Below are 72,089 nucleotides of genomic sequence, written 5' to 3' on the forward strand. Positions count from 1 at the left end.
ATCCTTATTTGATGATAGCCACTTTTTAGGTCAATCCTACTAAAGTAAGTCGATCCTTTTAGCTTATCAAATAGGTCTTCTACCCGTGGAACGGGAAACCTATTCTTGATAGTGATCCTATTTAGTGCTCTATAGTCGACACACATACGATATGTGCCGTCTTTCTTTTGCACTAATAGCACAGGTGAGCAAAATGGAGATGAGCTTGGCCTAACCATACCCTTCTCAACTAACTCATGCACTTGCCGCATAATCTCCTCTTGTTGAGCTTGAGAAACTCTATAAGGAGGTTTGTTAGGCGGTGAACTTCCTGGAAGAAGTTCGATTGCATGGTCATCATTACCTCGTTTAGGAGGTAGCTCACAAGGGATGTCGTCAATAAAAACATCTTGAAACCCCTTGAGAAAATTGGATAACTCTAATTCCTTTTGGTTGCTTTTATTTTCTTTTGTTAAAGCATTAGGTTCATTTTGAGAATCTTTAACAAAAATCATGTACACGGAAATAGAGCTCTTTATTGAATTGTTGAAAGCTGGTGTATGTACAATGGGGATGGTGTTACCCATTTCCTTAGCATTTATATACATGTCTTTTTCCCTGAACTTAAAGGAGATTCTCCTTTCAGGAAATTTAACATCGGCAGCCAGGCGGTCAAACCATGGTGCCCCTAGGATTACATCCTCATGCTTGAGAGGAGAGATAAAGAAGTCCTCTTTGTCCACATAGCCTTGGACATGAAGCCTCAATTTCCCGATTAAGGGAGTGACTGAAGCTTCTTGCCCCTTGAAGGCATTGTCTGCGGGTAGGACATCTCCCATCTCGTAGGATTGTATGCCTAGCTTGGTGGCTAACTCCATAGATATAAAATTGTGAGTAGAACCAAGGTCAAAGAGAATAAAAGCATCATGTTCTCTTACCTTTCCCCAAGCATGGCATAGAGGAGATCCTTTGTGATGAGTTTGGTGAATTTCCTCCTCTTGGATTTCAACCAAGGAAGCTCTAGGAGGATCTTGGCGGTTGTTCTTTTGGGGACAAGCGCGGTACGCATGCCCTTGTTCGCCGCACTTGAAACATCGGTTATCCTTACGATAACGCTCAAGCTCTTCAGGAGAGAGTTTATTCTTACCTTTGTAAACTCCCTTCTCTTTAGCTTTGTTGGAGTTGCCCTTAGGAGACTTTTGGACATTGTCCTTCCCCTTAGGCTCATTGGAACCCTTGTTTTCCGGGGGCTTATTATTTCTTTTTGTCCCCGTTTGGAAATTGATTCGAGAGACCACCATAGTGTGGTGTATTACCGCCGATATGGTACGTGGCCTTTGGGAGTTGACATACTCCGCCATTTCTTCGGTTAAGCCCGCACAAAATTGTTGCTTTTGCTCTCCAAAATCCAACTTTTTGAAGACAGTGGCTTTGAGTTGTAGGTCCCAAAACTTGTCTACATATTTGTGGATGGATTCATTGGGAGAGAGCTTTAAGCTTCGCCATTCGGTGAGTACTTTGTCTTTGGCATCGGTGGCCAAAAACTGCTTCATAATGGAAGCTCTTAAAGCTTTCCATGTTCGTGGAGCTTCACCGTTGGCTCGTAGGCTAGACCACCATTGTCTGGCGGACTTTTGAAAGTGCATAGCTACATGGCGTAGCTTAGAGGACTCCGTGAAGCCCTCATCTCCAAACGCCACATCGAATTGCTGGATAAAGGCCAAGACTTTGTCCGTGGCACCAAAGGTACCATCATAGGTAAGGAAAGAGATGCTCTTCCCTCCCTCTTTGAATTTCTTCAACTTGGACGACCTCTTCCATGCGGCATAGGATTTCCTATGGCCTCTTCTTTTTGATGGTTCAAAAGTTGCACCATCACTTTCTTCAGAAGGTGAAGAATTTGAAGAAGGTGGAGAAGAGGGTGACCTCTTTCTCGCCTTTTTCTTGTCCTGATCTTTGTCGTCTTCACCATAGCTTTCATAAGAGGAAGAGGATGAAGAAGATGGAGAAGAGGGTGTCCTCTTTCTCGCCTTTTTCTTCTCTTTCTTTTTATCATCGCTCTTCGAATTGTGGTGAGGAGAAGAATACGATGGTCTTCTCCGCTTTGGTGGTGATGGAGAGCGTTTAGCCCGCCGTCTTCGTGGAGCCATCTCCGCCGAGGTGGCGGGAGACTCGCTTCTTTCTCGTTCCTTCGGTGGAGGCTCTTGAGTTCTCCTTTGGGAAGGAGATGCATCATCAAGAAGTAAATTCTTGAGCCCTTCATAAGGATTCTCTTCTTCTTCCCGAATCGGAGAGAGACCTCTTTTGGGAGTCTCACAAGGAGGCCTCCTAGGTGTTCTCTCGTCATGGTGATGCGCTTGGAGAATCCCGTGAGCACGGATCTGCCGTTGCACTTCACTTTGGAGAGATGGATTGCCCATGGCTTGTTGAAGCCTAGTAACAAGATAGTTAACAAGCATTGAAGCATCATTAGTAGCTTGCTCATGAGCAAAATCAAAGTTATCAACATTAATTTCACTCTCTTTACTATTGTCAGCCATTCTAACAACTTTTAGGTGTAAACTTTTTAGGTGTACTTTGGCACTTCAAGCCCTAGTTGCTACTCCTCTTTACCCCTTTAGAAAAAGCACTCAAGCTACTGTACCCGCGACCATTAATTGCAAGGAATAGAAGAGAGGGTCTTTCGACACCAAAACAGCACCGGCTCCTGTCAAGCTTCTAATAGCTCAATAGTGGTTAAGCCGTAGGCAAGCCCCGTAGGACTCCACTATTAAGACCATAGCTCTCGACGGTGATAACCCGTTAACTGCACAAAGGCAGGCACACTGCAAGGCTGAAAAATCCCTATTCTACTTACTCACAGGCAATTAATAATACCAACCATTTGTAGCTAGCTTGAGGACCTCCCTTCTTGAGCAAGAAAAGAAAAACCTTGAGCTATGATACCAATGTAACATTTAATGGCCTAATAACTTGTGTGTAGCGGAAATGAGCATGAACATAGTGGGCATTTCATTAGAATAGATTCCTAATGAGAATTACAAGAGTGCTTGGGTGGAGAGAGCAACAAAAAGCATAACACCTAGTTAGATAGCATCGACAATACTTTCAAAAGAGAGAGAAATTAAGCTATTGACAACAGTTGAGGACCGGATTTTCATGGAGCCGGTCCCCCCTCCAAAAGGCTTTGTATTATGGTTTCTCCCATCAAGAGAGACATTGTACAATACAATTCTTTGTGTTCCTTCAAGACTAGCTAGTGCAATGAAGATGAAAGCTTCATGCACTAAGCAAAACACTTAACAAACACAACTTTAATTACCACCGTTCTCAAACCCAAGACCTCACACACCTTCGAAGATGGTGAGAGCTACCAGGGTATGAGAGTAGATTGAGAGGAAGAAGGAGTATCTTACGAGAAAGATGTACATCTCCTACATAATCACTCATATTAGCATAGCTTTAGCTTAGTAATTAGCTTGGTAGAGGAGATGAGCATGCATTGAAGCTTGGCTCTTGGTTGGATTTTCATCCACATGCCAAGAGTGTGTTGATGTAGGCTTCTATCTCACAAGCTTGGAGTAGGTGATGAGCTCTCCATTAAAGCTTGGGAAGAGATAGTCTTCTTTTCTTCACACATAGACTGTGTGTGTGATAATGCCTTGAAAAAATCAGCCCCCTCTCTCTCTTGGGCGAGCCCTCTTGCTAATTGCTCTTGCTGAAGCCTCATTGGCCCTCCCCAAGTCAAGCCAATTACAATTAAGCAGCATAAGTGATAGCCTTCTGACATGTGTCCCCCTTTCCCCTTTTGTGAGAGCTTTAGGTAATTAAATAATTAAACTAAACTCTCATTGGACCCCTTTGCCTCCTGGCCAATAGGAATCAGGCAAGCCATTGGGCTCCTGAATGCTCATTGGACCCCTTGGGAGACTGCCCAATAGTCTTCTAGGAGACTTAATTCTCATTGGTTTCTTTTATTAAATGTTTTTAAATTAATTAAACTAGATTTACTTTAGCTTAATTCTCATTGGTCCACTTCAAGGGTCATCCAATAGAAATTGGGCACACCTTGTGGGCATCTGGCCTAGGGAGCTGACATGTGTCCCTCATTCCCTTTGTGTAAAGGGAGCCTGTGTGTGTGTGTGTGTGGCTTTCTCTCTCATCCCCTACCTTTAGGGCTCGCCCCCTCCCATGTAGGGATATGCCAAGACTTTTTAGTCACACACAAAGCATCCAATTTCCCCTAGGTTTGACCTTTGGACACAACCTTTGAATTTTGGAACCTTAGCATTTTGGAAGTCTTAATGGGATGAACCTTAGGGTCTTTTTAGCCCATTGTTGCACATGGCTCTTTTGCAGATGGCCTCCCCTTTGGATCCCTATTTTCCCTCCTTTGGATCCCTACTGTGGCCGGTCTGCTAGCTTAGTCAATATTCTAGCTTTTTCTCCCCTGGCACTTCCCCACATGAAATGATCAGTTTAATATGAGAAAATCATTTAGGAGAATTAGATATTGATTATTATGACAGAGAGAGAGAGAGAGAGAGAGAGAGAGAGAGAGAGAGAGAGAGAGAGAGAGAGAGAGAGAGAGAGAGAGACTTTTAACATCATAGAAGGGATTTCAAACATCTCTCTGGTGAGTCTTGAACTCAAGACCTATTACTCAAGAACACACACACACACACACACACACACACACACACACACTTTCTATGATCGTAGCAAGGTGCAGGTTACATACTAGATGCCTTTAACTGAAACTCATTGCTTAGACCTAAGCATCACAGACCATAATAACAAGTGTACATCCATGGTCAAGCCACTTGAAATTGGTGTGTAAACCAGCTATATTTGCTGGGCATATACCATCTAGTGTTAGAAGAAACCCGGGATCCAATGTATTTTAGCCAGCTGAAACGATAAAATCCCAGTTAGATTTTGAGCTTGCCTTTCATAAAACCGGTAAATTTACACAAGTTTTAGTGTAATTACTGGCAAAAGTTTCAAATTTTGACCTAAAAACTGGAAAAATTTCCAATTTGCCCTTATTTTCACCAATTAGCAAAAAATATACTTTTCTAGCCCTGATACCATCCCTTTCTCTCAAAAGGCTGTGCCAATTTTTAGATGATAAGACCGTGAAGTCAAAGCCAAACCTCGGTTCAAATGACTAAAGGAACGCCCTTTCTCTCAAAAGGCTGTGCCAATTTTTAGATGATAAGACCGTGAAGTCAAAGCCAAACCTCGGTTCAAATGACTAAAGGAACGCCCTCGAGCGTCAGTAATTAGTTGCTACCACGAGGTGGCAGAACTTCATTACTAATTGACACCTCCTTTTGGGAGGTGGGATCAATGACTCACGATCATCGCTTGATTGTGACCGTTGGATTGCTTAGGGAATACAAAAGATTCCCCCTTTTTCGGATCCGGGGTTTGAACTCGCTACCCTCGCCTCCACGAGATTAACTCTAACCACTACGCTAACGCGTGCTCGTTGAAAGTTATGTGTGTAGTAAGTTTATAGAGCACGACGTCGCAGACAAATTTACATCTAGTTCACACCTACTTCACATTGAGTTCACACCAAATTTGGCGAGGTGTGCAGACCCTCCCAAGTTCACACCAAACTCACACTTTGTTCTCAGTGAGTTCACAACAAATTTGGTGTGGTGCACATACCTCCCGAATTCACACCTAGTTCAAACCACGATCTCATGGCCCGGATTGCAAGCGCCTCGCGACGCCTAATGTGGGCCATTGATTCCACAATTAGTGACGAGGGTGGCAGAAGAGCAGACAGCCACAAACACGAAGTGTTCATGGCTGTTAACATGATGGCAGGCCTCGCCAGCGGCACTTTCTCTATGCGCCGCTCCACTATGGCTACCTGCAAACTCGAGGATGCTGCCAAGCAAACGGTAACTCTCTCTCTCTCTCTCTCTCTCTCTCTCTCTCTCTCTCTCTCTCTCTCTCTCACAGTTTGTGGCAAGCACACGCGTGACGCACCCACAGAGCTGGAGAGAGATGGAATCTACGTACTCATATGTCGCTTGCCACCTTTGACTTTAGGTTGATTATTTCGTTAAGGATGGCATGCTACTGGGACTCGGCACTGGATCAGCCTCCTCAGCAGCTATCTCTTATGTCGGGCAGAAGCTTAGCACAGGTGCTCTTCGAGATGTAGTTGGTGTGCCCATGTAAGCGACAATTCTTAAATCAAATATTGTGTTGATGCATGTGTGCTGGGATTCACAAAAGAAGTATGGATGTATGCTGGTTGGTAGCCAAATGGTCCAAGCAACTGCTTTGTCAATGGAAAGTGGTCTATGGTTATCGACGTGCACTCCTTGCAAATTTGTAACGTTAGCTACAAGGCTAATAAGTAAATTGAAAATGTCTTCGTTACACTAGCACCCTAGCCCCACAAAAATGGTGACGTGTCTCTACCATATCTGACTGGAAATTAGAAGAACCTATGAGCAGAACTCCTATGCTGAGCATTGGGCAGAGTCGCCTGTTGCAAAGCAAAGCACGATTTGTGGGGCTGTACGGACGAGTTGACATGGCGTACGGCTGTTGACATGGAGAGCGCACGGATAGCTGCAGACATGGTGCTCGACACTGGGGATGGTTTCCAAGCACGAGTTATTGCTAGTGGATGATTTTCATGTCTTTTAAGCATTGTTGTTAAAATATTGGATAAATGAGCTGCTGTTGAGACCAAGTACTTGTAAATTGGAAGTCTAGTGAAAAGAAATCTATAATCTGTCTCTCTCTATCTCTTCCCAGTAAAGTGTCTCTATATCTGTGTAACTCAAGTAGATATAGCCCAAGACATCTCTGATCCTCATGACTCATGACCCTAGCAAAAGGACCAAAACTCTCTCTGAATAAGCAGTGGAAATGGCCCCGTATCTCATAGTACACTGTGCAATGACATATGTAATGTATCTCTGTCTCTGGCTTTAATTGGCATAAGTGGCATATCCTGCTATCTGCTGGTATCCCTCTAAATCTACCAGTTTCAATCTCCAGTTGATGTGAGGATGTGCGTATCTGACCAATGGCACACCGCAAACCATGAGACATATGTGTGTCCATGTAGCTAGGTCGAATCACAAACCCATCTCGTGTGAGGTGGAGAAGATGCTCTTTATAGAAAGCCATCTTCGTGCCCAACTCTTGTGGCGGCTCTATCCATGTCCTCCTGGTATTCAACTGGATCAGGTCCCGACGAATGAGTCTAGTAATCTCCACCCGTGTAAGAGACATGGAGGGTGCCTGAAGAGAGTTCTGGAAAGGGGGCAGCCTGTCCATGGTGAAACCATGCGTTGAAACCATGATGTCATCTGTGCATACCAGCATGAAGTGTCCCCCTGAAGAGCTAACTGTTTGGAAGACTCAAGGGCCAGTCTAGCATATCTGTCTCTAGTAGTATCCCACAAGCTATGCACAAAGGAGATTGATCTGGTAAGCACCTCAATCTCCATAGGAGGGGCAGCTAGCTTTGCTCGAATGATAGCGTGGGGTACGGAGGTCTTGGCTCTGATCAGTTGAGAGATCATAGATACCAAGGGCCTCTCCATACATCTCCAACCATCCTGGCCTATAGAAGGTCCCCATGTTTGCACCCCATACAACATAGCTGAGGCTACTAAGGCATCAAAGAGCCATAACTTTGTCCGAGGTTCCTGGAACTGAACCTGCGAACACATCCTCTCCAAGCCTCCCAAGGCGGCAAAAGCTCTAGTCAGTCTAGTCTTTGCTGCTCTCCCCAAAGAAAACCTCGGCTCTAGTCAGTCTAGTCTTTGCTGCTCTCCCCAAAGACAACCCCAAGGTAAGTGTATGCATCTGTAAACTCTACAATCTCTTGACCATATGTGAAAGTTGGTGCTGATCTCCTGATCCACTGTGGTGTGGTGTTAAACATCATAACCTTGGTTTTACCAAGGTTGACAGACAATCCACTATCCTCTGCAAATTTGTGTAATGCATCAAATTGTCGCTGCATACCCTCTGGTGAGTCAGAGATCAACACAATATCATCAGCATATAACAACAATGGGATCCACGTCCCTGCCAGCTGGGCACCTCTCTATCACCCTCTCTGTCAATGTAATCAGACACCTCATCAGCATACGTACCAAATAGAGTAGGAGACAATGGGAAACCCCGTTTCACCTCAATGGTGGAGTGAACTAAATCAGATATCCCCTCCGGAGTGCGTACATGTCCCATCATTGATCTGTATAGAGCCATAATCCCCCAAATCAACACTATGGGCACCCCCATCTCCTCCAGTCTGCGCATCAATAGAGCTCTCGGTACCATGTCAAATGCTTTGCGGAAATCGACAAAGCTACAATAAATCCGTCTCCCATGTGACCTGCCCTCCTCAATGATGGCTCTGAGTGTCAGAGTATGATCAAGAGTGGAGAAACCCCTCCTAAAACCAGCCTAGCCCTTAACCATAATATTGCGGCAATTCCTAGGCTCTGTAGGATCACCTGCTTTGAAGATAGGCACGATACTAGGCAACCTCCAAGTCTCAGGTATGATATATTGACGTCTTTAAAAGGTCAAAAAATGACCTATGAGACCAATCTGTTACAAACTGGTGCATCTGATACCATGTCTGGGTACAAAAAGAGAGATACGAAAATGAATCTAGCTGGAACTATGTGGGGTATGTGTGACTACTGATACAATGGGTGCCCAATACAAGAGGGTGATATAATGGTACTTTGGATGTCGAGATAGTATGGTTTGAATCCTCTGCTGTAGTCTTCGTCGATGCTATGAAGCTCCTCTTCTCAGTCGTGGGTGTCTCGATCTCCGTAACTCCAATGCTCAGTCAATGAGAGTATTGCAGGTGTGAGTATGAGCTAAGCCTTGCAGTGGTGGCTGCTCCTCTATCTGTCCAGTGTCTGGTGGGAAGAAATCCATAATCTACGTTTGGGGTTCTCTCTCTCCAGATCTCCTTAGCAAACTATCTATGTGTGTGTGTAACTCAAGTATATACAGTCCAAGACATCTTTGTTGCTGATAACTCATGACTCTGGAGAAGGGTCCAAAGCCTCTTTGAATAGACAGTGGAAGTGATCCCTTATCTCGTAATACAGTTGCACTAACTTATCTAATGCATCTTTGTCTCTGGCTCTCTGTGGCATAGGCAACATATCCTTCTAGCTGTTGGTATCCCTCCAAATCTACCGTTCTCAATCTCAAGCTGGCATGAAGATGTCCTAATCTGTAAGGTGCAGCGAATGAATGATGAACTTTGCTCAAGATGAGTGCTCCGAACTGTGCTCAAGGTTCCTTGTTCTTATGGAAGGGAGAGCTTTCCATTCTTTAATGAGAGAGTGCAATGGACACAAACAAAGTGAATGGAACTGTGCGTGAAGGTGCATGAGATTGAGAGATAGAGAGAGAAGAGAATACGACACCAGAGACGTTGTAAAACCCTCCTCTGAAGGCCCCACTCTCGATGGCGAGAGTGGTCTACTATTGATTGCACAATCTGATACAAGATGTCGATGCAAATCTAATGGCTATGTCGAGACCGACGTTGATGAGAGTATGGCTGAAAACTGAATGCGTGATGAATCTGCAAGGGGACGAAGTTGTCGGGCTGATCTGCTACTGTTTGGCTTGCTAAAGTGTTCGCTGAAAATGCTGCTTGCTCTGCTGTCCAAAAACGCTAAGAGTGCTGAAATCTGCTGATGCAAAGCGCTGAATATGGCAGCCCAAAAACGCTGGTTATAGCTGTTAAAAAACGCTGGCTGTGGCTGGAAATTTCATGATGCAACGATGCGGTTGGAGACGCCAATGCAAGGCTGGAAATCGCTATGTGCAGAGGCTAGTCCTTGCTGAATTTGCTGATTAGAAAACGCTGCCTGAGATCGCCAGATAGTCTGAAAAACGTTGATGAGGCTAGGTGGGAAAACGCCAGCCAAGGGGGGGTGAGAGAGAGAGAGGGGGAACCTGCTGCACTTGTGCCTGTGTTCTCCTTGCTCTTCTGCCAAATGATGCTAGCCTTGGTTTCCTTATATATTATCTTATCCAATTTGCCTTACTCGGTTCCAACAAAAGTCACTTAAAATAATAAGTGAAAAATGCCCCTGATGGATTCTGTTGGATTCTGATGGTAATGCTGATGATCATGCTATGTGCAACCAGAGGATATGCATAGTGACTGGTCGTGCACGGCTGTGAACAGACTCATAAAAGTGCCAGATCACTTCCTATCCTAGACTGATTTGACTGACTGAACCCTGGTCATGCTGTAGCTTGTCCACGGACACATAGGGTTGGATGTGTCACGTGACATCCCTCCTTTTTAAAGTGAGGTACTGGTACCGAGCTGCATGGCTTCCTTGTAGTCTGCCAACAACTCTGGATAATCCTTGAAAAACTCTTCGTCGACCCACACTGCTTCGTGGGTCCCTCGATCCTTGAACTTCAAAAAGGATTGTCTCACTTGCTTCTGTAACAGACTTGGACACTCCAAGTCAAGAATCTACCGCGACAACACCAAATAACCACTTCATGTCACGTGACACATCCAACCTTGTGTCCGTGGACAAGCTACAGCATGACCAGGGTTCAGTCAGTCAAGTCAGTCTAGAATAGGAAGTGTTCTAGCACTTTTGTAAGTCTGTTCGCAGACCGTGCATGACCAGTCACTTAGATTAGATACATATCCTCCGGTTGCACACAGCATGATCATCAGCATTACCATCAGAATCTATCAGGGGAATTTTCCAGTCCATTAAGCCTATTTTCCCTATTTTTGACATTTTTCACTTATTTATTAAGTGACTTTTGTTGGGAACTAGGTAGGGTAATTTTGCTAAGATAATATATAAGCAAACCAGAGTTAGCACTTTCTGGCAGAAGAGGCAGCAGGAGCACACGCTCAACAGGCAACTTCTCAGTAGGACACCCCCGAATAGCCTAGCGTTTTAGCTCCACAGCGGACTGGCTAGCGTTTTTGGACAAGGACTCAGATCAGCCTAGCGTTTTGCTTCTGCATCAGCTTGGCGACCTCAGACTCTGCAGATTCCCTAGTGTTTTTGCAGCAGGACAGGAAACAGCCCTAGCGTTTTTGGTTTGCAGATCAACCTCAGCGTTTTGCAGATCTTCGCGACAGAATCAGCCCTAGGATCAGCGTTTTCAGTTTTCAGCCCTTAGACAGAGCAAAACTAGAGTGCTTCGTTAGCCGCATTTGTATTGAATTGAGATCGAACAAAATATTGGAAACTGAGAGAGAGAGAGAGAGAGAGAGAGAGAGAGAGAGAGAGAGAGAGAGAGAGAGAGATATTTTTCATGAAAGCGTGTTAGATTTTTCTACCTGAGAGTGTTTGGGATACAGATCGTCGTGGTTCACAGGTGTACCTCCGCATAAATTGGATACCGATCGTAGTGCTTCAGAGGGGTACCTCGCCAAAAACCACAAGGAGTGTTGGAGTTTTGTCAAGCTCAATGTTCATGTGAATTTTTAAGCCCATATCACCATCTTGCATGGAGCCGCATGCCTTTAAGATGCCTGTGTAGGTGATTGTGATTGCATCTGCTGCCGACCCAAAAGCCTTCAAGATGGTTCTAGAGAGGGAGCTCCTTTGTGCTTTCTCAAGCGCATCGGATAGGAAGCTAAAAATAGCGTGGAGCTTTCTGGCCCTGTTCTTGTTGTGCGTATCCCATGACTAGTGCATTTTGATGCTTTGCATCCACTAAAAACAGCCTAAACTTTCTAGCCTTGGTCTTGTTACACACATCCCGCGCTTAGTGCATTCCAAGAGGCGACATTTCTGTCAGGACCACCTTGTGATACGCGCACCACATTTGGCATACATATCGACCAAGGCTTTGCCAAGCACGAAATCGTTTTTCATCGATAGCCCCTGACTAATAATATCAGGCTGAATTTTTGTGCCCATACAACATCTTGTGTTGCGGCTAAAATGATGCATATTTCCCTTGCAGTTCCTTGTCATCACATTGGCAAATTCCTTGATTCTCATGCATGCGTCCTTTAGGCAAACTTGCTGCTGCTCCTACTACAAACAAAGAAACTGATAGGAGTGCTACCGACTCCTATGGGTGGCTGGTAGGCTGATCAATGGTATCATGCCATAAAGGTACAAAGTGGGGATAAGTGTCACCATGATACAATGTAGCAGTAGCATGAAGCCTATCCTGATCGACACTCTGGGTGTCGTGCTAGAATCCTGTGGATCCTCTGCCGCAATCTCTGCCGGTGCTGCGAGGCTCCCCTCAGTCGCGGTCGTCTCGATCTCCCTAACTCTATAGCTCGATCAATGAGAGTACCGCTGGTGTGTGTATGGGTGGGAACCGAGCTCTGTGATGGTGGTGTCCCCTCTGCCTCTGTGGTACTCAGGCTGAAGAAATCTGAGATGCGTCTCTGAGACTCTCTGTCTTTGCCCACTCAATAGAGCGTCTCTATGTCTCTGTATCTCAAGTAGGAATAATCCGAGACATCTTTGATCCTGATATCTCATGACTCTATCTAACGAGTCAAAACCATCTCTGAATAAACAATGAAAGCGTCCCCTTATCTCATAGTAGACTGTGCAACAACATATGTAGTGAAACTCTGTCTCTGGCTCTGCATGGCATAACTGACATATCCTGCTGTTTGCTGGTATGCCTCTGAATCTACCTGTCTCAATCCCAAGCTGGTGTGAAGATGTGCGAATCTGGCCTATAGCACATCGCAACCCATGAGATAGATGTGTGTCCATGTTACTGGGACGTGTGACAAATCCGTCTGTCGTGAGTTGGAGAAGATGCTCTCTATAGAAAACCCTCTTCGTACCCAACTCCCGTGATGGCTCTATCCATGTCCTCTTGCTATCAAGCTGGATGAGATCTTGCCGAATGAGTCTAGTAGTCTCCATCCGTGTAAAAGCCAAAGATGGTGCATCAAGAGAATACTGGAAAGGGGGCAGCCTGTCCATGCTGAAACCATGCCTCTGAAACCATGAGCTCATCTGTGCATACCAACATGATGCATCTCCCTGTAAGGCCAGCTGCCCAGATGACTCAAGAGCAAGCCTGGCATACATGTCCCTGGTGGTGTCCCATAAGCTGTGTACAAATGATACTGATCTGGTGAGAGCCTCAACCTCCATAGGTGGGGCAGCCAGCTCCGCTCGTATGATGTCATGTGGGACTGAGGCCTTGGCTCTAATCAGCCTAGAAATCATAGATATCAAGGGTCTCTCCATACTACTCCATCCAGCACTGTCAACAGACGGTCCCCAAACTTGAACTCCGTAGTGCATAACTGAAGCGACCAAAGTGTCGAAAAGCCAGAGCTTTGTTCGAGGTTCCTGGAACTGAACCTGCGAACAAATCCTCTCTAAACCGCCTAGGGCTGCATAGGCACGAGTCAATCTAGTGTCTGCTGCCACTTTCAGTGTGAACCTCGGTCCACTAAAGACCACCCCAAGATATGTGTATGCATCAGTATACTCCATATTGTCCTGCCCATATGTGAAAGTAGGTGCTGATCTCCTAACCCACTGTGGCGTGGTATTAAATACCATGACCTTGGTTTTACCAAGGTTGACAGACAATCCACTATCCTCTGCAAAACTATGCAATGCGTCCAAATGTCTCTGCATACCATCTGGTGAGTCTGATATCAACACAATATCGTCCGCATATAATAAAAGAGGGATCCATGTCCCCGCAAGCTGAGCACCTCTATCTCCACCTCTGTCAATATAATCAGAGACCTCATCAACATACATACCAAATAAAGTAGAGGACAGTGGGCATCCCTGTTTCACTCCGATAGTGGAGTGAACTATGTCAGATATCCCCTCTAACGTGCGTACATGACCCATCACTGAACTGTACAATGCCATAATCCCCCATATTAGCTCTGTGGGTACCCCCAATTCTATAAGCCGGTGCATCAATCTGGCCCTCGGTACTGTGTCAAAAGCTTTGCGGAAATCCACAAAGTTGCAGTATATCCGTCTACCATGTGCTCGACCCTCCTCAATGATAGCTCTGAGTGTAAAGACATGATCTAGTGTGGAGAAACCCCTCCTGAAACCAGCCTGCCCAGGTGCCCGTATGCCCATAATCTCTGCCCAACTGCTCAGCCTATGCTCAAGGATGGATGCATATTACCGTGCCAATGTGTGTCCTACCATGATAGTACGGTAATTCCCCGGTACTGTGGGGTCTCTTGTCTTGAAGATAGGTACAATAGTAGATAATCTCCAAGACTCAGGGAAGCCCTCACACATGACACGGTTGAATAACCGTGCAAGCATCTGTGCCAACAAATCCCCAGCATGTATAATGTGCTCTGCTACCAAACCCTCATGATCCTGTGCCCGTCTGGTCTTCATCCTGTCAATGGCCTCCTTTACCATCTCAGTGGTAAAGAAGGTGCTCGTAGCCGGACATGGCTGTGGTGGATCTGGTAGTGGTGGTTGTCCAGGTACAGTGTATAAAGATGCTGCATATTGCCCCCATATCTCTGTAGAAGTAATCACTGGTGGGGTAGACTGCTCATGGAATAGACGCCAAGCCTCTCCTGAATCTCTACTAAGGAAGAGCTGATATAAATCTTGCTCCATCTGGACCAAGAAAGCTCGCTTCTTCCGTCGCACTAGTCGTCGTGTAGCAATACGAGACTGTCTATAGGTGATCACTCCCAATGTAAGCTCCCGTTGTATCTGAGCTCTACTCTGTCGACACTGCTCATCATACCAGCTATTCTGAGGTATGTGCCCAGAACGACGTCTCCGACCAAGCTGAGTGTGTGGGTATGCCTCTATCGCAACCCCATGTAATGTCACTGTCAGCATAGATGTGATCTCCTCCACTGTGTATACTGGCTCTGATGTGCATAAAAGTCTACGTATCTCCTCTGCATAGACTGAGTCAGTCTTTGGTGTAAAAGTATAGCATGGATGTCTACCACCCCGTGAGGCCTGAGATGTATTGTACTCAAAGGAGACTGATAATGTCAAAAGTGCATGATCTACTGCTATCCCTACAGGCCTGGGCCCCACTGTGAAACCCTGAATGTGAGAGATAAAGCTCGGATGTGTCAGAACATAGTCTATAGTGCTGGACCCATGTCTATGTGGAAAACAAGTAAAACCTGTAGACAATGGGAAGGTCGATAAGACATTCAGTATGGCTAAACTGTGAGCAGTCGTCATCTCCCTCAGGTATCTCCCATACTCTGTATGTTCTCTGTCGTGTGAGCATCTCTCAAGTCCCATCTCCTCTGGCTCTAACTCTCTAAGCATCTCCTCTGAGGTGTCATAGAAGACCGTCTGTGAGCTGCCTGTACGGGCATTGAAATCCCCCGGGAGTTTGATGTCTCCATCTCTGGAGAACTCCCAGATATCATCATCAAGTACAGAGTAAGGAGACTGTCCTCTGTGTGAAGCATATACTGAAGTGCTGGGAGGAAAATAGCATATGGCGATGTACAAGAAACGTCCAGTCTCTGCCCTCAGCCTCACCCACAAGTATCTGGCCTGATCATCTCTCCGAACTATGTGCAGTAGTGGTTGGAGCTCCTCTCTGAAAAGAACTGCTACACCTCGTGATCCTCTAGTCCCATGCGTAGATCTGGTGCATGTCCGGCAAGCTGTCTCCCATCTGTATCCTGATATGTGCGGCATCAACTGTCCTGGAGCCTGATGAGTCTCTGAGTAGAAAACAATGTCTCTGTCTCTGAAGCTGTCCTCAAAGGTCCCCACATCAAGTCTATACGAACCATTACAGTTCCAAACCGCCATCCTGAGAGTGGTCCCATAGGTCTCGCACCGTCATGTAGAGCGGTGTTCTGTAATCAATACTCGTCCATTTCTGTAGAAAGCTAACTTTCCCTTCTCCCTTGCTGCTATAATCTCTGGCATGACCTCTCTCATATGTGCAAGCTGTGAGAGCGTAAGATCATCTCCTAAAAAGATACCTGTTTTCTTGAGGGTTGGCCTCTTCTTTAAAAAGTCTTTCTTTTCTTCCATGGAGGGAAAGCGCAAAATGAGAGCCCGTTCTTTTGAACTCTCCCCATTACCTTCACTCTTCTTGCCCACTCTCCAAGCTTGTGTGTGCGAGGGTTTCTCCACCCCCATCATGGACATGAGGCTCTTCACCTCTTGGTCCACCTTATCTAAATCTTTTAGGCCGGTCACTCTCACGTGTAGAGCGCGTACCCTTCTTCGTTGTTCCTCTTCAAGTGTCTTGTTGATGATGTCAGGTGTAATCGGGATTTCCTTGCCCTTTCCCTTCTTGACAACTTCAATCCATTTTTCAGCCTCATCCATCTTCTTTTGCGTTTTGGAGAGAACCTCCACCCATGAGGTCTTCTTTTCTCCTTCCTCCTTTATTTCTTTGACTTGTGCTCGAATACTATTCAGTTCATCGATCATTGATGGCTGAATTTCTCCATCTTCAAGGCGTCCTCCCTCTTTGGTTTCGTTGAGTTCCTTCCTGAGGGCTGAGATGCTACCTTTTAAAGCTTGAATTTCTTCCCAGAACTCCTTGCGTTCTAGTTCCCTCGCCTGTTCCTCCCTCTTTTTCCATTCAAGAATTAAATTCTTCTCTTTCTTCCACTCATCCATGTGGGCTTTGCATTCTTTCAACTCCTTTTCAATGGCTGTCATCCTCTTGCTTGTGACCATGTAGTGCGCCTCCATCCTTCTTGCCTTATTTGTTTCACTTATCTGATTCACTTTCCAATAGAGAGGAGAGAGCGACCTATACGCACCGCATTATGCATACATGTGTTTCCACATTTAGCCTACATGGCATATATTTGCTCTCTGTACGTGTCAATGTGCAATTTCTGCGAGTTCTGCTGTTTCCCAATCCCTTGTAAAAATCCCTGCAGGTCTGAAAAATGCAGGATTTTGAAATTTCGAAGTTTCGGAAAATCTGAAAAGCCGAGACTGTGGAAATTCTTGTGGAAATTTTTCCTGCAATTTGATTTTTCCGGGTGTATGTAATTGCGGGCTGAATGGGGGGGGGGGGGGGGGGGGGGGGGGTTGGTTTTGATGTATGCCCCTGTGGGCGCGCTGTCACAGCTGCAGGCGGGGGAGGGGGGGGAGTTGGGCGCGCTGTCACAGCAGCAAGCGGGGGGGGGGGAGGATGTGCAACGCGAGGGAGGGTGCAGTTTGCGTGAGTGGAGTGCAGGCTACGCAAGGCGGGTGGCAGCAGGTTACGCGAGGTGGTTGGCAGCAGGTTGAGAGAGAGAGAGAGAGAGAGAGAGAGAGAGAGAGAGAGAGAGAGAGAGAGAGAGAGAGAGAGAAATGAAATGAAATGATATATTAACGTCTACAAGAGGCCAAAATGACCTATGAGACCAACTGATTACAATGATGAGTCTAGTACCAAGTCTGGGTACAAACAAGAAAACTACAAACAAAGAACTGATAGGAGTGCTACCGACTCCTATGGGTGGCTGGTAGGCTGAGCAATGGTATCATTCCATAAAGGTACAAAGTGGGGATAAGTGTCACCATGATACAATATAGCAATAGCATGAAGCCTATCCCGATCGACATTCTGGGTGGCGTGCTAGAATCCTGTGGATCCTCTGCCGCAATCTCCGCCGGTGCTGCGTGGCTCCCCTCCTCAGTCGCGGTCGTCTCGATCTCCCTAACTCTATAGCTCGATCAATGAGAGTACCGCTGATGTGTGTATGGGTGGGAACCGAGCTCTCTGGTGGTGGTGTCCCCTCTGACTCTGTGGTACTCAGACTGAAGAAATCTGAGATGCGTGTCTGGGACTGTCTCTGTCTTTGCCCATTCAATAGAGCGTCTCTATGTCTCTGAATCTCAAGTAGGAATAATCCGAGACATCTTTGATCCTGATATCTCATGACTCTGTCTAACGAGTCAAAACCATCTCTGAATAGACAATGAAAGCGTCCCCGTATCTCATAGTAGACTGTGCAGCGACATATGTAGTGAAACTCTGTCTCTGGCTCTGCATGGCATAACTGACATATCCTACTGTCTGCTGGTATGCCTCTGAATCTACTTGTCTCAATCCCAAGCTGGTGTGAAGATGTGCGAATCTGGCCAATAGCACATCGTAACCTATGAGATAGATGTGTGTCCATGTAACTGGGCCGTGTGACAAATCCGTCTGTCGTGAGTTGAAGAAGATGTTCTCTATAGAAGGTGTGTATGTGTGGGCAAGGGTGTAGAGAGAGAGAGAGAGAGAGAGAGAGAGAGAGAGAGAGAGAGAGAGAGAGAGAGAGAGAGAGAGAGAGAGAGAGGGTGTGTGTGTGGGCAAGGGTGTAGAGAGAGACCTTAGAGAGAGAGAGAGAGAGAGAGAGAGAGAGAGAGAGAGAGAGAGAGAGAGAGAGAGAGCTGAACCAACCAACTCGGCAATGAATCAGTGAATATAAAATGGGGGCAAGGTGGTGCTTGGGGGGCCCTTAATTACCCCCCTTAGTAAATTGCTCTACCCAAGACTTTGACAAAGAAGTAAAATAAATATTGGGATCACACTGGGCCATTCACTTGAGATGCTATAACTTTAAAAAGGAAAAGAAAAATACTAATAGCAGAGATATTTATGCATCTTATGAGTAGTCTAACTGTATTTCTTGCTTTGGTGTCCTCCTTGGTGGTAAAGTTTTAGATGATCTTATGGAAAATTAAGTTTGTTCTTGCTTGACGCGAGCCTTCTTGAAGCAGGTCAAGTCTAAGTGCATCTAAGGCTTCACAGGCTGGATTGCCACTTCGCGCATTTGAGAATAATATGAAGGTATATTGAGCATATTTTTTCGTTGCAGTACATGCCATTCTCAGCTTTCATACATTCGACTAACATTGTCAAAAATTGTCTTTCATGAGTGTTAAGCACGTGCTTAAGTGTGTGCCATGGTATTCAGGATCACTATTTTCCCTCCTGTGTCCTTTTCTTATCATTTTGTATTTTCATCTTGTCATGCATAAAAACCCTCCACTAGTATATTGGCGAGCCCTGTATCTTAGAGAAAAATATAGCTGAATAATCGACTCTGATTGACATTGCTTATCAACATTTCTAGTTGATGAGCAGCAAAAGGAAGGTGTGATCATCAGCAATTGACAATCGTCTTTTTGTTAATTAAACCTTTCACGCAGCCTTCTCTTCAAATAGATGATGTACGTTGCTCACCCATGGTGTTTAAGCATGCTCCTCCTTGGCATGTTACATCTTATTTGGTGATTTTTCCATGGAAATGAATTATCTTTTCTCATCTTATTATCGTTACTCTTCTCATCATTGAAGTTGCCTGTCTGCACTTCCTCTACCAATAACTGTTGTGGCTCTTATTGTCCCTGCCACACCATGGTCATGCACTCATCAAGTTCTTGAAAGATTTGAAATACTAGAGACAACTGTGTGCAGCTCATTGCTAAGATTTGAACTGACTCAAATGTAGCATATAGCAGGTCTTAATGTTGATCACTGAGTGCTTAAAGGCTTCCTTTTGCATCTATCATGGTTGTGATTTTGTTTTCTTTGTGTGTTGGCCTTTTTTGTTAAGGCTTGGCTTAAGATTGCTTTGGTGCTCGCAGAAATTTTGTGTTGACAATAACTGGTCTCAGGGTTTATGGGCAGCTAGATTTTGCATTCAATGATGCAGACCTGGTTCAAGAAGGAACTCTATTTGCAATAATTGGTCGTAAAAATGTGGAAGGCAGAGAATCTATACTTAAAGAGAAGGCAAGCTTATCAGTAAAAAATATTCTGTTGTCTCACATGTCTTATCATTAATTGTTTAAGACCTATTTTTCCATCATGATTTTGAAGACAATTGCTAAAGCTGCAAATCAGTTTGTTTTCATCGTGGATGAACCAGTCTTCACACAGGAGCTTACAGGTGTAGTCCCCGTGCTGATCCAACAGGTTTGTATTTCTTATGCTTGATATTAGAGCCTGTGGGATATTTGTTGGCTCGTTTTGGTGTTCAAAACTTCTTAAGGTTTTTTAAATTGTTATTTTAAAAATTTCATAAACCATACAAGCATTTGGAATTGTATTAGAAAGGAAAAATAATAACAAAGCTACTCTCGAGGGAGAAGTTAGAGACTTTGAGCAGGATATATAACTGGGGCGGAAAGTTGGGGTTACAAAAAGCTTCCAAGGTAGAACCACTTCTAGATACAGATCATCATTACAAAAATCAGGTTGGTAGTCAAAACACTTCGAGCAGCTCATCGCTCAGGGCTTTGAGAGGTTCCATGCATTTATTCGCTTTCATCATCTCACAAGCCAATGCCTCGATATCTTTGGTGACATTGTCAATCTAATCAGAGAGGACTTTTTGAGAGCCATCCAGCAGGACTTATTCGATCAGTGGTAGTAAGTGCTGGTGTCCTTGAGGACAGCAATGCAATCTCGATATAGCTTGAGCTGATCATACTTCAAATCACGAATCTGAAAATCAATATTAACAGACAACAGCCTTAGGCTTGGAGTCTGGTAAGCCTTCTAAAACAAAAACATTATTCCTCTGCTTTCGAATAATCCAAAGAAATTCACTTTGGGCCTTGTTCCAATACAAGGGAAGAATTTGAACAAAATCTCCTAAAAGAATCTGTTTCCAATCAGGAGAAAAACCTAGAGTTTTCTTAAGGGTATTAAAATAGAAGCAGAACAAGGCCAATTTTTAAACAGGTGTGGCAAACTTTCAATATCTCTGGCCCACCGGGCAGCGCCACCCACCTGCAGACTTTTTTCTCCTCACAAGAGAGCTTTGTGAAGGATAAGCCACAGTAGAATAAATTTTTTCAGATGGATGGACAAATCATTTTTTTTGAACTTGAACTTCCATTGTTTCCTATACATCAAGACCCCCCATCTCTGGTTTGTCAAAATTTCCTAGGTTATGTTGTTTCTTGGCAAAGTTAACTTTTTACCTGCCTTTGGTTCAGAGTTATGTATAAAGTAATTTCCATCAGCAAAGCTAATGCATCTTTAATCTGCAATCTTTTATATTTTTTGGCAAGAAAAAAGATCCTTTCATTAGTTAAGATAACTGCTCGAAGGATACAAACCACCTCTGCGAGAGAGGGCTACATCAGAAACATTGGGAGACTCTCCCAGTGAAGAAAGTATGTACAATGAGGGCTAGATCATGAAATGGGAGGAGAAAAAATGCCACATTGATGGCCGGTAGTGCCATCTAGGCACACCCTAAACCATGGTGAAGAAAGTCCGTGGGCGCCAAAGTCGCAAGAAAGGCTCTTAGGGCTCCCGCATGTGGTTGGAGCTGCCCTGAAGTCTCTCAAACTGACCCCTAAGTGTATGCATCAGCTCAAGCCAAATGTCACGAACAGTCTCTGCTGATGGAACAGTGCGAGCCTCAAAGATGCGAAAGCAGCGGGCCCACCAGATGAACCAGTGTTTGGCCGCAGATGAGCTCCCAACGCCACTCTCAATCACTGCACCACTCCTGGGGGATGAGCTCTGTGGCAAGCTGAAGTGTAGGTCGACCCTTCCGAATCACTATCATCATGTTGGTGGAAGTCAACTCAAAGTGTGCGCAGGGCCCGTGAGAGTGGACCAAGCTACAACACCCAAGTGTTCTATTGGGTTGTGGAGAGGGTTGGCATCAGTGGGAGAACCTGAAGCCAAACCTGCTATGCCATGGGGTAGTTCCACAAACAATGACGCTGACTCTCCAAAGGATGACCACAAGCTGCACATGCTGCCGAGAAGTTGCTGTGTACCAACCAACTCCCAATTGCTGTAGCCCTGTGCGCTACTAGCTAGTGAAACATAGTAACTCGCCTTGGTTGCCTGTTGCCCCACAACCGCTCCCGGAAGCCTGAAAAGAAATTGGCTGTGAGACCCTCTTCCTGCGAGTGAAGTGATGTAGCTGGGCGAGCCTCTCTCTGTGTTGCCAATATGTGTCGTCCCAAGCAAGCTGTACTAGAAAAAAGAAGTCCTTGGGTGATCGGCTGAAGAGAGATCATCCCGCCAGAGTCACTCTCTCGGGTTCCACTGCACTCGTACCAGAGGGTGGCTCTCTAAAGCCCAAAGACGCAAGTGTCCTAACTCAAGATCGGCTGGGTGAAGATCTATGACACAAGTCCTCCTGCAGATGCCCACAACTTGAACCCTCTGAAAACAACACTCTGCAACCTGTAGTGCCTCTATTGAGACTCTGTGAAGCCGACCCTCTCCGTGAATCTCGAAAACATGTGGGGCATTGTCTCTGAGCAAGCACAATGAGGACCTCTAGGCGCGTGAAGGCCTCCATCCATCTGGGAGGTGCTGCCTCAAGAGGGGTATGCCTCTCAGCTGGTATAGCCTCTGTAATATCCTCACACATGCTCTGCATTCCCCTCATGCCTTGTAGCTGGATGCTCTGAACCTCCTCAAGAAGGTCCGAAAACTTTATCCAGTCAGCGGAAGTGCGGGCTGGACCCTCTGCCATGGGACCCCAAGAAACATGAGCCCTGCTGCCAACCAAATGGCCTCTTTGTTTGCCAACCATGGGTTTCCAAACAAGAGGCTGCCTCAAGCGCTCTTCCATGCAAGTGGGCTGGTGCTGCTCCAGGCCACTCCACAACTGCTCCTAGGACCTAAGTAGGCTCACAGCAAAGCGGTCCTCCCAGCTCTGACTCAGGCCAACTCGGCGCATCTCTGTAAAAATCCACGTGATGGATGGGCTTCAAGGGCCGCCCGTATGAGGGACTCGAGCACGAATCCGGTGTAGCAAAAATACCTTCTAGGTCTCCTTCCCTGGAAGTCGTCCTCTGACCACAAGCTTCCCAAGGAGGGCTATGCTCTGCCGTACTGGGTTGATGATCCCTGGCCCTCCCTGAGAACATGGTAAATTGATGACCTGCCAAGACACTTTGGCCCTGGTTGACTGGGTGTCGCACCCTGACCACAAAAAATTCCTGATCAGCCTCTCGAGCTGGCTAATATAGGAGCTTGAAAAGATTTAGCAAGACGTGATGTACCACACAATAGCCAAAAGCACCTGGTTGGCTACTACCACTCTACCAGCCAAAGAGAGCCCTGCAGAATCCCAATGAAGCATCTTCCTCCTAATGGAGAGGAGGAGGGGAGCAATCTGCTGCTCTGGAGACAAATTCAATCCAACCTGACAGCCCAAAAAGCCACAGTCTTCCTTCAGTTGATGGGTGCCACTGATGCACAGCAAAATACATCGAGATGCGAAGTGGTGGACCTTCTACATCTATATCTCATGATCACAAGTCGCTAGTTGAAGCGTGGGACAGAGTGGTACACTCATATAAAGATGCTCTACTTGGTTCAACATCTGGGTCGTTGCCTTTGTATCAGAATCCCCACCAAGGAACGCATATAGAGTCCGCTTTATTGACTGTTAGTATGGAAGTGGATGTGCCCATGGGCAATACCACTTGAGGATAGTACCTCATGCTTCTCTTGTAAATACTGTACATATGCATTCTCCTCTTAAATGCTTTACGGGATTGTGCAATCACGACAAGTAGCTACTTGGCATGATGTACATACAAATAAGCAGATAAAGTCATGTTACTGGAGCATAATCAACATGATTTTGTAGAGCAATCTTCGTATTATGTGGGATTCTGGATTGCTTACGCTAGTACTGGTGCTTTCTCAGGTGTTTTGATGATGGTGCGTCATGAACTGCAGCCGGTTTTAGCTCATAATGATCCGGCGGGCCGTTGGATGGTGGTTCAATGTCTTGTCCAAGGGAATATTCTGGAATTTTCTAGTATTTATGTTTATACTGCCTCGGCACAAAGAAGTCATCTTTGGCAAGAGTTCGTCAAATACCCTTGGCGTTCACATGCTTTTTGGTGCAGGGATTTTAATAATGCACCTGCAAACACGGACAACACAATTGGTCACTCGCATATGTTGAGCTCTAAATGTTCTTCTTGGGATGCCATGGTCAGTAATATGGGTGTCTGGGATCTATGGGCCAGTGCGCACTCTTCAGAGCGGGGTTATACATTTACTCATAATGCTCACTCTGGATATAGAGCATGATTGGATCACTGGTATGTACTGGGCACTCCACAATATGATATGTTTGCATGTGATATGAGGATTGATCATTCTTTCACCTTATCTGATTATTTTTCTCTTTGGCTCTGGGTCTATTTTGAGGCATTAGATGTAGATTTCCTGCTCCTTCGTAAGCGGTTGTTGCATATCTTTTACATAGAGCGTTTCAAACTTTGATTGAAGCAGTAATTTCTCCACTTGTCTCTCATATGTTTATTGATGTGGATTTGTCAGGTAGTGTATTTTCTTTATGAAAACAGTCAATCTGTCAGAATTCTTGAGGGTGAGCTGACTCGGTTATGGGATCTTGGTCGATCGGTTAGGCAAGGATGCCCTTGCCATGTTGTATGCTATTGCTACACATCCTCTGTTGTTGTATCTGGACTCCTTAACAGTATCTGGTCGGCTACATGGATTGCAACTGCCAGCTCATGATCATTTTGTAGCACAAGCCTACGCGGATGACTCCATGTTCTGGCCTAGAAATCAACCTGAGGATGTTCGTTGTGTTATGGAAACACTACGTATTTATGGGTTGGATGCAGGTCTGCAAGTGAATTTGCGAAAATCTAAATTGTTGCCCTTGTATCAAATGGATTGGCATGCTATGTTATGGCCAGGTGAGATAGTGAAGCCTGATCAAATTGTAAGGCATCTTGGTTATCCGTTGGCTTGGTCGGTTAACAATGCAAAGTTATTACAATGGGTTGATAATAAATTGAGTTCTAAATTGCATTACTGGAAATTGTCTACCTGGCCGCTCCATGTAAGACTCAGAATAGTGCAGTTTATTTTGGTGGCATACATTCAATTTTTCTTGGCTTTGTTGCATTGGCCACCCTGTCCTCTTCGGTATTTCATGTCTCGGATTCTGGAGCACTTCTGGTCCACTTTCTCTCACAAAAAAGGCTTATGATTGCTTGCGATGGATAAGCTTTGTACTCCAAAACGTCGTGGTGGTCTGAATATCCTTCATTTGTGTTCTCATGTTACAGCTTTGTTGTTGGTGTTGGTCGAGCAAAAACAACCTTGGACGTAGATGCTTGCGTTTTTGTGCTCTCATCTGGTTTCCACGCCAGCCTTCGGCCATTGGCAGCCGTCGTATTGGGATGTGGTTTTTGGTAAAGTTGAAGCTACAATTCCGGGATGTCCCTTTGCTTCCAGTCTAGTTGAAGATTGGAAGCTGGTCACGAGGGAATTGTTATGGAATAATAGAGATGACGCCTGTGAAAAGTCACTTGAGTTGGAGAGTTTGAATTGGAGTAGAGTTTTGCTCAGTCTCTTGTTCAACGCTCTTCTAGACAGGCTTACTTTCTCTCCCACAAAGGTATTGACAGGATAACAGATGTGATAGGCGTTGAAGGACGGGTGCTCTCCTTCAGACATGCTGCTCTTACCTTCGGACTTGGGTCACATTACAGGCGCATGTGGGACACCATTAAGGAGTTGGTCGATTCTATATCTCCCGTCCCGCCGCTAGTTGAAGACAATCGAATTTGCGATTGGCTCTACGGTGGTTCTTTGATTGGTTCGATATCTGCAAAAAAAGTGTAATGTCATCTGTAGTCATCTTCTTGGATCCAAGACATTATAACAAGGTATGGAATATGAATAAGAGTGTTACTTGGTGCCGGAGTAAAATTATGAAAGTGTGGCATACTAAGCTACCTCTCAAGGAGCGATTGTTTATGTGGAGATGTATTGTTGGGGTTCTCCCCACTGGCAAATTATTGCGCTCTAGGAGATTGGCCTCTTCGTGATGCGTTCGCTGGTGCAAGCGTTGAGAATATTCCACATCTATTGTGGTCTTGTTCTCGTAGACGACAGTTTGTGGATAGCATCTCTTCAACTCTTCACTCGCGTTTCCTTGGATCACGATTTGGTAAATTTTTCTGGATCTTTGAAGCTTACACCTTTGCGTCGGTCATATGCATACTGTTTCAGCTGAATTAGATTCTGGGTACTATGGACATTGTGAAGAGCACGGAATTCCCTCATGTTTCAGCAGATTCCAGTGGAATATGTTTCTTTCTTCAAGATATCTCTTAGACAATCTCTTCAAGTTGCCTATGACTTGAACGAGCTCCCTGTTAGCCATTACCAGCTCTACTTTGACTGTTTCTGAGTTACAATTTGTAATACTTTCTATGGGTTTTCCTCGCTTTGAGGTTTCCCATTTGTAATTTTTTTTTTCCGAGAAAAAGATCCTTCTATTAGTTACTGAAATTGCCCATAGGGCTACAACCACCTACCTCCTCAAGAGAGGGCTACAACAACCATGATAGGAGACGCTCCCAATGAAAAAACCAGCATATGTACAATGGGGCTAAATCAAGAAATGGGGGGAGGGAAAAGCCACACATGTGGTCAGTAGTGCCATCGGAGAATCGGAGAACATCCTGGACCATGGTGTAGAAAGGCCCAGGATGCCAGAGTCGAAGGAAAGCCTCTCTGCGCTCCCGATGCGGTCGGAGCTGCCCTGTAGTCCCTCAAGCTATCCTCTGAGAGTATGGATCAGCTCTAGCCAAAAATCGCGAACAGTCTTTGTTGGTGGCACAGGGCGAGCCTCAAAGATGCAGAAGCAACGGGCCCGCCAGATGAACCAGAGTGTCAGGCCACTGATGAGCTCCCAACCCTCCTCTCTCTCACTGCACCACTCCTGTGGAGTAAGCGCTGTAGTGTAGGTCGCCCCTCGTGCATCACTATCATCCTGCTGGTGGAAGATAGCTCAAACTGAAGTGCTGGGCCCGTGAGGATGGACCAAGCCGCTGCTCCCCAAGTGTACTGTCGAGCTGTGGAGAGAGTAGGCATCAGCTGAAGAACTTGTAGCCACACCTGCTGGGCCGAGGGACAGTCCCAAAGACAGTGGCGTTGACTCTCCACAAGATGGTCACAAGCTGCACATGCGGCAAGGAAACCACTATGCACTAGCCAGCTCCCAACTGCTGTAGCTCTATGTGCGACCAGCCACTGAAACAAGGTGACTTGCCTCGGTTGTCTGGAGTCCCACAACCTCTCCCAGAAGGTTGCCAAGAACTCAGCTGTGAGACCCTCCTCCTGCCAATGAGGTGCTGCAACAGGGCGGGCCTCTCTCTGTGCTGCTAGTATATGACGTCCCACTCGAACAGTGTACTGAAAGAACGGGACACCTGGGTGGTCTGAAGAAGAGAAGGGGTCCCTCCAGAGCCACTCACCAGGATCCCACTGTACTCGTGCCAGTGGACAGCACTCCCAAGCCCACAGCCTCCAGTGTCCAGTCTCAAGAGCTGATGGGTCAGGATCGATGACACAAGTCCTCCCACAGATGCCCACTACTCAGATCCTCTGAAAATAGCACTCTGCCACCTGTGGGGCCTCTACTGCAACTTGTTGTAGGCGTCCCCCACCCTGAAGCTCGAAGAAAAGGGATGGAACAGTCTCTGAGCAGGCCCTGGCTGAGATGAGAACCTCCAGTCGTGTGAAGGCTCCCATCCACCTGGGTGCTACTGGCTCGAGATACGTAAGCCACTCAGCTGGAACTGCCTTTGAGATGTCCTGGCACATGCTCTGCACCCCTCTCATGCCCTGTAGCTGGAAACCCTGCACCTCCTCTGACAAGCCTGTGAACTCTAACCAGTCACCTAAAGAGCGCACTGGACCCGCTGCCATGGGACCCCAGGAAACATGAGGCCGACTACCAACCAAGTGGCCTCTCTGAGTGCTAACCATGGGGTTCCAGACAAGGGGCTGTCGTAGGCGCTCCTCCGTGCAAGTAGGCTGTCTCTGCTCCAGGCCTCGCTGCAAGAGCTCCCAAGATCGAAGCAAACTCACAGCGAAGCGGTCCTCCAGTCTCCTGCTCAAACCAACTCTACGCATCTCTGTGAAGATCCATCTGGCCGAAGGTTGCCAGGGGCCTCCTGCCTAAGGCACCCTAGCACGAAGCCGCTGTAGCAAGAACTCCTACCAGGGCTCCTCACCTGGAAGAAGTCCTCTGACGATGAACTTCCCAAGAAGGGCTCTACTCTGCTGTGCTGGGTCAATGATCCCAAGCCCTCCCTGTGAACAAGGAAGAATGATGACCTGCCAAGCCACTTCAGCTCGGGCTATCTGAGTGTCACGTCCTGACCAAAGGAAGTTCCTGATCGGCCTCTCTACCTGGCTGATACAAGAACTCGAGAAGATCCAGCAAGAAGTGATGTACCACATAGTCGCCAACAACACCTGGTTGGCCACTACTACTCTGCCAGCCAAAGAAAGTCGTGCTAAGCTCGAATGTAACAACTTTCTCCTGATAGACAGGAGAAGGGGAGCAATCTGCTGCTCGGGAGACAAGTCCAAACCAACCTGACAGCCAAAGTACCGAACTGCAGTCCCTGGGGGAATCCACCTAAAACCCTCTCCTGGCATCCAATCGGGCACAGGAGCACTACCAACCGAGAAAGCCACTGTCTCTCTCCAGTTGATCAGTGCGCTCGATGCACAACAGAAGGTCTCCAGAGCCTGCTCACACCTGTGAAGGTTGGCCTCCTGGCCATCTAAGTACAAGGCTAAGTCGTCGGCAAACTCAGCGTCCAGTAGCTCATCTCCCCGAATAGGGAGTGCTAAGCCCCGTACACCAACCTGCTGCGACACCAAAAACCTGCTCATCGCCTCCGCATAGAATAGAAAGAGGAAGGGGGCAAGAGGACAGCCCTGTCTGACCGAACGTGTGAGCATGAAGCGATCACCTCTACCTCCTGCCAAAAGTACCTGACTGTGAGCCTGTCTGTACAAAGCTGACACCCCTCTGATCCAAGCATCTGAGAAGCCCATCCTGCGTAGAGTGCCCTCTAAAAGTCCCAGTCAACTCTGTCGTATGCCTTCTCAAAATCGAGAAGAAGAATCACTAGGTCCTCACCACGGAGCCGTGCTAGGGCAGAAGCCTCCCAAAAAGTAAAGATGTTGTCAAGGATACCCTGTTCCTTGACAAAACCTATCTGAGTCCCATGTATAAGGCTCTCTAGAAGTGGCTCAATCCTCAAACTCAGAGCCTTGACAAGAATTTTGTAGGTTGAGTTGAGGATGGTGATGGGGGCGCCACTGTCGAATCTCATCCAAGGAGCCACCCTCCTTGGGAATGAGGTAGATCAGGCCCTCACTCATGCTGTCAGGCATCACTCCTGTGTGCAAAATGTACTGAAAAGCACTACAGAGATCTGGGCCAAGCAGGTCCTAGTACTCCAAGAAAAAACTGGGAGTCAGCCCATTCTCACCTGGACAGCTACCACGGGGGAGGGCCCTAAGAGCCGTGTGTAGCTCCTCAAGCTGAAGTGGCAGCTCAAGCCTATGACGCATCTCCTCAGTCACAAGACAAGGCATTTGTGCCCAAACCTGCTCCTTGCATGCATCCTGACGCTCTGACTGGGACTCTGCAGACAGTAACTCACGATAAAAGTCAGTAGCAACTGCACGCATATCCTCGGGCTCAGAAGCAACTGACCCGTCGGGCCTCCACAACTGACTGACCTTGGCATGCGAATGCCGAGGTCCCACTGCCTCAAAGAAAGCACCAGTCACTCTGTCGCCCACCTGGGTCCACTGAGATGCCTGTCGGTGGAAAGCAAACTCATGTCGCCTCTCCTCTGTGCTAACAAGCTCCTGTCGAGCCTGCTGTAGCTACTCCTCCAACCAAGGACTGTCTGGATGCTGCCCCTGCATCCTTTGTAGCGAAGCAATGCCCCGTCTGAGACGCTGCTCCTCCTCTCTCGTTGCAGCCCTGCGAGCCAGAGACTCCTAGAGAAAGAAACGGCTAATCTGAGCTAGGCCTGAGGCCACTCTGTCAGCAGGAGAATCCTGCCTGTCCAAGCTCTCTGTCAAGAGAGCCTCTACCCGCTCTCTGAGTGCTGAGTCCAACAAAACCCTCTCTGGGATGCGAAGCATCGTGCTCCCACTCCTCTGCCTGTCTGCCACTGTGAGGATCACTGGTGCATGGTCCGAGAAGGAAGTCCCTGCCAGAATGCCCACTGTCCCTCCTAAGTCACTGAAATGGTCACTAGTGTAGAAGCGATCTATCCGCGACAGATTCACTCCTCCCACTCTACGGTCCGAACGAGAGAAGGCAAGGCTGTTTGGGGGCCTCACAAAACCAGAGTGCTGCCAAACATCCGAGACCCTCAGAGTCATACAAAACCTCTCCCAAGCTGCCAGCTCAACTTCATGCACATGGCTACCACCAATCCTGTTAGAAGGGTCCTCCAACATGTTGAAGTCCCCTCTTATGCACCAGTGTTCTGCCTGCGGCAGAGACTCATTTATCTGTGACCAAAACTCTGCTCGAGTACTCGCCAAATTGGGCGCATAGATGTTCAGGAAGTCCACTAGGCAACCCTGAACCTGCATAGTAATCCACTGAGCCCTGCCTGGCACAATAATCCCTCTGTCCACAATGGCCTACTGCAAAGAGTCCGCAATAGTCATACATACCCCACCCTGGATGCCTCCAGGTCCAAAAGTAGCTGACCAAAAAGTATCATATCGTCCACTCAAGAGCTGACCACAACGTCTGATGCGGCTCTCACATAGATGGTGCTCTTGAAGCATAAGGAGATCAATCTCTCCTCCCACAAGGCAGCGCTGAAGCTCCTGACGCAGTCGGCCCCGCTGACGCTGAAACTGGGGCCCACCTAGTCCCTGCACGTTCCTGAGACGATCCTCATGGAGAGCGAGAGAGAACAGAGGCTGCCGCAGCAGCTAGACTGGCTATCTTCGAGGCTGGCTTGGATGGGGAGTAATCCGCATCTGAGCGTCCTCTAGATAGGCGTGACTGCAACGAGTGCTTGGCCCAAGCCCAAGCAGAGCGAGCCGTACGTAAAGCAACCTCCTCTGTCCAGGAGTCCTCATGAATGTATACATAGCATGGCAAGCATTGTGTATCGGCAAAGAAGTAAACCACAATGTGTCTACATCCTGTTGAATCTGGAGGTGTCACCGCAAACTTGGCCAATGCCCACAAAGTCTGGAGCATGTCTGTAACTCCTAGTTCTCCCATGTGGTGAGAGAACTCTAGGACCTGTGTGTGCAACCATCCCAACACTGAGTCGAGAGTCCCCTCAGTCTGGTCCCTGCCGCAAAGGGGAAAGGAGAAGCCAACTGCTAAGTCCAAGGCCTCTGTCCCCCTAGCTGCAAGGAACAGAACATGGACCCTGAAGCAGGTTGCCTCATGGTCTGCTGAGGGGTCGCCGAGAAAACGAGTGAAGTCGTAGTCGAAGGAGTCCCATTGGCGCCGGATGTCAATGCTCGTCAGACCACGAGGGATAGCTGCAAGGGGGGACGTCTATACTTGTAGAGGGGGCCGCAAGAAAGGCTGTCCCTCTCTCGCCAAGCGACTCGTGGCAAAGGCGCTGCCAAGAGATCTCCTAGCAGTCGGAGAAGGCCCTGTCCCCTGGGTTGACTGTGGAGCTGAAGCGGGAGGAGGGGGGAGGAGCAGCAGGAGGGAGCGGGGGGGAGCGACAGAGGTAGAGGGGCGGGGGGAAGAGGCGGCGGGATCAGGAGGCGGGGGGGAGGTTGAGGAAGAGGGGGGGAACTCTGGGGGGGTGGGGGGGGAGGGGCTGTCGACGATGAAGCTGGGATGGGGGCTGGAGCAGGGACCTCATCTTGCTCAAGAGGACCAAACCGGTTCCCCGTGGGAACCCACTGCTGCTGAGTAGTTGCTTGAGGACCACTCTGAGTGCCAGGCTGTCGCTGTGGCCCCTGTCGTCATTGACCACGGACCTGCTGCCATCCCTCGTCCGTTGGAGCCCTAGGCTTAGAGGGTGGCTTTGCATGTGTGCGCTGTCTCCGTCTGTGTCTGCTGGCCAGCCCTTGCAGGCTGGGGCTAAGGCTGTGGTGTAGGTCGAGGCCTCCTCCATGGACATGCCTTCGCTAGATGGCCCATCTGTCGACAAATGAAGCACTGGTTCGGGAGGCCCGAATACTCCACACTCTGTCTAAACCAACCCCCACTCACCCGAGGCAGAAGAATAACCTTCGGGAGCGTGTGAGTGTCTCTGACCAAAACGCGAACTGAGGGAATGCCAGCCGCCTTGGCAGCTACTGAGGCTGCCGTGCGAGGTGTCTCCAGGACAGTCCCAATGGCTGAGCCGATCCTGGACAAAAGTGGTAAGTACTCCCTCCGCAAACCCGGAAAGCAGACGGAGATGGGGATGTCTGCCTCCTCTGCTAGAACATCCGAAGCAGGGTCGAAACCATGTCTCCACTGTTGAAAGTGGGCTCGTGCTGCTCAGATGGTCAATGGACTCATGGCGATGACCTTGGACGCCATCTCGGAGGTCTCAAACTCGATCTGATAGTAACTTCGTCCGATTATCTGTATGTCCAAGATTTTGCCCACCTCTGCGAGAAGGCGGGCCTAGAGAAGGTCACGTAGCTCTCCTCTGCTAGGTCGGGTGCCGAGAATCTTGTAGATGACAGAAGTCGCCTGCAAGCGCTCTACCTCTGTGGCTAGGCTCGCTTGCTCTGTCGGTGAAAGAGCAAGTCGAATGGTGGGCTCAGCAGGGTCGGGTGAGGGGGCTTCGGACGAGTCCCTCTGTGGCGGAGCTGGAGCCTCCATCTGTGTCTATTGTTGTGGCGAAGAAGCGGACGGTGAAGAGACTCTGCAACCAAGCGCGCCGAGCACTGTCCAAAGAAACAGTGCTGCCAGAGCCAATTGCAGGAGTCTTCGGGAAAGGAGGGGGGGGGGGGGGGGGGGGGGGGGGGGCAGCGGGTGGGTACGCGCAGCAGGGGGGCGGGCGGGCTGGGCTGCCGCGCGCAAGGGCAGGCGGGGGCAGGGGGCAGCACGAGGGCAGCGAGGGGGGGTGGGGGGCAGCGATGGCGCAGCAGGGGGGGGGAGCAGTAGCGAGCAGCGTTGTTCCTTCTAGAGTAGGCCATTTTCAGCTCAATTAAACGCCCCATTTGTAATTCAATCTGACATTACAAAAAAAAAGTGTGTGTGTGTGTGTGTGTGTGAGAGAGAGAGAGAGAGAGAGAGAGAGAGAGAGAGAGAGAGATGTATGTAAATTCAAGCCTCGATTTTCAAAACATGAACACAAAAGTATACAAAAGCTACAGCCTTAGTCATGTTATTACCTCAAACAATGAATATTCTTAGGAAACTCGGTTCATACCAAATGTCTTACAACACAGCCTACCAACGAAAAACCACAATAAAACAGCGTACTCAGAGAAAATGATAGCCATGTCTTACATGATGTTTTCTTATCATTTTATGGGGGGTTGCTTAGATGTTTAAGATGAATTTGATGGTTTCTCATTTTTATCACGTTAGGAATGGGGTTCTAAGCATTATGCTCGAAAGTTGTTCACCACAAACCTTCTATTATGCTTAGATGTTTAAGATTTGATGGTTTTCTGATTCTATCACATTAGAGATGGGTTTCTAAGCATTATGCGCATTATGCTTGAAAGTTGTCCACCACAAACCCCCTTATCTCTCTTCTGTACAATCCTAAGCTGTACTTATTTGGCTGGGGTGCTGGTAGTATCAAAGTCATTTACTGAGAGTATATAAGTTCTTTTTCCCCCTCAAATACATTAGCAGCTATGCAGATATTTAATGGGGAAAAACATTTTGAGTTCCCAGAAGACCAGTATTATGACCTTCGCCTTTGACACACCCACCGTCATTTGTAGACACTTCAAAGGGGCAACCTTTTGCATGTCTTACACAAGACCCAAAATGTCAATAAAACATAAAACTCTTCTAAGGGTAAAAATTGGCTTTTCTCACACAGGATGTTTTCTTGTCATTTGGCGACCTAAGATTGCAGATTCTCCTCGATTTTGAAAAGGCTTACGACAGAGTTGATTGGATTTCTTGGAGGGCACTCTGCGTAGGATGGGCTTTTCAGATGCTTGGATCAGAGGATTTTCAGCTCTCTACAAATGTGCGCACAGCCAGGTGCTCGTGGCAGGGGAAGAGGGAAACGCTTCATGCTCACGTATTCGGTTAGACAGGGTTGCCCTCTTGTCCTCCTTCCTTTTTCTCTTCTATGCTGAGCCGATGAGCAGATTTTTGACTTCACAGAAGGTTGGTTTGTGTGGTTTAGAGCTCCCTATTACGGGAGACGAGTTTACTTGACACTGAGTTTGCTGTCGACTCAGGCATGTACTTGGAGGGCCATGAGGCCAATCTACACAAGCGAAACACGAGGCTTAACTGGCTTCTTTGGAGTTTGCCAACCTCCAGTAGAATCTGACATTTTGGCTTTACCTTTGGTATCTGCCTTTGCAGCAGGATGCACATTAGGCATGCTTTTATTTTGATCTTTCCCTTGTTTGGCCTGCATGCTTCCATTAGCATCCCCCATCTTTGGTCTCACAAACGAAGAGGCAACATGGGTTCCAAATGCAGGAACAGCAGAGGTGGTAGTTTCAACAAAGATTCTTGGCATTCAGACTGCATATGGCCAAACTTTCCACAATTGAAACATGCACTCGCAAATTTTTCCCATTTGAGTTTAAACAGCCTTTTGCCTACCATTGGATCATTAGAGTCAACCGTTATTCCTGACGACGTCATCCGTATCCCACAACACACAAAATCTATTAAATTAGTATCCAAGTTTGGGGGGCATATCACTTTGCCCAACTAAGCAGCTAGGAGAGGCAAGAAATGCTTCCAAGTTCGTGGAAATCCAACTATTTCCACCCATCCTGGGCACCTATGTCGTATCAAGCTCTTGTAGTCTTTAGTAAGCGCCCATTGCAATACATGTGTCATTTGCATATTGAAAAACAAGGGTGACATTTCCAATAATTGCGAGCGAGCTTCCATGTCTGCCAATAAAGCCTCATAAAAACCACAAGCACCAAAATACACTCCTTGGACAACTTGTCTTTTTAGCAGGAAATCAACCCATTGACCTACGTCTTGTGCCGAGGGCATCTTGCCAGGGAAGAACAAAATGACCCTCTCTCTCACACACTTTTTTTGTAATGCCAGATTGAATTACAAGTGGGAAACCTCAAAGTGAGGAAAACCCATAGAAAGTATTACAAGCTGTAACTCAGAAACAGTCAAAGTAGAGCTGGTAATGGCTAATAGGGAGCTCATCCAAGTCATAGGCAACTTGAAGAGACTGTTTAAGAGATATCTTGAAGAAAGAAACATATTCCACTTGAATCTGCTGAAACATGATGGAATTCCGTGCTTTCCACACTGTCCATAGTACCCAAAATCTAACCAAGCCGAAAAAGTATGCATACGGCCGAAGCAAAGGCGGAAGCACTCCAAAGATCCATAAAAATTTACCAAATTGTGATCCAGGGAAACGCAAGCGAAGAGTTGAAGAGATGCTATCTAACAACTGTCGCGTACGAGAATAGGACCACAATAGATGTGATATATTCTCAATGCCTGCACCACAGCGAATGCATCGCGAAGAAGCCAATCTCCTAGAGCGCAGTAATTTGCCAGTGGAGAGAACCCCAACAATACATCTCCACATAAACAATCACTCCTTGAGAGGTAGCTTAGCATGCCACAATTTCATAACTTTACTTCGCCACCAAGTAACACTCTTATTCATATTCCATACCTTGTTACAGTGTTCTTGGATCCAGGAAGACGATTGCAAATGATAGTACACTTTCTTTGCCAATATCGAACCAATCGAAGAACCAGCATAGAGCCAATCACAAATTCGATTGTCTTCAACTAGCTGCGGGATGGGAGATACAAAATCGACCAGCTTCTTAATAATGTCCCACATGCGCTTGTAGTGTAACTCAAGTCCAAAGGTAAAAGTAGCCTGTCTGAACGAGAGCACTTGTCCTTCAGCGTCTATGATGTCTGCTATCCTGTCAATACCTTTGTGGGAGAGAAAGTAAGCTTGTCGAGGAGAGCGTTGAACAAGAGTCTGAGCAAAAACTCTACTCAAATGCAAACTCTCCGGTCGAAGTGAATTTCCACAGACGTCATCTCTACCATTCCACAACAATTCTGTCGTGACCACCTTCCAATCTGCCACTAGACTGGAAGCAAAGGGACATCCTAGATTTGTAGCTTCAACTTCACCAAAAACCACATCCCAATACGACGGCTGCCAATGGCCGAAGGTTGGCGTAGAAACCGCATGAGAGCACAAAAGCTCAAGCATCTGCGTCCAAGGTTGTTTTTGCTCAACCAACACCAACAACAAAGTAGCCTTCCTTGCTATAACATGAGAACACAAATGAAGGATATTCAGACCATCACAACGTTTTAGAGTATAGAGCTTATCCATCGCAAGCTTTTTTTGTGAGAGGAAGTGGACCAAAAGTGCTCCAGAATCCGACACATGAAATCCCGAAGACGACGGGGTGGCCAATGCAACAATGGCAGGAAAAATTGCATGTATGCCACCAAAATAGATTGCACTATTCTGAGTCTTACATGGAGCTCTCTCTCTCTCTCTCTCTCTCTCTCTCTCTCTCTCTCTCACACACACACACACACACACACATTTTTGCCGTAAATCTGTTTTGATTAATTTACCAGTGGGAAACCTCAAAGCAAGGAAAACCCACCAAAAAGATGAGATACAAAGGGAGGAACACAGAAGTCTTCCGTGATGTGAAAGCGCTAAAAGCAAACATAGAAGAGTCGCAAGATTTCCAGGGATACGTCCCCAATATCAAAGGCGAAGTGTAACGATTGCCTCATTGAAATCTTGAACGAGGGAAAAGGATCCGCCACGTGTCAATGAAACATGCAAAAATTGTGTAGGCGCCACAAAGACCATAGCGACCAAAATTTGACCCATGTGAGGAAGATTGCAAATCGTTGAAGGGTAGTCGGAGTAATGCCAAAAACCCAGAACTGTTTGTGGAAAACTGCTGAGGGAAATCGAAGGTGCATACAAGCAGAAACACGGTCAAGGAAAGCCGTGGTGCAATGACAATCCCAGAGCAGATGTCTGACAGTCTCATCACCGACGGAGCAACTGACACAGCGAGACATTAGGTGAAATTTGGACTCACAAAGGGGCCCTTTAAGGAGTTTGACTTTACCTCTCTCTACCAAAACGGGCGCATGGATAAATTTTTGCAAACAGTCTCATCACCGGCGGAGCAACTGACACAATGAGACTCGGAGCTGATGTGACGTGCTGCAAGGAGAGTTCCAACCGGAAGAACTCCCAACAAACTGCACCAAAGAAACAGACTTTCCTTAAGAGGCAAGTGGGACGTCCAGATTGCAGTAAGAGCCTTTCTCCCTTATTGATCAGATTTGTGTAAAGACCAAAGGGCATTTCAGTGATCAGCCAGCCAAGAGTCCTGTATAAGAGAAGCATAGATATTGCGGGCAGAAATCGCATCAAAAGGAGTGTCCCATAAATTCCAATCCTGCCACCTTCAAAATAGGCCTTTGGCTGTGTATTGAAATGCTTACATCATTTTCTAGATGGTTGGTTGGACAATCAATTTGAGCTGCAGAGTCTGCACACATATGAGCCCTTTGTAGACAATGGAATTCAATGACGTTCTTAAATGGTCACAGAATTGTCATGAGCATATACCTCCTGCCTTTTCCTCAGGGCATCATGAGGTAGCTAAATCCTTTCTTATTGATCAGTACCTATTTCTGCCTATAGAAGATTTTGTACACATGCAAGAAACTTTCGAGGAGCAGCTTATGTGCCGTTTTTTTGAACTCTTGCAAAATGCAAAACAGACAAAACAGGGTGACGCAGATGCTCAGCTATCAGACGGGCAAAATTATCTCATTTTTGCTCCTTCAGTAAATATACAGAGTAAAAATCAGCTTTACTACGATCAGCTAGTGCATATTGTATCAACAACCTAAGAATTGCATGAGCATTGGCCTTTCCAATGGAACTATGTCCCCATTGTACTTATCGTAACTTGCAACTTATTATAATTTGCAAGTGTGACTACAAGAATGGGAGTCGTGAGGCCAAGCACCTCCAACATACTGCTCGCTGCCTGCTGAAATTTGTCTCTGGTTTGCTCCAGATTTGCTCCACCACCCATAGCCAGGTTCTGTTTTTGGTTTGTTTGGTCTTTAATGTCCACAGCACTGCTGTCTATGTCATTGGCCTCCAAGGTGAAACAATAGCTCTTCTCAGTAATTGAGAGCGTGGCCTTTGCAAAAGAAGCGAAATGATGGATAACTTTGCAGAGAGCTCCAACTCATTTCGTTACTGGCAGCAATTCTTCCATGACTACCTCAGTCTGCCGTAAGGTGCCTGTCACAAAACATGCACACGTGTTCAGTGGAGAGCAAGCCTCCTTGTTTGAGCATGTATTTTTGACTGTATATGAAAGAGCTATAGGAACATCTCAAATAATCTATTGCACAGAATGTAGAGGTATAATCTAAGCTACTGAAGCTGTCGACGTAAACATCAGTCAAAACCAAGTACTTGTGAGATCCAACATGACTGGTCAAGTGCAGCTCCAGAAATCTAGCTTTCAACTATCTAGCTGCATACTTGTGCTTTGGGGAACATCCAACAACAAGTGCTACTTTTCTTCTTGATTCGCTAAGGTGAACAGGAGGTTCATGCTGCTGATGCTGGTGCTTGAAAAAGCCTTTTCGTTGTGGGATGACTGAGTGCGTTTATCTTACTGAATTATGGAAACCAAGTTACAAATTTTGAATCAAGTATTGACAGCACCAACTAAGAGAAGTTAGCTTTACAAAAGATGCAGGAAAGCAACAAAAAACTTCAACGGAGTAAAAATGGAGGTATACCAGAAATGATGTCTGTAAGGCGAGCAGGGACAGACCGTGATGAGTTGGGAGAGGTTGCTGAGAGCGCAGATCCACTTGTAGCTTGCTGCTGCAAAGCTCTCTCTTTGGCTTCTAGGTGCTCCTCATCTTCAGCATTTGCATATACAGCTTGTTCGTGCACTAGTTGTACATGTCAAAGAGCTGTGTGTCATGAAACACTACAACTGTAATGTTGGCATCCGGTAAATCCTGAATTTACGGCATATATGTACACGGGGAAATCAGGCATACCTTGTCGAACAAGGCAATGCTGCAAATGCTTTGATTCTTCTTGCACCATCAGCTGCTGTCTTCGCGTATGCGCTACTCTTTGTTTGGGGAGAGGTCCGCATCGCAGTGAACAACGGTCTCAAAGCCTGGTCTTATAAACATCTATTTCTGAAGCAATTACTGTGAGCATGATAAGAATCCGTGCTGCCGTTGTTGACCTCCATTTCCGCTAGATCATTTCTCCAAGAGCTCAAACGATTTTAATTTCCGCTTGAGAGGTTGGCTTTGCAACCTGCTTATTGGTCACCTTGATTGCAGACTGCAATGCACTCTCCTATGTGCCTGCAAAAGGAAATGATTATGTAGTCGAGCCATGAACTTGAAAGTGCAAGCTTGGAAGAAAGCTAATTAGAAATTTCACCACTGTGCCATTCCAGATTTACAGTGTACTTGCAAAAACTTTTCAGAGAACTGTAATATGGTCATTGGCTAAGTCCAGAACATGAATGTAGCCATGTACATGCGCGAAGAAATTATTAAATCAGAACCAAGAAGGGAACCATATAACCATGCTATGTGCCTTTCCTGCGATACCGTAGTCTTTAATTTGCAAGTTGGCTCGCAAGTTGTTATAGTGAGGAATCTGGCCTTGTCCTGGATTCATACTCGAAGAATCTTTGACTACATTTGCAGTTTAGAGCTCATTTCTCAATTCAAAGTAGTTGCTTTCAGGATCTGGAGTATCTGAAACCTTATCAGGTTGACTGACATGGGGACTCATGGTTGCTGTAGGAGGATTGGCTAGAAACAGCTGAAGAAATAGATGATCTATTTTTGGGCGATGCAGAGGTAACATCGTGTGTCAGGAGTCTTACACAAACAGTAGCCTAATACATTACTTGTTCTTGAGAATAAAAGTATTTCCTGGTATTCTGAGTTTCAAGCGTATTTTGTGTAGTACAAAATTGTGTGTGCTCGTCATGCATACGAACCGTGGTTTGCATGCTTTTGTGTGCATGCCGCCCTGAGCCCTAAACGCTAAACCGGTGCTATGGGTGGTGACTTTCCTCTTGTACCTAAGAAAGGGCACTTCATGTCGGATTTATTGAACTTATGTGTAGGTTTGGCGGAGACCCTCTGCTGGAGAAGCAGGTCCCATGGGTGGTGACTGTCCGCTTGTAACTAAGGAAGGGCATTTCATATTGGATTTACTCTTCACATCAACAATAACCAACCCATGTATGTAAATCATGTAGCTCTTCCTACTTTCATTCCATTTATACAGTGCGTGTTTTTCCATAAATAATGTCTCCCTCAATGCAGCAACAGTAAGTAGAGTAAGAATATTCTTAAATGACCCGACGTGCGTATGCATAAATGTGTCCGCTTTGTACTGCAATTTGCCCCACATCAGCTTTAGAAATTGTAAATGCTTATAAATGTCCTGCACTATGTTTGCAGCCGAGATAGCAGAAAGCTTGGAGGCAATAAATGGAGTTGTTGGGCATGGCCTGATTTTGGACTCTGTGTAAGTGGGTTGATAGCCATTTGTATAGCTCAATGAGAGCTGTATTCATGGCAAGTAACAAGTATGTGTGTTTTTCAACATACTTCGTAGGTATGCATCTGCTGTTGCAGGAAGAGATGGAGTTAAGATCCGAACTTCATTGTTCAAACGTGCCTTCACATCCATGCAGTAAAATGCACCCCTTTTATAGTCAAAGCCCTCAACCTCAAAATCAGCCTTTCTTTTGTATATCACAGTTTGGAGCTGCTCTTTATCCTTTGGTTTCTCTTAATCCTTTGATTTGTATGCTCAATGGTAAGGTATATGAATGGAAGTTGAGAATAGTTATGAGCTCCACTAACCAAGGCAACGGCGGTCACCCCCCAGGCATAATTATTCATTATCTTAACGATAACTATACCTTATCCATGATGCTTAATCTTTGCAACCATTACACCTTGTGCCCAAAGCTTTGGGGTGGTTAAAATTGATTCTAACGCCTTAAATCAAAGAGTTGAAGTGCGTTTCGATGAAAGGGCAAAGGTTATTTCATATGTGATCTTTAAGTACTCAGTGACTTCCAAATAGCTTGCCATGCCATTAATTTTATTTTAGACGTGTGTATAGCCATTTGTTGAGAAGCTCACTCTTTGTAATATGTAATCACACGAATCCCTTTTTAAAAATTCATTGGCAGAGAGTCCTAGTAGCTTGGAAAAACTTTTTTCCAAAAACTTGGAAAACCTACATTTGAGAAAATATTAGAGGTAATTGACTATAATTGAAGGTTTTTACACTAATTTTGTGTGTTTTCTCACCTTCAAATTTTAAAAAAAGAGAAGGTGGAAGTAGAAATGAAGGCCAAAGCCCATGCTGCAGAGTCTTCTATGCTTGCTACTCTAGAAGAGCCCAAGGATAAAGAGTCAGTTTTGGAAGCCTCCGCAGTTTTGAAAGACCCCTCTTTACAAGATCCACGGGTACTATAAGTGCAAAACCAAGCCAACATGGTGGTCCCCTCTGTTAGCACCATCACTCTTGCACCAGTACAAGCAACCACAAGCATCGCTTCTACACTGCCAAAAATAGAAGAATAGTCTCAACAGATACTTATGTAGAAAAGTTCAAGGGAGCTGCTTATGGTAAAGAAGATTCAATCAAGAGATTGACTATGTTAGGATCATCGTAGAAGAAAACCCACCACATTATTCTATGCTATTATTGAACCCTACGACATTATATATATAGAACCATGAGTAACCACTATTTTTACCACGCAAACTCCATTAAAAAAATGGGTGAAAAAGAGTGGTGTGAATTTGTCTGTGATCTGTCTACCATAGGAACAACTCTCAAAGGCTTGGATCTAATTAATTGCACAAGTGCAATAGCTAGAAGAAAAGATCCATGAATCTGAAGGGTATGCAAAGACCTTGAGAGTCACACTTTAGAGGAAAAAGTTAAAAGTATTTTACCTTCAAATAAGCTAAATATCTACTAGATGCCACACAAGATGCATCTACTGATCAACAAGAGGAGACGGCTCAGATTAAGACTGAGTTGGACAACCAAGCCATGGACAACTCCAGGGTGTCGATTCAATTGAACACTCAACTAAAATGGCAAAGAAAAGATTAGAGGTCAAGGACTCTCCTTTCAAGAAAATTTGGGAGGGAACTATAACTATAGATTTAGCCAATAGATACAAAGCTTAGGTAGCTTTGGAGAAGAGAAAGAAAGAGTTACATACCAAGCTGCCCAAACTTGAACAAAGGATTTGGAGAGACCTCACCCTTCAATAAATGGTGAGGGAAGAGAAAATTGCATAAAGAGATTAAAGATCTTGAGACTCAGTTGTAGAAGGCATGAGAAGATTCCAGGGGAAATGGGCGAGCCATTGAAGATGATACCACAAACACCATAGTAGTAGATAGATTTGGCCTCGGCTTTCTAGAGCCAGATACTCCAACACTTGAAGAGGCAGCATATACAACAAAAGAGCCACTCACATAGGCTGAAGGTAGTACCACGACTGTGGTCACTACCTTGAACATGAGGAGAAGGAACTGCAACAAGTAATACTAAAAGAAGAAGATGAACAATGGAAAGAAGCCATAGAATGGGAATATATAGTGCCACATTGAAGACTCCTAGCACCAAAGCTCACTTCCCTTTTCACTTATGAAATTTGAGTATCTAGGAGTGAAAGAGAAGTTGCTAAAGGACCTACAAGAGTACAAGATGGTCTAAAGTTCCTACAAAAGACATAGAGCCTACGTGGTAAGTAAAATGGATCCAAAAGCACCAAAGTTACTATATTTTTTTGACCAACGGTCCAAAAGAGATTAGATAGTTTGTGAAAAAAGATGGTGAAGCAATTGCTATTTCGGATTCCAAAATGATTCGCATAATTCCTTTGCATTGGTCTTTTCCATAATGGTAAAGAAAATAGACTCACCAAGGTGCAAGCGGATAGTCTCCATAGTATGAGCATCAAGTTCCTTCCACTAATCACATCAGTGTAAACATCCTCTTTATGCTCTTTCAGTGGCACAACAAGGCCCTTATTGACCAAAACATCCAGCATATGCTACTTCAAGAATATGAAGTTTATGTCATGAAACTTCTTGATATAGTAATCTTCTTTCTCAGAAGTTCAAACCATAATTAGCAAGAGCAAATGCAAGAGAGTGAAACTAGGAATTTATGGAAAGAATTTTGGTAGTCTCCTCTATAGAGAGATCAAAATCTCATCGAAAATCAATGTATAAACTCTTAAAAAAAGTATTGGCAAGGCATTAACTCGCATATACATATAAAAAAACATTGCCAAAAGATTACCAACTTGGCATCAAAGCACCTATACCCTTCTATATATGTCCTATGGCAAGGCCACGAGTGGGGATCTCCAACAACATAATTTGCATCACAATGGGTAACCTGAACCTCAATGAACGGCTTCAAGAAACCTCACACAATGACCCTAAGGTTACGCTGACATGACTAGCCGCATTCAAAAAGGGCTCTTTTGAAAAAAACGATCACGAATGCCAAAACAAGCCAGAGCAAGCTCCACCATGGCGTATAGTCGCAGTATCTGCAACACAATGTATGTGGGTGGTAAAATCACTACAAGATGCAAGGCATGCAATCAAATAAGCACCAACAAGAGTGCAAGCAAGAACCGCAGAACTCAGCTCCTAGCAGGGAGTAAAACGCTCTCAAGAGAGCTCACAACTCATAATCTGTACCAACAACACATCCATACACATAAACATATTACTAGGATCAAAATACTTATAAACTATAAAAAATGTTCGCAGATCTACTATGTCAAAAGAACTTCTAACGGTTCCTATGCATGTAAAGCTGGATCTTTGAGAAACTGGCAATGGCTTTGCATAAGCAATATCATAGAGAACATACATCACAACCAAAAAATGCATGTGGCAATCGAAAAATATTCTCAGAAGCACATAGAACTACTACTAGTGGCAAGCTGTAACCTCCCTCCCACTTCTGATAGAGCTCTCTCCCTATGTCACTCCCTACGATATCGAAGAGCGTTTGAGAATCCATTGTCGATGTTTACTGTCATAGTTAGTGCCGATGCCGAGTGTCACTCTTCTATAGAACCAAAACCTTGCCCAAGCACGTTGATGCTAGAGGAGAAACCGATGCTACAAGCCAAATGCTCAAAGACGCAAGGGGAGAGCCAATATGCTCTCTCTGCTCACGCTCTATCAAAGTCAAGAGGCCGCGGAGTCAAGAGGCCACCACAGAGAGAAGATACCGAGGAAGAGTGAGCCATCTATGTCGATGCCTCACAAGGTTTGATGCCGCTATCCGATGCCAAAAAGCTGTGTGTGTGTGTTGCATAGAGCGACGCTCTGCACACACCTAACAATGTTGTCTCCAAGCTTTCTCTCTCGTCAAGAGTGTGTGTTTCAGTTGAGGAAGCTCTCTCCTCTCTTCTCTGCTCACTTTCTAGACTGTGTGTGTGTGTGTGCGTACGCACACACATATACCCCTGCTTCGTCTTCTCCTCTTCACTTCTTTTGGTTCTCTTGCACTACATAGCGCCAAAAACACCAGCGCTATGTTGCTACTAGCACTGCCTTTTGTTTAACCATAGCGTTGCAATTTGCTGCCTTGTCTGCTCCAAAAAGTCGAGCGCTACAGTCTTTGAATATTGCACTAGTGCAATTGAGAGAAAATAACGCTGCTTTGCTTTGCAAACCAAAGCTCTAACCACTTTGGAGGCGATGTGCCTCGTGCTAGAACTTTTCTATCCTTGGTATGGAAGTAAGAACGTGCGCATCAAGAGAGAAAATAGAGAGCAAAGATTGAATTTTGATTGGTTACTACTCTAGTGAGGCTGTTAATACAAAGAAAAAGTTGAGTACTAGTAGTGTTTCGATTTTTAGGGAGCTTGTCTCCTAAGTACCACTAAATCAAATGAAATCTGAGTGACCACAATTTATTATTATAAAATTAATCCCACTAATTTTACTAGTACATAGCGAGACCCAGCTCTTAGTAATAGATCATAATAAGTGAGGCCCATGATTGACAAGAACACATAGCAAGAGTCTCTATTCATGTGTAGCATTGGGTCTCCCCAATCTTAGAAACATAAAAAGCCTTTCAAAACATGGTGTAAGTCCACATAAGTGTGTAAGTGAAGAGTGAGTTTAGGAAATAGAAAGACCCATGAACTTGGAAAGTCAAAAGACTTTTGTGTCTAATGAGGTAGTCTACTTCCCATTATTGCATTTGTGTTTTTCTTCTCCCTTTTTTTTCCTTTCAGTATTTTTGGACTACATAAGGAGTCTTTAGTGAAGGGTGGGTTTTTGGGTGCAAATTTGGACCATTGGAAAAACCTTGTCAATTAAGGCCACATGACAAGCTAATAACAATTTTTAATTATTTTTTATAGGGCCTTGTGAGAGGGTGTTAACATTTGTGTACCTCTGTCTTTAAAGAAGGACATTGAGTTTTGTGTCAAACATTATTTTTTTATGCCTTTGAAATATATTGTAATGTAAATAGTTTATTGTTACACATTTTTAAAAAAAACACAATATTGTATTGTGACACTACATGTTTAAAAATAATAGTGTCACTTTTTATTTTTCTCAAAGAAGCTTTTTATTAGGAATTTTTTGTCAATAGCCTTAGGTATTATGTAGGCCATAGTAAATTTTCACGTTGTTTTCTCTTTAAAGTGTCCTTGCATTATGTAAAGTATGTAAGACATCCAAAGGAAAGATTTTGGGGGAGGGGGGGGGGGGTTTCTAGGGAGGGGGGGGAGCAGGGGACACGTGAAAAGACGAAGAGAAGAAATATTTTGTGCACATGTATAGATAGAAAAGTAAGTGGAAAGACTCTATATGGTGTTGAGAGAGAGAGAGAGAGAGAGAGAGAGAGAGTAGTAGTAGTAGTAGTAGTAGTAGTAGTAGTAGTAGTGCACATATTCACAACCAATTGGGGCAATCAAAAAATGAAATTAGATAAGAAAGCTAGAGATAGGTAGCAATGAAATCTATGGCGATATTGCTCCTTTGCGACAACAAGGAGGAAGAGAAAGAGAATTTCTTAATGCCATCCCTTCCTCCCACATACACAACACACGAAAAAGACCACCGTTTGAAGGCTACCTATATGCTACACCACATCTTTCACAATATGCATTATGCATTGAGAAGAAAATATTTTACCTAACAAGCACCCCTCAAATCAATTTTGGAGCGCATAGTTAACAAGCTTGAAATGTATTATTGGAGATGGAGGATGGAAATTTTTGCTGTATAGAAAAAGCCTCTTTTCATCAATGCTAGGATATAATGACACACGTCACTAAACACATTAGTGTAGTCATATATAGATATGGAGGTTATAATTTATATCCAATGAGAAAAAGAATCTCATCTTTCAAACTGTCCTTTTACTTATTCAAACTTGGAAATTTGGAATGGACTAAAGAGGATGTTGCTAGGCTGAACTTTCTACGTTTCTTGTCTCAAGCCACTTTTGACAAAAGCTTGTTTTTATTTGCACTTTAAGTTGTAATTTGTTTTGCAAATAAAAACAAGGTTAAAAAAGTGATAAAATCACAAGCCGGCCATGGAAATAATTTGTGTCGATCAAAAATACAAGTGATAATATCTTGCCGAAAATATTTACACAGAGCTTAAATGTTTCTCTTTTGCAAAAACTATCCTCTATGTACAATCAAACCAAGGATTTGGGGACATGATAAAAGCAACACAACACATCGATTGATGTTTGGATGATTCTCTGCAAATTAAACAGGAGCTCAATTTTAAAAATGGGCCTCTAATATTAGAAAGCCACAACTCTCTCTCTCTCTCTCTCTCTCTCTCTCTCTCTCTCTCTCTCTCTCTCTCAAGAAAGTGTTCGGCTGGTTCCCGTTAATTAAAAATGTATCGAAATACATCAAAACACAGCTGAAAGATGTTATTACAAGCCATGGCCATATCCAAACAGGAGAAACTGAGGTGAAAAAACCCATGAACATATACAATGACCCCATAACGCTCTTACTCTATATGTGGTTAGTATGACTAAAGGATTGGTGGTGAACTACAAGTAAGATCAATCACTGTGTTGACTTCGAGTACTATGATGCCAAAAACTCCCGGAGAGCTTCTTGCTACCCAAGTTGAGGTTTTGGACAAAGTTACAGGAGTTGAATGAAGAAGGAATGGCAACTCAGAGGTTGCTGATGGAGAAATCCAAAGCCCTTTGACACACACTGCCCCTGTAGTAGTACATATCCTGTTGCTCCTGCCGGTAAGCATGCTTTGTAACTCTTATTCTCTGCCATCTCCTCGTTTCCTTCTTCTGCTTCTGCTGTGAGGGAAAGCTATGAGTGCGAGCCTCGCGGTGGAGAAATCGTTTTTTTCTTTTGCTTCTACTGTTGCTGCTGCATGAGGGTAAGCTATGAGTGTGAGCCTCGCGATGGAGGCATCGTTTCCTTCTTCTGCTTCTACTGTTGCTGCTGCTATGAGGTTAAGCTATGAGTGCGAGCCTCGCAGTGGAGGCACAAAGCGATTGCCTTGAGGTTCCATCATGTCATTGGCCCATTGCATGGAGAGAGAGAGAGAGAGAGAGAGAGAGAGAGAGAGAGAGAGAGAGAGAGAGAGAGAGTCTATATTGATATGTGCCGAATCGTCGATTCGCCATGTCTCTCGATCCTCGAGCTTACCTGCCAATCCCAACAAAAGGCATGTTAGAAAAAACCTCTGAAAATCATTGCATTTATAGCTCAATCCATGCAATGATCGCCCACTAACTCTAGAAGCGAATCACAATTTTTTTAACCCTAAACAACCAATCATAAAATTAAACATTTTTTTTTTAAATCTTCTCTTTTTCACTAACAAAAAGGGAACACATCACTATGGCCTTAGCCCTTTGGGCAGGCCAAAAACATTCATAAGGATGCTATCATATACTTTTGACTAGCTGAGCTTCACAAATGATTACAATAATACAATGGATACATGCAATGTTTAATTGTGACTTTGGCTTTTGTTTTGCAACAGTCATTGTGGCACAATTTTATGTTCCAAAAATTTAGTTTATCTAAGCCATGAATATCTGCATAAAATAATGTGTTTTGTGTTTTTGACTTGTTAAACAAGCCATAGGTGAGAGTGCTCGATTCAATTTGCAGGAAACCTTAGAACGGCTGAGAGTGACAGCCACACCAAGAAGAGCTTAGTAGGCGAAACTTCGGAAGGGTAATTTAAGTCCTCAAAGGGACTATCCTTTCACTGAAACGCACTTACACTCTTGGTGTAGAGCATTTGAACTAAATCAAACACACCCCAAAAGTGATGGGTTCAACTCGCAAAAAACCTTAAAATGGATAAGAATGGTAGCCAAATCACCAAGAAGAGCTTAGGAGATGGACGGGTAATTTTAGTCTTTAAAGAGATTGCCCTTTCGTCGAAACGCATTTACACTCTTGGTTTAGAGCGTTTGAACTAAATCAAACACACCCCAACAGTGTTTGGTTCAAGTCGTAGGAAACCTTAGAGGGGGTGAGAGTGGTAACCAATCCACCAAGAAGAGCTCAGTAGACGGAAAGGTAATTTAAGTCCTCAAAGGAACTGTCCTTTCGTTGAAACGCCCATGAAGGTTTAGTGTGGACATGTGTCCTCAAGTAGGGTTCAAAATTATTGAAGACTAAAATGAATCATGTCCTATTTGGGAGGGTGGGGTTTTGATTTTAAAAGCTATTTTCCAAAGCCACATAAGCTTGCATTCACTTTTGTGAATTTTCGTTTGTTTTACCTTAGTAAAAGACATACATTAAAGAAGTTATCAGCTTTTCAAAGTAGGAATTTTAAGTTGTTCGTATGGCTTTTTGTAAATTTATATTTGTTCAAACTACAAGAATAATTTTTTTTTTCTTTGAAGTAGAGCTTTCAAAATTCTAAAAAAGGTAGATCTCTAAGTTAAGAGACACTTTTTGAAAAGCTAACATGTTTTAATATGTCTACGTGATTTTCACCTTTTTTTTTCTTTTTTTTTTTGGGGGAGGTTTGTTTATAGTGAACACAGGGTCGACTCGAGGGATCAACGGTGTCAATTGGATCCACCGTCGATCTTGCTCGTATGACCTAAAAAATTTAGGGTCCCTTCGCCGCGCTCGTTGCTTAAGCCCCCGACCTCATCCCAAAGACTTCCACACTCTATCCAGCTCGCCTATCACGCATCCTTGCATGCAATACGAGTCCGCGCATACAAGTTCTTGCCCCCCCCCCTGTCGCGTGCATCCGACGGTCCAAAGCCCCCCGTCTCGTTGTTAAGGAGCCCCGTCGTTGATCCCATGAGTGACACCCCGTGTCACTTATAAACGTCTTGCTGTTAAGGAGCCCCGCCGTTGATCCCATGAGTGACACCCCGTGTCACTTATAAACGAGGGGGGCGGGGGGGGGGGTTCTTATTGTTGAGAATGAGAATCCCAAGAAGACACTTGAGATACAAACAACATGTTTGATGCAAATTGAAGAGGAAGTCAATGAATGTAAATGCTCTCTTGTGGACTTGAATTCTTTGAACGAGCACATGAGCAAAGTGAAGTATGACCATGTATTGAAAGAGGAGAAATTTGACACCATGAGCCGAGATGTATGAGACATGAAAAATGTATGCACAAACAAGTTTTGGACTGATTTATGTGGTAAGAATGTGGTCCCTTATTCCTCCCTCGTACAAGCTATGGCTCAAACAAAGAATGTTGAGAATGTGGAGTTGAAGGAACCGGAGCGACGTTACAAGAACATTGTTATTCGTGGAATTATCATAGAGAAGTTAGAGACACACCAAGTATGTCATGGTCTTTGATGTCGTTGGTTAAGTGGCTGTGTTGCTATGTCCACACTTAGGAGATTTTGGATTATTTTCTACAGCGGCTGTGGACCTTATTGAAAAAGAAAAACCCTTCCAAGTGTCGAAAGACATTGTATGCAAAATAAGAGATGAGAGTCAACTGTTTTTGAACATTTTTACTTCACAAATGATGTTGGAGAAAAGCCTTCCATAACTCTAAATCTTTTTTTATAAACATCAATATGTAGAGAGAGGGAGGGAGGGACACACACACACACACACACACACACACACACACACACACACACACACACACAGTGAACCTTGGTCTTTTTTTTGTAACTCTCTCTCTTTTTTGCTCTCTCTCTCTTCCTTCCTCTCTCTCTAAGAAAGTGGGCTCTCACTTGCTTAGAGAGAGCAAGTGAGAGCCCACTTGCTTAGAGAGAGAGAGAGAGAGAGAGAGAGAGAGAGAGAGAGAGAGAGAGAGAGGGGGGGGGGGGGGGGGGGGGGGGGAGATATATGGAGAGTGTGAGGTATATATAAAGGGGGAGGGGATAGAGGAAGAGAGAGAAATAGAGGTAGAGAGAGAGGGATTGAGAGAGAGAGAGAGAGAGAGATAGATAGATTTTATTATCATCCTTTGAGATCAAGTATAACCCATGGAACCAAAGTCACATGTGATGTAGTATGTGTGCGGCTCTTGAGTGATTCTCGATGCTCCATGGAATTGGAGCTGATCTCTTGAGACAACTAATTCAAGTGTTAGAAGATTTCAGCTACTAGTGTTAGAAGATTTCAGACAGTAGACTGGACAAAAATCAGAAACTGGACTGGAATTTGGATACTGGAATAAGAATCAGACTTATGTGTTGAGAATAATATTCAGATTCAGATTCAGAGTACTGGACACAAAGTAAGTGTGACTGGAATATCTGCCATGATTGGAATTATAGATAAAAGATAACAGTAAGTATGATATGATTTACAAAGAGAGTACAACCGACAACAACTGCCAATGATTGACAACTCAAGTATAAATGTTTCCAAAATGCTAACCCGAATGCCAACAATTGCCAACCCAATTACAATATAATGGGCCCTATTTATACACCTTGGGTTTACCATAGTAATTACCGTAGTAATTACTAACCAATTCGCTGCCTGTCTCATAAGAGAACGTTCCCACATAGTGAAACTATCCAGCCGTCTACATCCTTCCCTTCTTTCTTGAATTTTGGCAAGATTCCAAAATTTCTGAAAAAATTCCCCTGTCTGATTCTGAGTTGAAACTGAAAAATCCATCGTCTGGCTCTGATGTTGGGGATCGGACTTGACCAATGACAGAGTGGCCATACAAAGATTGAGAGAGACAGCTGAAAAGGCCAAGGTAGAGCTCTCATTGTCGACACAAACTGACATCAACCTTCCAGCTAAGGAAGAAAAGTCACCACTGAAATCTGAGATGGAACTACCCACTATCCTTCCATTGAACCATCTTCCGTTTGCCCTTTGACCTGGATGGCGTCTGAGAAGTCCCAATACCAGCATTCTCCTTCTGAATCAGTCGGTAAATGGCCTCCTGCTCAAGCTGATCTCGCCTATCTGTGGTCATCTCAACTTCATAAGGCGTGAGGGAATGATAGGTTTTGGTGTCCGGATCATAGAGTGTACGCCTGCCTTTGGTGATCCTGGTTCTGGCCAGCTTATGACAATACGAAGCAGTATGGATCCATTCATCTGGAAGAGGTTGATTAGTTTTGACCCGAGCTTCGAAAAGAATCTCAGCCATCTCCTATATTGTGGTGCCAGGCCCACCTTAGCTACAATATCCTTTTCAGGCAATTTAGAAGATTCGACAGTAAGTTGCAGCAGCTGATTAGTGATCTTGGTCAGACCCCTGATCTGAATCTTTCACTGACCCATACATATCCGGATCCTATGCATCTCCTCTTTTAGTGCCTGAATATCATTGAGTTGGAGAGCATCATTGAACAGTGTTTGCCAAGTTTTCCATTCCACAGTCGATTGCTTATACCAATCCTGGAGCTCATCAATAATCTTGAAGTTTGTAAGGCGATCAACTGGTTTTGGATGTTGAGGATAGAGTGCTGGAAAGAATCTTGGCAGCGCCGTCTCTCTTGCTGGAAAGGTATACAAGACAGTATGGAGAATCAGGCACGAATTCCAAAAAATTGAGAACAGCTTGGTTCTCTTGCTGCATCATCTTTCTGGTGATTCTCACTAGCTGGAACAATTTGCGGAGAGCAGTTTCTTGTGCTCCGACTGACATTCTAGTCTGAGGTCCTTTACTAGTGGCAGTCTGATCCTCGAGAATGGCACTTACTCTCTGATCCAAGACTCCTCTAGCACTTTGCATCTACACCAAAAGCTCCTTTAAATGTTCCCTAACATCCTTCATACATTTGTAAGTTGGTTTGTTTCCCATCAGAAGTTCTAATTCAAGGCCAAGAGAGAGACAATCTGCAGTAGACTATCTTTGCAAGTGTGGGTTGGTCACTCTCTCTTCAGCAGTGATTATCCATTCAGGAACCCTTTCCAGCAGCTGGGGATGCGCAGGTAAACGGCAAGTTTCTTGATCATGAGAAGCCGCTGATTTCCAATGCTCGACCATTTCCCTGGCCCCAACATACAATCTTTGAAAACGTTCCAGATCAGACAAGAGATCATCATCCTCCAGATATTGTCTGGTTATGGAAGCCTGCCGACGTCTCAGTTGCCTGTTCATGATAATAAGCTATAAAGAATTCTGATGATCAACAGCTGATCCCTCATCCTGCACTTTACTTTTTCCTTTAGCCTCCTAACTGAGCTGGGACTGATCAACTGGTTGGGCTGCTGTTCTTCAGACTGCTGGTTACCTGACTGGTGCCCTTTATTCTATCCTTCCTGCTCACCCTCATTCTCGCATGGCTGGTCTGGCTTGACTGACCTCCTTCAGTTGGCCCTGTACCACCAGTACCAGGTCCTGGAGGTGGAGATGGCGGTGGGGCGACATCATCATCATTTGTATGCCCTGCCTCTTGGTCATCCTCCTCCTTATCAGCTCCTTTGTCCTTATCTTCTTCTTCCTTGTCATCTTCTACTTCATCTAGGGGATTCTGTTGCTCAATATAATCCAATATTGCTTGATTCATCAGAGCATTATTATACTCAATGACTTTGTCCTACAAATCACTCTACATACTTTCCATCAAAGACTTCAAATTTTCTAAATCAAAAACAACATTGCCTGATGGATTTAAAATTTTAGCCAGGCTGTTATAAGTGTATCTGTCAGTGAGGGAAGCCTTCAGAGCTGTATGGACAATAAACAAGGAGTTGAATTCAACTCTCTTCATTTTCAGCATTGTTTCAGCCTGTTGTGCAGCTCTTAGTGCTTCATTCCTTTGATTCTTGATGATCATTATCTCAGATTCCGCCTTAGCTAGCTTCTTGTTTAATAGCTCAATAACCCTCTCTAAATGAGCTTCAAGTACCCTATGCTGCATATTCTTCTCATCTCGTGCTACCTTGAGCTTCTGAATCTGGGCTTCAGCTTCCTTCAAATCAGCTTTAGCCTTTTTCAGTTCGTCTTTTGACCCCGCATTATCCATCATTTGTCCCATGCAGTTGACAATAGTATTCCAAGAAGGCTGGATGAGGACTGAACATCCGTCCTTTACTATAGCTGGGTCAGAATTTGTAGGCTCATATACTGTCACTGGAGCCATATAAGGTAGGCCTGCATAATCAGCGTGATGTAGGAGAAGACGTCCTTTCAGTGGATGGGTCTGCATCCGCTGCAACCTATCCTTCTTTACCAGGTGTAAAGTTTGCTCATTATTTGGAATAGAAACACCACCTGGTAAAGTTGAAGACGCTGGACCTTTGCCTTTATCCACTTGGCCTTTTCCTTTGTCCTCCGCCGACTGCTCTGCTACCTTCTCAGAAATTGCTGCCTTTGTCTGATCTTTGCCAGAACCAGTAGTGACTGCACTATGTCCTACTAACTGGTCAATCACAGTATTCTGAGTAGGTTGCTTCTCAATTTGGCTCACTATAGCTTTTTCAGTATTCACAGTCTTGACCTGGCTCTCTATTTGCCTCACAAATGCACTGCTCTTTGTCAGTGTAGTCTTTGGCTTCTTCGAACTGCCAGCCTATTCTTCAGTGGCTTTCCTTTTGAGGTCAGTTGATGTGGTTTGACTGTCCCTTGCTTCGTCGTCTGAGGATAGATCAATGTTCTTGGGCTCTGAAATCGTCTTCTCACTCCAATCCTTTTTTACCTGCTCATGAGCATCTGCAGCAGTGGCCCAATACAAAAATTGCCAAACATACCAAGCCTTAAAAACATTTTGGGATTTTAACTTGGTAGTTTGCTGGAGCACATTGTGTGACAAGATTTGACAAAGGTTAATAGAAACCTTTGGATCCAATGTCTTGGCCAACAACATAGCAAAGAGTTTCTCAGATACATACATTGGATTGTTCTTAAGGCTTACTGATTCAACCACAAACCTGTAAGCAGTAGAAGCTTCCAGTCCTGCTACTAGAACACCTTGACCACTTGCCTTGCGCTTACGCTTAGCCGCTTCATCCTCCTTCAGGGCTATACTTATCTGCTGTGGAGTTGCCACAGATGGTTTGGGCTCATTGGGCATCTGGAATGCAAAAGCTATGGCCTCTGATGTAACCGACACCTTTTTACCATTCACCATGGCACTGCCATCTTCAACCTCGAAAGAATCACGAACCTACTTTATGATGTCTGCGTCAAAAGAAATTCTTGTGGCTTGCAGAACAACTCGGAGATCCCATAGTTGCAGCAAAGCCATTGATTGGTCGGTGAATACATAGCGCTGAATTTTACTGTATGGTATGATGGGAAGGCTTGCCTTTGCAACAGTAACTATGGCTTGGGTTTCCTCAAGAGACTCCTGCATCTTTTCTGAGCGTTTCCTTCTACCCATACATTGTGAAGACGATGAAAAAGGCGAAGGAGAAGAAGAATTACTTGATGTGTGAAAGTCGTACCCTGGTGTCGCTGGCAAAGCTAGCTGACAGTCAACTATCTCTTCAGAGGATGAGGTATGCAGCTGTAGCGAAGAAACCTCGGAGCTTGGCGATGGCGAATGAATAACAGGTGGAAAGCGTCGCGTAGGGGATTTGTGAGGAAAAATACCAACTCGCCTGACTGTTATACGTGTTCGTGCCATAAAAGCTCCACCACTCGCCGCTCCTAGACTTGTGTGCGTCGCTGCTGTCGTGGCAGACATGCATTGGACAAGACTGCTACCCATCCTTGAAATGATTACTACTAGCGTGCCATCTGATCGTTGGGCGCTTAAAATTTGAAAAGTGTGTTCCCACTGATACTGGACTGGTTTCCAGCCTAGTTTGATCATACTGGTACTGATTCTAAGATCAATGTGGTATGGTTCTACTGGTACTGGTTCTGAAATTGGAACTCGTTGCACATGAAAAAGCCCAAAAATATCCGATTCTGGTATCTCGTGATCTGCAGTTCCCAATTCCCTAGTACCTTGTTCTTGCCCAGTCTCCCTAGCTTCTGAATAGTAAAGCTTGATCTTTGCACCATTATATACTCCTGTCAACAATAATCCAGATAAATCTTTTAGTCTTACTGTACCATTGGAGAAGACCCAATCTACCTCAAATGGTCCTGCCCAAGCAATCTTCAGGTTTGGCTTCTTCGGACCTAGTCTAGACTGATATAGAAGCACCAAATCTCCTTTCTGAAATTCCCGAACCTTAATTTGGCGATCATGCCAGTGCTTCCTTCGTTGTTGAACAATTTCTTGTTCCAGCATAGCCCGTTGCCTGAGTTCATCTAACTGCATTAGTTCATCTAAGCACTTTTTCAGATTGTGGTTGAAGTCTAAGCCATACTTCACAGCCATTCTCAGACTTGGGCTAACAAAATCCATAAGAACCACAGCTTCAGTGCCATACACCATTCTGAATGGTGTCAACCCAGTAGTGACCTTATAAGCTGTCCTATACGCCCATAGAGCAGTCTGGAGTTTCAAATCCCACTGGTTTGGTTTCTTTTGCACCACCTTAGTGAGAATAGTCTTGATTGTCTTGTTGCTACTTTCAGCCTGTCCATTGCATCTAGGATAATAAGGAGTAGATTTTTGATTCTTGATTGAAAGCATATCCATTATAATTTCCATAGTGTCATTGATAAAATGTGTTCCTTGGTCTGACACAATCTCTAATGGACATCCATATCGACATACAATATTCTCAAATAGAAACCTTGTAGTTGGCTTGGTTGTGTTGTCAGGAAGAGCTTTAGCTTCAACCCACTTAGTGACATAACAAGTAGCCACTACTATGTACTTGTTCTTCCTGGGGGTAACCTTCTTAAAAGGTCCCATAAAATCTAATCCCCAGTTCATGAACACGCCCAGTGGTTGTACTGGCGTCAATGGAGTCATAAATGCAGCTGCTGGTCGACCCATTCTTTGGCATATGTCACAAGTTTTACAAAAACTTCTTACATCAGCAATCAGTGTTTGACACCACAGACCAGCTTGTAGAATCTTCTTGTAGGTTACTTCGTTGGAAAAATGTCCACCAGATTCACCATTATGTGCTTCTGAAATCACTTGCATTCTTGTTTCCATAGGCACACAATGTCGAAGTATACCATCAACACCCAGTCTATAGAGTGATCCTCCGATGATAGTAAACTTCAAGCTTTTTATGACCAAAGCTTTCTTGTGGTTCTGCTTCTAGTCCTCTGGAAAAGCACCTTGAGCAAGAAATTGATAAACATCATACCATTCAGGGTCAACTGATGCTCCTGCCTCTAGCTGAAATAAGTCAGCGTCCACTGGTTCATCCCTCAAGGGTGATTCTGAATAACCTTCCGTACTTCTTGAGAGAAAATCAGCTCCACAATGATTCTTGCCAGGCTTATGAAAAATTCTAAATTCAAACTCCATTAAGAACATCATCCATCTTATCAGCCTGCCTTGAATAATGACTTTATTAATCAGAAACAGAAGAGCCTGATGGTCCACATAGAAATGGAACAACATTCCCAACAGGTAATGCCTGAACTTTGTAGCGCTGAAAACCATTCCAAGGGCTTCTCTCTGAGTAGTTGTATATCCTTGTTCAGCCTGACTGAATCTGCGACTGGCAAAATAAACTGGATAGTCAGTCCTTCCGTCTGGCTGAGCCAATATTGCCCCCATTGCCAATCCTGAAGCATCTACATGTACGTGCAAAATAACATCCAAGTTTGGCTGTCTAAGGACTGGTTTACTGATGATGGCCTTTTTCAAATTTTGGAAGCTCTCCTCACATTCAGTAGTCCAGTTGAACTTACTGGTCTTCTTTGTAAGCTCATATAATGGTATTGCTTGAGAAGCAAACTTATGTACAAACCTTCTATAGAAATTAACATAACCCAGGAAAGAGCTCAACTCTGAAGCATTTCTGGGTGCTTTAGCTTGCTGAACACACTGAATTTTGTCATTGGCCATCTCTATTCCGTTTCGGGAAACCACATGCCCTAGTAGCTGTCCCTTCCAGACTAGGAAAACAGATTTGAATGGATTCAAACAAATCCGCTTCTCCTGACAGTATTTGAAAACCATTTCTAGGAATAGTAGGTGTTGTTCCTCATCTGAATATACAGTAAAGTCATCCATAAAAATGGCGAGGAACCGATGAAAGAATTCATTAAACATCTCCATCATACCCACTGAAAGGTAGCTGGTGCATTGCACAGGCCGAAAGGCATCACCAGATACATGAAAGCTCCCCATTCAGTGATGAAAGTGGTCTTTAATCTATCTTCAGGAGCGATCTGTAACTGGTTATAGCCACTGTAACCATCCATAAATCTATACATTTCATATCCTGTGATCTCATCAAGAAACATGTCAGTAAAAGGCAATGGAAATGAATCTTTGATAGTTTGGGCGTTGAGTTTCCTATAGTCGACAAAAATTCTCAATTTCCCGTTTTTCTTGGGAACAAAGACTATGGGAAATAGCCAATCGCTACTGGCCACCTCTGTGATGAACCCAGCCTTGAGAAGATTATCAATCTTCTCTTTGAACTTCTTAGCATAGTTGGGGTTCATTTGGTATCTTTGCAGTCGTACTGGCATAGCATCTGGCTTCAACAGTATTCGGTGCTGACATACCTCAGGATCGACTCCCTTCAGGTCTGTGTGTTCCCAGGCAAATACGTTTTTATAGTTCTGGAACAACCTGCGTGCCTTTTCCTTTATTTTCGGGTTGAGATGCTTGTTGACCTTGATCATCCTAGGACTTTCCTCCAATCCTAGGTTCCATTCTTCCACTTCTTGGTTGTCTGGAAGAAACTGTGCGCTCCTTGCCGCACTGTCGAAGCAAGGGACTTGCCGATACACCGTGTACGAGCCGCAGACGGCTCCAAGCACACAACTAGTTTAACTAGTAAGCTCAAAGAGGGCAATGGTGTGTCACTCACCGCCTTATGCTCCTTCCATAGAGGATTCCTCGCCGCGAAGAAGAGGGAGACACCGCTACGCCGCGCTCAACCGCCTCGCCGCCGTCGTGCCGCCACAACGCTCGATCGCACACACACTCTCACACACACTCTCTCTCTCTCTCTCTCACACACACACACACACGCACACACACAAGGAGATGGTGAAGGAGAAGGTGGAGATGGAGCAAGAGCAGTTTCTATTGCACAATGAGAGAATGACTCAATTTTAGGTTTAATTGGCTTTTATGTGAGCTCACCCCATTCACACTTGGGCGCCCATGCTTAGCCAACTAACCCTAGCATGTTCGTGTTAGAGTGCGCCTCTCATCGGCGATCACTCTACCTTTCCCTATTGGACCGACAAGCCCGATACCTGACTCTACTTAAATAAATAATACGGTTACAGTGTCCGTCGTAGGCGATAGGGTGCCCGTGAGCCACGAGGGTTAACATTGCCCCCCTTCCTGATGTAGATTCCGTCCTCGGAAGCTATTGAGTTGAAGCTTGGTATGTCCATGTTGTAGAGCATCTAGATTTGAATTTGCAAGGCAAGGTCACTGTTTTAGCAAGCGGAATTATATTGCCATAAATCATGAGGGGAATGTAAAGTACATGTGGAAATGAGTAAATGCAAGATTTATGAAATGTTAGACTGCCATTAAGGACAAATAAATTGCACTTTGAGTAAATTAATTAATCAAGAGTTTTGAGCTTATGGGTGAGTCTATCAATTAGTTAGCTATGACTAAGGTTAAAACAACTACTCTAGTACTAGCTAAGCTAAGAAGATTATCTAAATGCAAGATTCCCTAATTATGCTTTTCAGCTTTGATTAGCCAACTCGCTCTCACAACTGCAAACAAAAGCTTGAAATGTTAACTGTAAGCTCAATGGAAGTCTTTTAATTTTTTATTTTTATTACTTTTTTACTTTAGGTCACAATCATGTGACGTGTGTGCTTATTTTGTATGTCCGGGGTTTTTTGCTTCTCAAGGAAAAGCGCCCACACTGGGAACCTCTAGGGCTCTAGTACCATAGACAATACATGTGAGTGAAGTACCAATTCAAGCCAGGATTTCTCTTCCAGCGTAAGATTTTTCATTTGTGGCACTTATGTTTTTTTTTTTTGCTTCCATTTCCTTGGTATTCGCACTAGTGTTTTTTGTTGTTTGAGTGAGCAAGCCTTTCTCTGCCTAAAACATTCCTAAGGTCTCAAATACTCGGATAATTTTATTAGCTAGGCCTAGTGGTCAAGTAAATGAGTTAACCTAAAGTCACGGTCTCCTAATCTCCAGGCTCATCCATAAGATTAAACTGGAGTTCAATCAACTTAAGCAAAGACAAATTTATACATCTATAATGGCAGATAACATCATAACTATTGCACTCAAACAAAGAATGAAAAATCATTATTAGCAATTACACATATCCACCAACATGAATCATGGAAAGTAGTACACCTGGAGGTATGGAGTGGCTCATTTCGTTGAAGCAGATGTCCTCAGCCATGTGGATGGAGATCCATATAAGTCCTACCTAACACATCCAAAAATAGGCACTATACCTCTAGGAGGCATGTCAGTGTGAAAAATTAAAACTCCTAAAAAAAAAACTCAAAACACAATCTAGACCCCTAACCTACCTATCTGTCACCCCTTTTAGAATCAAGGAAAGAGGATATTATATAAACCGGGTGGCCACCCTAAGGCTAGGCCTCTATCCTCATCATCTAGATAAATAAAATCGTTGTCCGTGAGGCCATAGTCTTCCTCGGTCTCTATTAGTTCGTCTTCATCATCCTCTTGTGCAAGCATGCTAATCAAGAACCTCGCAATGCGTGGATACTCATCTTGTGCAAAAGAATAAGCATGTGCCATTGGAGACACATTCGCTACTGGGTAGGGATCACTAGTTAGCCATAGACGATAGGGTGCTCTCTCGTTGCTAGTCGCTCTTGCTCTTTACTATTTTTGTTTTTTGTGAGTATAAGGCTATATATACATTCCCTAAGATTGGAATTGAGAGGTCAGGGAGGAAGGTTGAGAGGGGAGCGAGTGAATAATTGATTTTAGCAAACACTCCCCCCTTCCTTGGGTAGATCATACCTTTTGGAAGGAGGTCGTCACCTTTTGAAACCAATTGTTCCAAGTTGTTATGGGTGAAGGTTTTAACCAATAGTTTTCGACCGCCCTATGCGTTTCATCTAATTGCAAGGGTGGTAAGGTACTCTCCCATGATTTTATTGGCAACGTTGTTGTAGGTGGTGAACTTACCCCGGGAGGTGCAAACTCTTTCGTGCTTGTATGAATATGTACAGTGGTAGGTGGAGGTTGTGTCGAAGCTTCTATTTGCGTACATGAACTACATGAAGAGCAAGAAGCTTCATTTGATTTTCCTGTTCCTGAGCTAGGTGGAACAAATCGTTCTTTCTTTGGTACCCAAACTAGCTCTAGATCGGGTGTGTAACATTCCATGATTTTTTCTTTTCCGCGATTTTCAATTTGTTTTGGAGCCACAGGATTGGGTTTACATGGGCCAGGTGACAGGTAAGAGTACACTTTACGTTTGGGCACCCAGATTTGATCATTTCCTTCATAGTATCCTTGGGCTTCCAATAGTCGTTTAGGAATCCAACGCAACATTTCTTTACATTTCTTGGAGTGAGTGGGACAGTTCTTACTAGGTTTCCGTTTTTTTGCATCAACCATGCTCACTACAGAGGCTTTAGGGACCCACTTGTATGTTTTCTGTGTTATATTAGGATGGTTCTTGTGTGTCTCAAGCTTTCTTTCAACTACATCAGTTGAAGCTCTAGAGAGTTGGGCTATGGGGACGTATGGTTCAACCTCCTGGACATGCAATGTCTTGGGTTTTATTTCCTTAGGCAATATCTCAGGGACTATGGCTTGAGTGGTAGGGATAAGAGTTGGTTTTTGCGTTGTAACACCCCCAGTCCCCCAATCAATAGTGCATTTGGTGGCTATCATCCACGTGCGGCCTAGGTTTATATTACCCTCCATAGTTCCAGTAGGCATGACCAAAAAGTCTTGAGCTACAATCCCATTGTCATAACTGACAGAAGTGTGCCAGATTCCAAAAACCGTAGTTTTTTTCTTGTTGACACCCTTGACTTGGATAATACTCTCAGATAGAGGTGGCTTCCCTAACTGACACCACACCCCATAGGATAGCAGATTATATTTAGCACCCGTGTCCAATAAGGCGTTATATAGCACTTTTCCATAGGCACTATTTAACTCAATGGGGTATCGTAGAGGTGTGTCAGAGTCCAACCCATCCTCTTCGATTTCCACGTGGAATGCATTTGTGACTCCAAGGTTAGCCTCTCGTTTTTGTCTTATACGTTGTTGTCGCTCCTTAGCCTCAGCCTGAGCTTGTATCTTGTTTAACTCGGTTTGTGCTTTGGCGGCCTTCTTTTGATGAATGGCCCGTAGTTCTTCTTGGCTTAAAGGATCATAATATCTTTTGAATTTACTCCCATTGAGGAATCCAATGGTTTCAACTCCATCAAGAGTTTCCACACGAAGGGTACCTTGTGGGGTAATTTCACATACTCTATATGGTCCTTTACCAGCATATTTCAACTTTTTCTTCTCTTTACGTACTCCATACATAAGGACTTTATCACCAACTTTGATGTCCTTGTCCTTCACATGGCGATCAAACCACTTCTTTCTCCTATCCTTTTTCACAAGAGCATTTTGCACAGCCAACTGTCTCTCTTCGTCTAGTTTTTCTAAGATATAAAAACGCTCGGTTAAGGGGTTACCATTCCATCCTTCTTGCGAAGCTACCCTAAGACTAGGAATGACAAACTCCCAAGGCATAACCGCTTCTTGGCCGTATACCATTTTGAATGGTGTACAATTAATAGCCACTTTATAAGCAGTACGATAAGTCCATAGAGCAGATGTCAACTTCAAATCCCAATCAGTGCGATGAGCTTCTACCGTCTTGGTTAAAATAGAGATTAGAGTCTTGTTGGTGCTCTCGGCTTGTCCATTAGCTTGCGGGTAATAAGGTGTAGGCTTATGGTGGGATATCATAAAGGTCGTGGTAAGCTCTCTTATTACCTCATTTATAAAATGGGTACCATTATCACTAACAATTTCAAAAGGGCAACCAAATCTTGTGATAATGTTCTCAAAAAGAAACTTAGATGTTGTCCTCGCGTCAGCTTTTTGTGAAGCCTTAGCTTCAGCCCACTTTGTTACATAGTCCGTAGCAACTAGAATATATCGAGATTGAGTGTTGCGAGCTGCGGGACTAATTGGACCTACAAAGTCTAAGCCCCATTTTTCAAATGGTTGGGTTACTTTAATAGGATGTAAGGGCATTCTGTCTTTGCGCTGTGTGGTCTTGTAACGTTGGCACTCATCACACCCTTTTGCAAAAAGTGATGCATCCTTAAATAAAGTTGGCCACCAATAGCCTGATTGCAACACCTTTCTAGCAGTCAGGTCTCCTGAAAAATGTCCTCCTGCTATGCCCATATGTGCTTCTTGCAAGATATACAAATATTCATCCTCGCGGGCACAACCCCTAAGAATATCATCCTTGCCTAATCTATACAGAGTTCCGGCAATCAAACAATAGGGTTCACATTCTTTTACTAGCCTTCGAGCAATATCCTTACGAAGTTCCTTGGGTGGAAAACCATTAACTAAAAAGTTAACAATGTTCTCACTCCATTCAGGCATAGTCTCAACTATGAATAGGGAAGTATCAGGTAATTCATCATCAACTCCTGTAGGGGCTTCACCATTGGGTATGCGAGACAAATGATCAGCCATGACGTGCCTTTTACCGGGTCTCACTACAATCGTGAAATCAAAATTTAGAAGAATTAACAACCATCGTGTGATTCTTCCTGTGGAGCATGGCTTGTTTACCAGATACAGCAACGCTTGATGGTCCACATAAAATACAAACTTGTTTGCCAGAAGGTAGTAGCGAAATTTCTTTACTGCATAAACCATTGCCAAACCTTCTTGCTCTGTAGTGGTGTAGTTCCTTTCAGCATTGTTCAATTGACGGCTTGCAAAGCTAATGGGATAGTCCAATTTATGTTCTCCTGGTTGAGTGAGAACACACCCAATAGCAAAGTTTGATGCATCAATATGCACATGGAAAATGACATCCCAGTTAGGTGTCCTTAAAATCGGAGCACTTGCTAGTGTTTTCTTCAATTGTTCATAGGCCTGGTCACACTCTTCAGTCCATTTAAATTCAATGAGAAGCTTGTACAAAGGACGTGCTATCTCAGCGAAAAATAAAATAAACCGTCGATAATAACCCACGTGTCCCATGAACCTTTGAACTCCCTTGTAATTGGTTGGTGGTGGTAACTTTAGAATCACTTTAATTTTGCTCTCATCGGTTGAGATACCATTCTTGGATACTATATGCCCTAAAATAACTCCATGCTTGACCCAAAATTGGCATTTGAACGGGTTCAATGAGATACGATATAACCTACACTTTTCAAACACCTTCCGCAAACATGATAGATGTTCCTTCCAAGAAGAGTAAACACAAAGGTCGTCTAAGAAAGCTTCACAAAACTCTCTCAAATATTCTTTAAAAGCAGTGTTTATTAATCGTTGGAATGTAGCAGGGGCATTTGTTAAGCCAAAAGCCATCACACGAAATGCAAACACGCCAAATTCTGTGATGAAGGCAGTTTTAGCTTGGTCCTCTAGCGCTATCGTGATTTGGTTGTAGCCTAAGTACCCATCTAGAAAGCTATAAGCTTCCTTGCCTGCAACTCTTTCGAGTACATGATCGGAATATGGTAGGAGGTAATGGTCTCTTCTAGTAGCTGCATTAACTTTTTGGAGGTCCACGCACACCCTGAGTTTCCCATTCTTTTTTGGCACGATAACTATTGGAGACACCCATTCAGAGTGTTCAATAGGATATATGAACCCACATTTGATAAGCTTTTCTAGTTCTTCTTGAATGATCTTTGCGTACTTAGGATTCATCGGGTAGGGTCTTTGTTGTACCGGCTTCGCAGTGCTAATCATAGGGATTGTATGTTGGACCACAGAAGGTGGAACACCTTTCATATCATGGTATGTCCAAGCGAATACGTCCTTGAATTCCTTGAGAAGCTCTTTGAGGACCGCCTCTTCAACTTCTGTGAGGTCTTGGGCAATAAAAACAGGTTTTGATTCTTCACCGAGGTCAGCTAATTCTATTTCTTTAACTATTGCCGGACCATCATAGATTCCATTATTCCCATCGATAGGTATTCTTTGGGCTTTTGTGTACACAACCTTTGCTTCCCCTGTGGTGTAAGATTTAAAATGTTCTGGTGCAGGATGCAAGTCTATGGATTCTGGTTGTGCTTTGGTTTGTGCTTCCATTTCTGCTTTCTTGTGTTGTCGAGCTAACTCTTGGTTTTGACGCCTCCTTGCAGTGCGGCTCAACTTTGGCTTGTCTATGATCTCTAATTGGGCTATGTCATGGGGTCGTGGTCTACACCACATAACATTTTGGAGATATTCACCCCAATTGTCTACCAATTTTCGATGAGCATCACATGCCCCTATATAACTGAGCCATTCTGCTGAGGATCTCTTCTTTTTTATCCTAGCACGTACATTGGCTCGATATCAACGCCTCTTAAGGTTTTTCTTTTTCTTATTTGAGACCTGCTTTTGATTTGCATTTAGATCTGGCTCACTAAAGGAGTCCTCGTTGGTGTCCTCTTCACTCTCGGGGGAGCTATCATCGGTTGATGTGCTCGGTCCTTCCGAATGTTTTGACTCTGAACTTGCTCCACTCTCTAATTCATGAGATTCAGAATCCGTTTCACTCTGGGAGTCAGTGTCCAAGTCGTGTTGGTCAAAGTCTTCTATTGAGCTATCGGTGTCACTGTCAGATTGGTCCACAATTGCCTTGCCCTTAGAAGATGCATGTATGGCACTTATCATGTTCAGAGGTGCAATTTGTGGTACCTCTTCCCCCTCTGGTGTGACCCAAGTGGTTCCTCTATTTCCCCAGGTATCTATGGTTGCAGCTAGGTGTACCCAGTCTACGTTGTCTGATTCCGTCATACCCGGTAACACATCCATGTAAGGAGAATCTTGGCCAATGTCTGTATCCTTCTTACAAGTGTAACAATATTGTAGTGGGGCCGAGTGAACTGTGGTGTCAGAGCGATGATCAATAATGGTTTTACTCCCTAAGGGGTGTACCTTACCAGTCACCAGATCCACTCTAAGGACAGAATCTTGGAATTGCAAATAGACATGATTTTTAGACCAATCATGAACCATTTGTGCTTCCCTCATGAATGGTCGTCCTAAAATCATTTCATATGACATAAGGTGTTTAGAGAAATCCATTACAATGAATGTATGTCGTACCTTGTGTCCTAGAACTTTGATCTTAAGATCCTTGAGCATCCCCATAGGTTTGGCTATGGTACCATTTGCTATCTTTACCACAATGTTAGTAACACTGAGGCGGGGTTTTCCCATGGATTCCCAACAATCTTTTGTAACGATGCTAACTCCCGCACCACCATCAAGAATTCCCTTTATAGTTAATCCCTTGGTAGTGATGGGTAGGGTTGCATTAGACTCGTCGCCTTCAAAATACTACCCTAATTCGTTAATGGGTACCTCGATCACAGACTCGTGTCCATCTAAGTCAAGTGATTGCACATGATTTTCCTCATCAATCATAATCGAGTCAGGCCTATTTGGTTGTGCAAACTGCGGTAATCCCGTTCGTAGCTCTCCGTTAAGGAATGCTCGAAGTGCAAGGAATAACTCAGGATCTCCATACAGCTTTGCTATGATCGTGGTTCGGACCTCAGAAGACATGAAGTCCACTAGTTTGGCAACATTCATTGGCATTTTGCAGGGTGTAGGTCCTTGACTAGGAACTGGTGAGGATGGAATCTCATATTCCTCAATGGGATCAGGTATTCCTTTGTTAAACATCCTTTCCAACAAGAAAGGTGTATGCTCACTTTCTGATGCCCCGTCCTCACTCCCTTCTTGGATGATACTAGATATGGCTAACGGTCTATGGTTCATGTGGGCTGGATGAACTTGCGTGGGAAACACTGTGTCATGAATTTTGACATGCATGGGTTCTGGTTCTAGTTTCCTTTGAGTCTCCTCCACTAAACCTCGTAGATGTTTCACCTGCTCAATCTCGTCTACTGGGTTTGGATACGTCCCAATCTTCTTTTTACGATTCTTCCCTTTTTGCCCCTGCGGTTTATCTTGGGGGTCTTGGATTGGATTTGGAAACACTTGTGGTGTTTTCAGAGGCTCTTTATGGTTTTCTCTTATTCGGTTTTCATTTGGTTCCATGTTACGGTTTTCTTTGTCGGTCTTTCCCTTTGTGGTATTGGTTCTAGTCTCCATTGTTTCGATTGAATCTGAATCATCCTCGAGGTCATTCATATACACGGGGTCATCTCCTGTTCCTATGTTCGTTTTGGAACTTGGCTTTGAATTTCCCGTATTCTGCGACCTCTTCCTTCGCGTCTTCTTTTTCTTTGCTTGGATAACTGACGCGGTATCTCTCTCTTCGAGGATATGGCCTGGCCCTTGAAGCATGGACCGTGTAATCGCATAAGCGGGTGCGACGGGTGGTATTGGCGATGTCACACTAGCAATTTCGACCAAATTTAGGGGTGTGATTTTAGGCGCATTTGGGTTATAGGGGCATTGGGCAATCAAGTGATCTATGCCACAACGATTACATGTGAGTATTGGCATTGCAGACGTGCTCCCTTGATTCATTTGCATCTGTGCAGCATTCTTTTGCAGCCTAATAGGGCACTCCGCTGCCCGATGTGGTCCACCACACTCGTAGCATTGAAGAGGTGGCCTCCTAGCCTGGGTGTTGATATTTTGACCTCTGGATGCGAGAGCAGCAGCTTGATAAACCGGCTTGACTTGCCCCCAACAATCTTCCATGTAGTATATAGGACACTCTTCCAATGTATCAAGTCCGTAGGCAATACTAGTGTCTATTTCCTCCTCACAGCCATCTGCATAAGCATTTGATGGCTCGCAACCCACTTGGTTCATAGGGGCGTCTCTTGGATGCGGGGGCTGTGGTCCTAGCACAGGAGGTGGTAGCGGTGTAGCTTGTACAACATTTTGAGATCTAGGGACCATGTGTTGCGGTAGTTGCTCAACAGATGGAGCAGGCATCAATACAGGAGCTCGAGGTGCATCTGTCCAGGCTACAGGTGGCCTGGACGGTGGTCTATTTGCCATAATGTGTTTGATCATTAAAAAATCCTTAGCTTGGTGACCATACCTACCACATGCGTTGCAAGTTCCATTAAATTTTACTCTAAACGTAGGGCACTCACTAGTGCTATGTGGACCTAAGCAAATGGAACACCATTGTTGCTCCCTTCTTGGATACATGTGACTATTTTGAGGGGGTCGATTATCCTTAAGAGACTCTTGGATTGCCTTGGTGAGGTCTGTCAAGAATGTGTCAAATACCTTTGGCTCATTGGCAATGGGCTTTGCAGTCATGGGTTCATACTCAATGGCTTGTGAGCTAGTGGATCTCGTGTCAGTAGACACCCTCATGCCTGCTATCATCAAGTTGTCCTCTAATTGGATTGCATTGGCAGTGACATCTTCCCAGGTTGTGATACCTCTAATCACTAGTCCATTATAGATTCCTTCATTCCTCAACCCTCGAATGAATCGATCAAGCAGTTGGTTATTGTTGAAGCGCTCATTTACAGGGCAGCGAGAGTTTAAGTGCTTTAGACGACTAATGAAGTCCCTTACTGACTCTCCTTCCTTACGTTCGGCCTTCTGTAGCTGAGATGCTACACCCCAAAGCACACCTTCTCGTATGTACTCCTTTAGAAACAACCTTCGAAGGGTAGGGTAGATTGTTTTCTCGTCCACCCTTAGGGTCCTATACCAATCTCCAGCCTTCCCACTTAATGTCAAGCTTAAGGCATTGCACTTATGTAGTTCATTGCGTTCCCCTAAGGAATCACATACTTGTTCAAACACTTCAATGTGTTTCCTAGCATCTTCGTCCCCATTGAATTTTTGCGTGAGTTTGGCAATTTGTACTGCCTTACTTCTAGGCTCTCTATCAGATGCATGACGCATATTTTTCGCGATAGATCGACGTATGGTTTGAGCAAACGCTGCCAAGTCACCTATGTGAGGAGGTAGGGCCGGTGGAGGTACTCTTGGAATCATATGTGGGAGAGGGACGGGTATCGGTCTTGGCATATGTGTGGATGATGCAGGATATGGAACATAACCGGGCATAGGTCCACTCGGATAAGGGCTAGGGAGCGGCACTCGAGGAGCATGAACAAGTGGTACAATTGGAGGTGTGGGGGCCATGTGTGCATAAGGGGCTAGAGGCACATACTGTCGAGGCCCCATATTAGGTACTACGACACTAGGTAGTGGCACTGCGCTAACCGTAGATGTCATCGGTACATTCTCTGTCAGGCTTATCCCTGGAGTGAGCACTGTGTTTTCCTTAATAGAGGGTTGAGCCAAGTTAGGGAAGCTAAAGTTGTCGCTTGGAGGCTCAGATTGCATAGAGACCCCAGGTGAAATGACGTAAGATGGGTCCATGGGGCTCATTAGAGGAGTCTCCATTTGTGATAGAGTAGGCTGTTGAGCCTTGCTCGTATCCAGAAATCTCATGGGGCCAGTTGAGAGTATATTTACCCCTCGGTTTTGCCTTTCTGATTGAATAATGCCATGGATAACATTACAGATCATTTTCTGTTGATCTTCGATGCTCGTGGCACTAGAGGTGGATTGTACAATCTCTATCCATCCTACATGGTAGGCGTGGCCAGAGTGTAGATCCGTCAACACCTCAGTGTGGAGGTCGTATGTCCAATGATCATTAATGAACAATCCTTCTAGAGTCGACGTGTTAACGGTTTCTTGTGAGGTAGAAGCAATGTTGCTCCCCGTGGTTTTACTTGTCACCAACGATACTCTAGAGGGAACTTCTGAAGGAGGCAGCTCAACAGGGCCTTCTTGGTAAGAAGTTGGCAGGATATCCACATGGACACTCTTTGGGGGTGTGGGGTCCACGTGCGATGTGAAAGGAGAGTCCACTTCCCCACCCCCTTCGTGTGCTTCATTTGCATCAGGTTCCGAGCGAGTAGCTCTACCTAATGTTTCCATGAAACGGCTAAACATACTAGTACTAGGCTATGGAGCTTCGGGAGGTGCATGGCCTTCTCTCTCAGTGTTTTGGGTAGGGTATGCTTCCATGATTTCTGAGTCGGAGGAGGAATCACTAGCGGCTATTTTAGGGTCTTGGGTGGTTCTACCTTGTGTCCCCGCTGAGGGTCTAGAGCCTATCGTGGATGGGTAATGGGTGTCCGTATGAACAGAGGCACCCTCAATATGCTCGTGTTCTAGCACCCGCCCAGAGCGTAAGTGCATGTGCTTTTGATACCCTAAGGTGTCAAAAAGCTGCTCTAGGAGGCCTTGTGACTAGTTTTTAGCGTGTTTTTTGTTTGTTTTTTTGCTAGAATTTTTAGAGTGTGTCGTGGAATGGGCCGTGTGATAGCTCGAAACGAGCGTATCGCTAGGAGGGATGCGCTGTGCTTTACAGCCCACCGTTTGGTTCTATTTTGCTCCAGAAAAGCCCGAAACAGTCTTTTCCTAGCTGGGGAACTAGGCTCCAAATAGCAAGTCTAAAGGTGCAAGTGGGAAGAGAAGGGAGGAGAGTGGAGGACTTGTCCCACATGCTCTCATTCCCTCTTGAGGAGGTAGGGTATATATATAAGAGTGAGTCTAGTATATATCATAGGACTGAGGCCTGGGCCTGGGCTTGGGCTTGGGCTTGGGCTTGGGGAAATGATCCCGATCCCGATCTACCTTTTATACAACCCAACCCGTCCGTTTTTATAACTCACGTTTTTTATTTTCGAAAATCTAACCTCCCCCTCGCTCACGTTTTTATTTTTCGATTTTTTTTTTCAACAAATTTTTTTTTTCAATTTTTTTTTAAATTTTTTATTATTATTTTTTTAATTTATAGATATTATTTGGTACGCGTTTTGGTGCGCGTTGACCTCACCTAACTATTTACTGTCCCACCTACCTACTGACCTGGTAATCAGTGGTTCACCTAATTACTAACCTACTTAATTAACTAACTGTGCACAAACCAAAAAACACAGAAAACACAGAAAATGCAGAAATTGAAACTTGACAGAATTGTGCAGTGAAAACACAGAAAATGCAAAAAAAAAGCAAGAAATGCTAACTGTGTGTAAACAGAAAAACAGAATTTTGCTAACTGTCTAACTAATACTAAATGTACGCAGCAGAAAACACAGAAAATGCAAACTGTGCGCAACAGAAAAACAGAATTAACAACTTGCAGAAAAAATACGCCTTCCTCTCCCTCTTCTTTCCTACTGCAAACCACTCATACAAGAAGCACAAAGTGCCTCTTGGGCTTAGTGCAGGGCTATTCCCCGGCAGCGGCGCCAAAAATGTGCGCTCCTTGCCGCACTGTCGAAGCAAGGGACTTGCCGATACACCGTGTACGAGCCGCAGACGGCTCCAAGCACACAACTAGTTTAACTAGTAAGCTCAAAGAGGGCAATGGTGTGTCACTCACCGCCTTATGCTCCTTCCGTAGAGGATTCCTCGCCGCGAAGAAGAGGGAGACGCCGCTACGCCGCGCTCAACCGCCTCGCCGCCGTCGTGCCGCCGCAACGCTCGATCGCACACACACTCTCTCTCTCTCTCTCTCACGCACACACACAAGGAGATGGTGAAGGAGAAGGTGGAGATGGAGCAAGAGCAGTTTCTATTGCACAATGAGAGAATGACTCAATTTTAGGTTTAATTGGCTTTTATGTGAGCTCACCCCATTCACACTTGGGCGCCCATGCTTAGCCAACTAACCCTAGCATGTTCGTGTTAGAGTGCGCCTCTCATCGGCGATCACTCTACCTTTCCCTATTGGACCGACAAGCCCGGTGCCTGACTCTACTTAAATAAATAATACGGTTACAGTGTCCGTCGTAGGCGATAGGGTGCCCGTGAGCCACGAGGGTTAACAGAAACCAATTAGGCCTGCCTCCTTTTCGTTTGGTCGAGTCTTCAACATAATCCTAGGATGGTCCATTCAATTCTGAATCAGCATTCTGGTCCACTGCGTGTTCTTCAGAGCGTACTGGTTCCTCTACCATACCAGTATCAGCTGATTCCACCAACCTCCCAGTTAACTGAACTGTTCTTTCCCCTGTGTTGATTTCAGTAAACTGATCGGGGAATTGCCTTTTCTGCTTGTCGGCTTGCTCTTTATTCAGTAAGACTGCATTCAAGTCAATCTCTGCTAAAGGGAATATGTTAATGGCCACTAACATTCGTTCGATCTTCTTGGCCCTGTATTTCTGGCATAACTCTTTCGGCCTTAGTTCTTTTTTCCAGCTCCTAGTATTTTTTGTCTGGATTCGAGTTCTGCCACTGGCCCCTTCTATGGTTAAGGTTTGATTTGCATAATCATGAACAACATGTGTTGTTCTCAACCATGGGCACCCTAGCAGCATCCCATATGCCCCTTGCACATCCAGAACTAAGAAACTGGTTTTGAATTTTTTCCTGCCCACTCTTATCTGCATATTTTCAATCATACCCGTCGCTTGTACCACTTTGTGATCTGCCATTCGCACTTTAAATGGTG

General features: G+C 44.8%; 1 protein-coding gene across 1 annotated transcript; it reads left to right on the forward strand.

Annotated features, from left to right (window-relative positions):
* Positions 1-5,684: 5,684 nt before the first annotated feature.
* On the forward strand, positions 5,685-40,944 carry LOC147436553 (NagB/RpiA/CoA transferase-like superfamily protein). The gene is made up of 9 exons (XM_086489430.1): positions 5,685-5,897; positions 6,049-6,176; positions 18,690-18,759; positions 19,603-19,707; positions 19,795-19,890; positions 39,776-39,832; positions 40,105-40,222; positions 40,445-40,511; positions 40,602-40,944. Exons 1-9 carry the CDS (start codon positions 5,694-5,696, stop codon positions 40,681-40,683), a joined length of 927 nt encoding a protein of 308 aa, XP_086345556.1. The 5' UTR covers positions 5,685-5,693; the 3' UTR covers positions 40,684-40,944.
* Positions 40,945-72,089: the final 31,145 nt, after the last annotated feature.

This window comes from Adiantum capillus-veneris, chromosome 18 (genome assembly GCF_014529385.1).
Source record: "Adiantum capillus-veneris isolate H3 chromosome 18, ASM1452938v2, whole genome shotgun sequence".
Classification (NCBI taxonomy): Eukaryota; Viridiplantae; Streptophyta; class Polypodiopsida; order Polypodiales; family Pteridaceae; genus Adiantum; species Adiantum capillus-veneris.

Excerpts from the sequence above, each read along its gene's own strand:
- LOC147436553 (XM_086489430.1), top strand. The coding sequence starts at position 5,694 with ATGGCCCGGATTGCAAGCGCCTCGCGACGCCTAATGTGGGCCATTGAT. Across the intron at positions 18,760-19,602 it reads CATTTGAGAATAATATGAAG|CTAGATTTTGCATTCAATGA; the intron begins GTATATTGAGCA and ends GTTTATGGGCAG. Across the intron at positions 19,708-19,794 it reads AATCTATACTTAAAGAGAAG|ACAATTGCTAAAGCTGCAAA; the intron begins GCAAGCTTATCA and ends ATGATTTTGAAG.